Source organism: Rhinoraja longicauda, chromosome 25 (assembly GCF_053455715.1).
Source record: "Rhinoraja longicauda isolate Sanriku21f chromosome 25, sRhiLon1.1, whole genome shotgun sequence".
NCBI classification, from domain to species: Eukaryota; Metazoa; Chordata; class Chondrichthyes; order Rajiformes; family Arhynchobatidae; genus Rhinoraja; species Rhinoraja longicauda.
Genome location: NC_135977.1, coordinates 18,024,694 through 18,096,782, shown reverse-complemented (window position 1 = coordinate 18,096,782; position 72,089 = coordinate 18,024,694). Strand labels below are relative to the sequence as shown.

Below are 72,089 nucleotides of genomic sequence, written 5' to 3'. Positions count from 1 at the left end.
ACTGCCTTGGGGGTGGCACGGTGGCGCAGCGGTAGACTTGCTGCCTTGGTTCGATCCTGACTATGGGTGCTGTCTGTATGGAGTTGAAAACATTTTTCCTGGGTGCTCCGGTTTCATCCCACACTCCAAAAACATCCAGGTTTGTAGGTTAGGAAAAAAACACTGCAGATGCTGGTTTAAATTGAAGGTGGATACAAAATGCTGGAGTAACTCAGCGGGTCAGGCAGCATCTCAGGAGAGAAGGAATGGGTGCCGTATCGGGTTGAGACCCAGAAGGAATGGGTGACGTTTCAGGTTGAGACCCTTCTTCAGCCTGAAGAAGGGTCTTGACCCAAAACGTCACCCATTCCTTCTCTCCTGAGATGCTGCCTGTCCCGCTGAGTTACTCCGGCATTTTGTGTCTACCAGGTTTGTAAGTTAATTCGTTTTGGTAAAAATGTGTAAATTGTCCCTAGTGTGTAGGATAGTGCTAGTGTCTGGGGTGATCGCTGGCATGAACGCAGTGGGCCGAAGGGCCTGTTTCCATGCTGTATCCCTAAAGTCTAAAGTAAAGTCTAAAGTACTGCCCACCCTGCCGTTCTGCCCCAGTTACCTTAATCTTCACTTGAACCATCAAACCATACATGCTCAGCGCTTGTTATCGGCAGCATAAAGTATAAGTGGATCAGGCTAGGTCAGAAAAAAAAGTAGATCAGGTAGACAACTGACCATGCTTTGGAAGAGTTGTTGGTGTTGAAGAGTTTACCGACCCTAGCAGAGAAGACGGTGTAACAGCAATGGCAGGTATTCCTGGGAATAATGCAGATGTTGCAGGATCAATTCATCCCAAAGAGGAGGAAAGATTCTAAGGGGAGCAAGGGGCACCCGTGGCTGACAAGGGAAGTCAAGGACAGCATAAAAATAAAAGAGGATAAGTATAACATAGCAAAGAAGAGCGGGAAGCCAGAGGATTGGGACTCTTTTAAAGAGCAACAGAAGATAACTAAAAAGGCAATACGGGGAGAAAAGATGAGGTACGAAGGTAAGCTGGCCAATAATATAAAAGAGGATAGTAAAAGCTTCTTTAGGTATGTGAAGAGGAAAAAAATAGTTAAGGCAAATGTGGGTCCCATGAAGACAGAAGCAGGGGAATTTATTAGGGGAACAAGGAAATGGCAGACGAGTTGAACCGGTACTTTGGATCTATCTTCACTAAGGAAGATACAAAAAATCTCCCAGATGTTCTATTGGCCAGAGACCCTAGGGTGACGGAGGAACTGAAGGAAATTCACATTAGGCAGGAAATGGTGTTGGGTAGACTGATAGGACTGAAGGCTGATAAATCCCCAGGGCCTGATGGTCTGCATCCCAGGGTACTTAAGGAGGTGGCGCTAGAAATTGTGGACGCATTGGTGATCATTTTCCAATATTCTATAGATTCAGGATCAGTTCCTGTGGATTGGAGGATAGCAAATGTTATCCCACTTTTTAAGAAAGGAGGGTGAAAGAAAACAGGAAATTATAGACCAGTTAGTCTGACATCAGTGGTGGGGAAGATGCTGGAGTCAATTATAAAAGATGAAATTGCGGAGCATTTGGATAGCAGTAACAGGATCGTTCCGAGTCAGCATGGATTTATGAAGGGGAAATCATGTTTGACTAATCTTCTGGAATTCTTTGAGGATATAACTAGGAAAATGGAGGTAAAAGAGCCATTAGGATGCAGTGATCACAATATGATAAGTTTTACTCTACAAATTGAGAGGGAGAAGGGAAAATCAGAAGCGTCGGTATTACAGTATAGCAAAGGGGATTACAGAGGCATGAGGCAGGAGCAGGCCAGATTTGACTGGAAGAAGACCCTAGCAGGGAAGACGGTGGAACAGCAATGGCAGGTATTCCTGGGAATAATGCAGAAGTTGCAGGATCCATTCATCCCAAAGAGGAGGAAAGATTCCAAGGGGAGTAAGAGGCACCCAAGTCCGAGTCTGAAGTTTTAGGGTTAGATTTATTATTGTCAAATGTACCGAGGTACAGTGAACAGCTTTGTTTTACATGCTATCAAAGTAGACAATACTGTAGATAAACATAACCAAGCCAAACTCAACTCTACAACGTTTCGAGCAAAGGGGAAGGCATGGAGTGCAGAATATGGCACAAAAGGTTTGCAGCAAAAGATCTTCCTCGTCCGAGTTGGAGGATTCGTGTGGAGAAACCATTTCACAGATGGTGGGCACAGCGTGGTGTTTTGTCGAAGTAGCTACGGTAGATATGTAGACCTTACACCAAGGGGAAGTCTCAGCTGAGCCTGTTCTGTGACCGCTGGATGTTGACACACAGATATCATATCAGGAAAAGGATGTAAAATTGGCAATTAACAAATCAATTGGCCTCATGGCTGGTGAATCAGAATGAAAATGACTTCCAGGTCAAGCCGGGCAGCAACTAGTCAACTCTTAACTGTGTGGGTCCACACACAGAGGCTGACGCTCAGGGGATGTCCACTGCAGGGCTGAGCTCCATCTGGCAGGATTCCCAACGGTGACAAGCTCTGTTGGTGTCCTTTGAAACGGATCCCTGCATTTGGCAACCGCTCAGAAAGAGCGTGGGACATGCCAGCACATTGCAAGCTGAGACAATCACACAATGCCAGCATTGGGAGTGAAATATTTTGCAAACATAACAATTATCACGACAGTGGGAGCCAGATTGGATGGAGCCTTTTGTTCCTAAACTTCATTAAACATTTGACTCTGTAATGCTTACTGAATCTCAAAGTTCCGTACGCGGGATAGATTTATGTGATACAAATCTTGTCCGTTATAGTTCAGACTTGTTGGGGGAGTCCCGAACCAGCGGCCACAGTTTAAGAATAAGGGGTAGGCCATTAAGAACGGAGACGAGGAAAAACCTTTTTCACTCAGAGAGTTGTGAAGCTGTGGAATTCTCTGCCTCAGAAGGCAGTGGAGGCCAATTTTCTGGATGCTTTCAAGAGAGAGTTAGATAGAGGTCTTAATGATAGCGGAGTCAGGAGATATGGGGAGAAGGCAGGAACGGGGTACTGATTATGGATGACCAGCCATGATCACGGTGAATGGTGGTGCTGGCTCGAAGGGCCGAATGGCCTACTCCTGCACCTATTGTCTATTGTCTGTCTATTGACTTCACTCTTCCCCAACTTCCTTTTGCCAAAATATTTGACTTTGAATTCCTGACACATTAAAGTCTTCTCAGGGTTGTACTTGCCCACAGTCCTCCTGCTAGTTCCCCTGTGATTGATGGTTTATACATGCACAATAGAAGCAACACAGAGACACAGACTCAACTACGTTATTGGTCTGATGAAGAAGTGTCCTGACCTGAAACATTGCTGGTCCATTTCCGTCTACAGATACTGCCTGACCCGCTGAGTTCCTCCAGAATTTTGTTTGTTGCTCTTGTGTTATTTAAGTGATTGACTGGGGAAGGTGTCGCAAAGTCCTCCAGCACAACCAGCAGGCCTCTTGGAAGCACTTTGAAAGCCGTTGGATTAATTGATGAAGTCAATGAAGATTTTTTGAAAACCTTTCTTAAAAGTAGCACTTGTCAAGTCAGCTGCAGTTAAGTCTAATACCGTAGGTTTTCTTTTAACCCTTTTCAGTTAGCCAGAACAAGTGAGGTCTGAACCAAATGACAGGACAAAAATGCCTGTTTATTTCGTTCCAATGTGGTAACGGGACCTGAAGACCACTGAGTTCACACCAAGCAATGATCACCTGTGTACTTTTTCTATGTTATGCCACTTTCACATCCTACACACTAGAGACAATTTACAATATAATACAATACAATACAATACAATACAATATATCTTTATTGTCATTGTACAGGGGTACAACGAGATTGGGAATGCGCCTCCCATAGGATGCAATAAATTAATTAGCTAGTCAATATTAATTTAAACAACCCAATGAAACAAATTAGAATAGTTTTAAACAGAATAAAGTGCAGTAGATCTGTGCCAGTTCACTGTGCGATGTGACCATCCGGCTCAGCAGGACCGGTTCATAGCAGCTATGGCCCTGGGAATGAAGCTGTTTCTGAGTCTGGAGGTATGGGCGTAGAAGGCCAATTGATCTACAAACCTTATACGTCTTTGGAGTGTGGGAGGAAACCAGAGCACCTGGAGGAAACCCACGCGGTCCCAGAGTGAAGGTACAAACCCCACACAGACAGCACCCACGGTCAGGATCAAACCTAGGTTTCCAGCACTGCAAGGCAGCAACTCTACCGCTGTGCCACTGTGCGTCCTTGTTAAAGGAACACTTTTTAAAAATCAGTTTAATACACAGAATCTGTGTTTCATTGCCAGGACGTTGCCATGGAAAATTGGAGCATTTTAACTTAGAGAATTGATCACAGGTGCAGAAGGAGAGCTAATGAAAGTCAAGATTTGTGGAAAAAATTGCTCATGGTTATTTAGCTTGCAAATGCACCTGGTGGAATAGCCAATGCCAATTGGACCAGTTATGGATGTTCATCACTAGACCACCTGCCTCTCCAACCTTTGGTCCCCCAATACATCAATCCTCATGGCAACCCCCTCCCCTCATCATCTAGACAGCATTAAAACTCTTAATTACCCCAAATGGTCAATCAGCCAACCTCTCTCCCTTACTGTATGATAAGCAGAGGGGTGTTAAAAACAAAAACATAGCTCAATGTTTTCTAGCACCTGATGTGATTTTCCTCCACACAGGATCCAGGAGGTTAATGTTTTTATGCTATAGCAAACCAGATTAATTCTGGACCATTTCTAACCCTCATTGCTCCACTACACATTTCACCTCCCAACCCCCCCCCCCTCTCCTCTGGTTCTCTGAACTTTGCATGACTTCCTTCAGAAAGGAGATGAGGAGGAACTGCTTTCGTCAGAAGATGATAAATCTGTGGAATTCATTGCCACAGAAGGCTGTGGAAGCCAAGTCAATGGATATTTTTAAGATGGAGATTGACAGATTCTTGGTTAATAGGGGCGTCAGGGCTAAGGGGAGAAGGCAGGAGGATGAAGTTGAGAGAGAAAGATAGGTCAACTTTGATTGAATGGCAGAGTAGACTTGATGGGCCAAATGACCTAATGCTCCTGTAACTTATGAACTTATGAACTTCTGAACCTCAAGGACGATGTAGTTGATATTGCATGAGCTGTTCGTGAACAGCTGCAATTGGCTTTTTGCAGACGCTCCTGTTTGGCCTTTGCCCAACAATCTGCCTCTCAAGGAAACCCCTTGCTTGTGTTCACTTATTACCGGCCATGCTCTGTTCTGCCCCTCCTCACTTCCATCTATCTTTCCTGACCCCGCACTTCAACAGGTCTGAAGAAAGGTCCCGACCCGAGACGTCACATATCTATGTTCTCCAGAGATGCTGCCTGACCCGCTGAGTTACTCCAGCACTTTGTGTTTTTTCCTGGAGAGCCCATTGTCCTAGCTGCTGAGTTCTGGGTGGTCAGCCATGATTGAATGGCGGATTGCAGGAATGAGTGGGTTAGCATATGATGAGCGTTGGGCAGTACTGGGCCTCTACTCGCTGGAGTTTACAAGGTTGAGGGGGGACCTCATTGAAACTTACAGAATAATGGAAGGCAGAGATAGAGTGGATGCGGAAAGGATGTTTCCACTGGTGGGAGAGTCTAGGACCAGAGGTCACAGCCTCAGAATTCAGGGGCGCTCTTAGAAAGTAGGTGAGGAGGAACTTCTTTAGTCAGAGGGTAGTTAATCTGTGGAACTCATTGCCACAGAGGGCTGTGAAGGCCAAGTCAGCGGATATTTTTAAGGCAGAGATAAACAAATTCTTGATTAGAACGGGTGTCAAGGGTTATGGGGAGCAGGCAGGAAAATGGGATTAGGAGGCAGAGATCAGCCATGATTGAATGGCAGAGTAGACTCGATGGGCTGAATGGCCTAATTCTACTCCTGTAACTTGTGAATTTATGAGTAGACTTGATGGGCCGAATAGCCTAAACCTTCTCCTATGACTTATGAACTTATGTGGTGTCAGTGGATATTGAGCTCCCACTGTTAGGCATGGAGGAATTCGGAGTGCTTGTGTTAAAATAGGCTTTCCTAGCCATTGATGCAGTTTAAAGTACTTATGTTTCAGACTAGATCAGAGATAAGGAGACATTTCAGCTTCAGCCATTTCCTATTCCTCTCCGCAGTGTTTATGGCCTGACAAGAGCTTCCATAAACAGACTCAAATCCTTGGAAAGGTCAGGGTCTGAGAGAGTTTAACCGGCTCCGATCAAATTTCTAGGGGCCAGATTTGGATGAAGATGTAAGGGGTGATGTATAAAAGATTCAAATCAGCTAATGAGAAAATTAGCCCAGGATTTATGTAGGAAGGAACTGCAGATGCTGGTTTACATTAACGATAGACACAAAATGCTGGAGTAACTCAGTGGTACAGGCAGCATCTCTGGAGGGGTGGATTGGGTGACGTTTCGGGTCGAGACCCTTCTTCAGACTGAGAATCAGGGGACAGGATGACATAGAGATTTGGAAGGGTAAGGCGTGAAAATGAGAGATCAAAAGGAACGAAACTCAAGGAAAATGTAGAATAGATCATTGTTAGCTGAGGAGAAAGTGACAACGAAGCAAACAATGAGTTAAATTTAATCAGGAGGACTGTCAAACTAGTCGCAAAACTAGAATGGGTGAGGGATTGAGAGAGAGAGGGAAAGCAAGGGTTACCTGAAATTAGAGAAGTCAATATTCATACCGCTTGTATAAGAAAATAACTGCAGATGCTGGTACAAATCGATTTATTCACAAAATGCTGGAGTAACTCAGCAGGTCAGGCAGCATCTCGGGAGAGAAGGAATGGGTGACGTTTCGGGTCGAGACCCTTCTTCAGACTGATGTCAGGGGGGTGGGACAAAGGAAAGATAAAGGTGGAGACAGGAAGATAGAGGGAGATCTGGGAAGGAGGAGGGGATGGGAGGGACAGAGGAGCTATCTAAAGTTGGAGAAGTCGATGTTCATACCACCGGGCTGCAAACTGCCCAGGCGAAATATGAGGTGCTGCTCCTGCAACTTCCGGCGGGCCTCACTATGGCACTGGAGGAGGCCCATGACAGAAAGGTCAGACTGGGAATGGGAGGGGGAGTTAAAGTGCTCGGCCACCGGGAGATCAGTTTTGTTAATGCGGACCGAGCGCAGGTGTTCAGCGAAGCGATCGCCGAGCCTGCGCTTGGTTTCGCCGATGTAAATAAGTTGACATCTAGAGCAGCGGATGCAATAGATGAGGTTGGAGGAGGTGCAGGTGAACCTTTATCTCACCTGAAAAGACTGTTTGGGTCCTTGGATGGAGCTGAGGGGGGAGGTAAAGGGACAGGTGTTGCATCTCGTGCGGTTGCAGGGGAAAGTGCCCGGGGATGGGGTGGTTTAGGTAGGAAGGGACGAGTGGACCAGGGAGTTACGGAGGGAACGGTCTCTGCGGAACGCAGAGAGGGAAGGGGATGGGAAGATATGGCCAGTGGTGGGGTCGTAGGTGACGGAAATGTTGGTGGATGATATGTTGGATCCGCTGGCTGGTGGGGTGGAAGGCGAGAACGAGGGGGATTCTGTCCTTGTTGCGAGTGGGGGGAGGGGGAGCAAGAGCGGAGCTGCGGGATGTAGAAGAGACCCTAGTGAGAGCCTCATCTATAATGGCGGAGGGGAAGCCCCGTTTTCTGAAGAACGAGGACATCTCGGAAGCCCTAGTGTGAAACACCTCATCCCGGGCGCAGATGCAGTGTAGACGGAGGAATTGGGAGTAGGGGGGATAGACTTTTTGCAGGGGACCGGGTGGGAAGAAGTGTAGTCCAAATAGCTGTGCGAGTCGGTGGGTTTATAGTAAATGCCCGTCACTAGTCTGTCTCCTGTGATGGAGATGGTGAGGTCCAGAAACGGGAGGGAGATGTCAGAGATAGTCCAGGTTACCGCTGTTGGGTTGTAAGCTGCCCAACCGAAATATGGTGAGGAAGAGACACAGAGAGATACAGATACAGATACAGAGATACAGAGCTTTTATTTGTCATTCGGTACCGAGGTACCGAACGAAATTACGTTACCAGCAGTCACACAAAAAAAGAACACAAGACACACGACCCCAACACAAACATCCATCACAGTGACTCCAAACACCCCCTCACTGTGATGGAGGTAACAAAACTCCCCCCCCCCCCCAAAAAAAAAAGAGAGCTGTGAATCACCACAAGCCTCTGGATGGTTTACACTACCCAGCACAAGCCTCACATAGATGGATTCTTACACCTCACCTCCCTGCGCCAAAGTTGCTGCGTTTTCATGTTTAATTGTCCATCTGCTGAAAATCAGCGCTGGAAATTCTCAACCGAGATGCCATTGTTCATCACAGCAAATCAACCATTCTGGGCTTAAGTCCAACAGCTTCATGTGTAGATGCATTTACAACTTTAAATCTAATTTATGGTCCCATCACAATCTGCTCCAACATATTGCTTTGATTTGGTACGGGTGTTAGGGGGTTATGGGGAGAAGGCAGGAGAATGGGGTTTGAGAAGAAGAGATAGATCAGCCATGATTGAATGGCGGAGTAGAATTGATGGGCCGAATGGCTTAATTTTGTCCCTGTTTGTTCTGCTAATGTTTGTTGGATTTAAAAAACACTAAAAATAAATCTTCCCTTCCTCTCTCTTAATCCAGTTAATTGGATAGCATATAACAAAAGCTTTCCACTTTATCCCGGTACATGTGGCAGAAATAAACCAATACTAATGCAGCAAGTAAACAGGCCCTTAGGTCATCAGGTCATAAGTGATAGGAGCAGAATCAGGCCATTCGGCCCATCAAGTCTACTCTGCCATTCAATCATGGCTGATCTATCTCTCCTTTCTAACCCCATTCTCCTGCCTTCTCCCCGTAACTCCTGACACCCTTCAGCCCACCTTGTCCATGCCGACTAAGTTGGCATACTGGGCGAGTCCCATTTGCCTGCGTTTGGTCCATAGCCCCTAAACCTATCCCCATGTTTGAATAAACATTGAACTGGCCGTCTTCAGTTCAAACTATTTCCTAATCTTTCCTTGAAATATTTCTCAATCCTTGAATGATTTTGCAACACAGATATTTGTTTGTTCAGGAAGGCCACCCCATTGATCTATGCCTTCATTGCACTGTTGTCAACTAGTAGTCAGCTTGTTGTCCAACAGCTTCATGTAGAGATGCATTTACAACTTTAAACCTAACCTTGTAGTGGGGGTCTGGACGCGACAGGAATCAGGCCAGACGCCAGGTAAGAAGTAACAATAACTTTAATGCAGTAACGAACATACACTCACTCAGTCATCCCCACGAGTCAAAACAATAACCCCTTCCAGCAAACCCCGTAGCACCAGAACACTCTGTCTCCAGGGGAATGACCCAGGGAGTGACCTAATCCCCCCTGTCCACTCAGTGCCGAGGGGAATGACCAAGGGAGTGGCCTAGCCCCCGGGCACCGCCACAGGACCCCCCCCCCCAAGAACCGGAGGCACGAAACGGACGGGGGACATACGAAACGACCAGCCTGTGTGCGCACCACGGCGGGCACAGGAACCGGAACCACCCCGCCAGGGGAAGACTCCCGCGGGAACTCCGGGGGTAAGGGCCGGGACGCAGGACGACCCCGAGGGCGAGGCCGCGCCAGTAGGACCGGCTGGCTAACGTCCACGTGTGCCGGCATCCGCCGCGAAATAGAGACAGTCTCAGGACGACCCCCTGTCCGTTTCGTGACCTATGGTCCCATCACAATCTAGCCCAACATTTATCTTTGTTTAGTATGTGTGTCAGGGGTTATGGGGTGAAGGCAGGAGGAAGGGGTTGAGAGGGAAAGATATGTCAGCTATGATTGAATGGCGGAGTGGGCTAGATGGGGCGAATAGCCTAATTCTGCTCCTGTAACTTATGAACTCACAAACTTGTCTTTGCTTCCAGTATTTTCCAACAGTGCTGGGCCAACCTATCTTGCCCTTTTCACCTATTCCCCAGCAGTATGTACTAACCAGGGATGGGTAGCTGGGTCTTGTAACCCAACACTGACTTGCCCTTTCAAGAAAGAGTCAATGCACCTGGGAATCCACAGAATCGTAAATCTGCGAATTCAATGGGATTGCCTCAGAATATCCAGGAATTTCTGAAGATTTACAGCGACTTGGCCCCAAATCTATGATCAGTACACATGGTCCTGCTTGTGCCATCAAGTCATAGAGTCATGCAACACAGAAACTGCCCCAACGGCCCAACTCGCCCATGCTGAACAAGATGCCCCATCTACGCTAGTTCCATTTGCCCGCATTTGGCCCATCTCCCTCCAAACCTTTCCTGTCCATGTAGCTGGTCAAGTATTTTTAAATCCATGAACATGGCGGCATTGTGGCACAGCTGGTAGAGTTGCTTGCCTCACAGCACCAGAGATCTGAGTTCGATCTTGTCTACGGGTGCTGTCTGTAAGCAGTTTGCACATTCTCCCTGTGACCTCATGGGTTTTGCTCCGGTTTCCTCCCACATTCCAAAGATGTGCGGGTTTGTAAGTTATTTAGCTTCTGTAATTTTTTTAGATTTTTTTTAGATTTAGAGATACAGCGCAGAAACAGGCCCTTCGGCCCACCGGGTCCGCCCCGCCCAGCGATCCCCGCACACTAACACTATCCTACACACACTAGGGACAATTTTTACATTTGCCCAGCCAATTAACCTACATACCTGTACGTCTTTGGAGTGTGGGAGGAAACCAAAGATCTCGGAGAAAACCCACGCAGGTCATGGGGAGAACGTACAAACTCCGTACAGACGGCGCCCTTAGTCAGGATCGAACATGAGTCTCTGGCTCTGCATTCGCTGTAAGGCAGCAACTCTACCGCTGCGCCACCGTGCCGCCCTTAGTGTGTAGGACAGAACTAATGTATGGATGATTGTTGGCCAGCATGGACTCGGTGGCCCAAAGGGCTTGTTTCATGCTGTACCTCTAAACTAATCCAAACTAAATGATGTTATAGTACCTGCCTCAACTACCTCCTCTGGCAGCTCATCCACATATCCACCAATGCTCTTGAATACGACGTGGAAACAGGCCCTTCAGCCCACGGTGTCTGGGCTGGCCAGTCATCACCCAAGCACTATCCTACACACCAGGGACAGTTTACAGAAGCCAATTAATCTACAAACCTGCGCGTCTTCGGAGTGTGGGAGGAAACCGGAACACCCGGAGAAAACCCACGCAGTGACAGGGAGAACGTGCAAACTCCGCACAGACGGCACCCGTGGTCAGGATTGGACCCGGGTCTCTGGGTCTGTACGGCAGCAACTCTACCGCTGCCCCAGCCCACATCTCTGGAGAACACGGGTGGGTGAGGTTTCAGGTCGGGGTCCTTCTCCACAGATGCTGCCCGACCCGCTGAGTTACTCCAGTACTTTGTGTCCTTTTGTGTGAAGCAGCAGCAGCTGCGGTTCTGGCCAAGCCGACGAGAGGGAGCTTTAATTTACGATGGGGACCGATGACAACACTGATCTCCGTGGCCGGGCTTGGCAACAGCTCGGAGAGGCTGCTGGTGTGGGCTCGGGTGCTGCTCCACAGCAGCAGGCCTGGACACTCGATAATTGATTGCACGTGCGGCACTAATCGCTTCAGCCTCTCAGCCTGCGACAGCACACACTCAGGGTGATGGGCTGCAGGCCGGCACGTGTTCTAGTGGCAGCCAAGGTTTTTCACTACACAGGGCTGAGACGGCTGAGCTAAGTTTGGAGAATCAGCTTGGAAACAGGCCCTTCGGCCCACATCGGTCACCCCTTCACACTTAGCTCTATGTTATCCCAGTTTCTGCACACCAAGGGTAATGTACATAGGCCAATTAACCTGCAACCCCGCACGTCTTTGGAGTGTGGGAGGAAAACTGGAGCGCCCGGAGGAAACCCACGTGTTCACGAGGAGAACGTGCAAACTCCGCACAGACAGCAGCCGTGGTCAGGATCGAACCTGACGCTGTAAGGCAGCAACTCTACCGCTGCGCCGCCGTGTCAATGTGAGTTTATTGTGATCGCAGTGAGGTAGCGAGGTACAATGACAAACTTGTTTGTAGCAATATCACACACACACACATAGACTCAGGCAACACACTAAATATTTGCTGCAAGACAGTAAAAAGAAAGAAGATTTCACTCGAGAGAGAGAGAGAGAGAGAGAGAGAGAGAGAGAGAGAGATGCTGCCTGTCCCGCTGAGGTACTCCAGCATGTTTGTCTATCCATTGTGTTCATAGTGTTTCGTTGCTGCGGTGCTCCCAAAGTACATTTATTGGCCAGGTAAGGCCCTTGGATGGAATGACGCAAAGGGTGAGGGCTGCAAACACGTTTCAAATATCCCGCTTGGTGCAATCACCATCATCAAAACGTCCGCGTCGCGGGGCTGGAAACTGGAAGTGTCCTGAGCTAATTCTGCTACCGCCATCGTCTACTGTACAAGTGACGGCTCCCACTGATTGCCGCCGGAAGCTTGCGCCCTTTTTCAGGAGGGACGATGACAGTGATCTAACATTTGAAACACGGATGATGGAGAAGAAGAGGTACCCCGTTCCTGCTTTCTCCCCAGATCCCTTGATTCCGTTAGCCCGAAGAGCTAAATCTAACTCTCTCTTGAATACATCCAGTGAATTACATAGAAACATAGAAACATAGAAAATAGGTGCAGGAGTAGGCCATTTGGCCCTTCGAGCCTGCACCGCCATTCAATATGATCATGGCTGATCATCCAGCTCAGTAACCTGTACCTGCCTTCTCTCCATACCCCCTGATCCCTTTAGCCACAAGGGCCACATCTAACTCCCTCTTAAATATAGCCAATGAACTGGCCTCAACTACCTTCTGTGGCAGAGAATTCCACAGATTCAACACTCTCTGTGTGAAGAAATGTTTTCTCATCTCGGTCCTAAAAGACTTCCCCCTTATCCTTAAGCTGTGACCCCTGGTTCTGGACTTCCCCAACATCGGGAACAATCTTCCCGCCTCTCCAACCCCTTAAGAATTTTATATGTTTCTATAAGAATTGGCCTCCACTGCCTTCTGTGGCAGAGAATTGCACAGATTCGCAACTGTCTGGGTGATCGTGTCGTTCTCCCTGCTAGCCCCACCTGCAGGAAAGGTCAATGCAGAAGCCGTCGGCTTGAAGTGAGGACCCTTCAGTTCCAAGCGGTGACCAGTTACACCGTACCTGACCTCCCCAGTTTACAGCAGGCATCCTCTCCTGTAGACTGTGCACAACTGGACCACTCACAAATTACAAGAGTAGCCACAAACTGACTTCCCACCCCGCAGAAGGCTTTGGTCTTAGACAATAGACAATAGACAATAGACAATAGACAATAGGTGCAGGAGTAGGCCATTCAGCCCTTCGAGCCAGCACCGCCATTCAATGCGATCATGGCTGATCACTCTCAATCAGTACCCCGTTCCTGCCTTCTCCCCATACCCCCTCACTCCGCTATCCTTCAGAGATACAACATGGACACATGCCCTTCACCCACCGAGTCCACGCCGACCAGCGATCACCCCGTACACTAGCTCTGCCCTACACGCGAGAGTAAATTTACAGTTTACAATTTACAGAAGCCAATTAACCTACAAACCTGTATTTCTTTGGAGCGTGGGAGGAAACCGGAGCACCCGGAGGAAAACCCACGCGGGTCACAGGGAGAACGTAAAACTCTGCACAGGCAGCACCCGAGGTCAGGATCGAACCCAGGTCTCTGACGCTGTAAGGCAGCAACTCTACCGTTGCGCCACCGTGCCGCCTCCTATCATCCGGCAAGTCTCTGCCAAACACACGCTCGTGTGTACGGACCGTGCATACGTCAGGCGTTTAACCTGGGGGGGGGGGGAGCTGTACACTCACGGGAAGGCTGTGGTGGTAGTTCCACTGTGGTTTCTACACACAACCTCCCACATCAGACACAGACAGAGTTTCGAAGTGATTTATATCACACGTAGTTGGGACATATGCAAGACCAGATATCCTTGCACCCTGGAATCACATTCGGGATACATTGACTGCCAAGCAAATTAAGCCAGCACATTCTTGGCAATACTCCTTCAGTCTTGAGTGCTGATTAATCCACCGTGAGTTTGCCAAGAATTTAACAAGTGGGTATGGGTTTCTGGTTGAATGAAACAAAACTCTACTTGTAGATTATGTTCACAAAACCAGCAAATCATTCATTCAGCTGTTCCATCTAAAGAGAGTCAAGAATCAAGAGTGTTTTGTTGTCCCGAAAAGAACAGTGAAATTCTTACTAAACATAGACATCCTAGGTTTGGGGCGTTTAGTGGTTGAGAGTTTGCTGATATCTCCAAGTCCAACTACACGGCAGTTTGATGGCATCTTCCTTATCTTAATTTAGTTTAGAGATACAATGCGGAAGCAGGGCCTTCGGCCCACCGAGTCAGCACTGACCAGCGATCCCTGCGCACGTACACTATCCTACACACTGGGGACAATTTACAATTATACCAAGCCAATTAACCCACAACCCTGTACGTCTTTGGAGTGTGGCAGGAAACCAGTGATCCTGGTGAAAACCCACGCAGGTCACGGGGCGAATGTACAAACTCTGAATAGATAGCACCTGTATTCAGGATCGAACCTGGGCCTCTGGCACGGTAAGGCAGCAACTCTATTGCTGTGCCACCATGCCACTGTGTAGTATTAGATTACACAGAGTTTACAGTACATAAACAGACTGCTGGCCCAGCAGCCCAGACTGTCGTGCAACTGGTAGAGCCACTGCCTCACAGCACCAGAGAACCTAGGTTTGATCCTGATCTTAGGTGCTGTCTGTGTGGTGTTCGCACGTTATCCCTGTGACCGCGTGGGTTTCCTCTGGGCGCTCTGGTTTCCTCCCACATCCCAAAGACGTGCAGTTTGTAGGTTCATTGGCATCTGGAAATTGTCCCTGATGTGTAGGGAGTGGATGCGAAAGTGGGATAACATAGAATTATTGTGAACAGGTCACAATTATTGTGAATGGTCAGTGTGGATTTTTTTAGATTTAGAGATACAGCGCGGAAACAGGCCCTTCGGCCCACCGGGTCCGCACCGCCCAGCGATCCCCGCACACTAACACTATCCTACATACACTAGAGACATTTTTTACATTTGCCCAGCCAATTAACCTACATGCCTGTACGTCTTTGGAGTGTGGGAGGAAACTGAAGATCTCGGAGAAAACCCACATAGGTCACGGGGAGAACGTACAAACTCCGTACAGACGGCATCCGTAGTCAGGATCGAACCTGAGTCTCCGGCGCTGCATTCGCTGTAAGGCAGCAACTCTACCGCTGTGCCACTGTGCCATGCCGTGGGCTGTAGGGCCTGCTACCATGCTGCATTTTTCAAGTAATTCAATCACTTGTGCTCACAGTTCCAGCCTTGACCATCCATCACCATCTGACAGGAACAAGGAGAACAATAATTAAACTAGTCTCTGGGTGCTATTGACAATTTCTCTAGTCAGAGGGTGGTGAATCTGTGGAATTCTTTGCCACGTTAGGCTGTGGAGGCAAAGTCAGTAGATATATTTAAGGAAGAGAAATATAGAGTCTTGATTAGTACGGGTGTCAGAGGTTATGGGAGAAATACAATGGGGATAGGAGGGAGAGATACATCAGCCATGATTGATGGGCCAAATGGCCTATTTCTACTCCTATCACTTATGAACTTATGACAACAACTGTCACCTGTTAGTTGAATCCTTTAGATTTATATTAATTAATGTTATTTTATTGTCACGTGCTCTGAAGTGCAGGGAAAGCTTTGTTTTGCGGTATTTATCTGTGGAGTCGTAGAATCAAACAGCTCGGAAACTGGCCCTTCGGCCCAACATCTCCATGCTAATGAGGATCACAGAGGCAGGAGCATAGCACAGTGCACTGTCCAAACCTTTAGCATTAAGCAATCAGGAACCAAAGCGTTTGAATGTGTGAACTCAAAGGGACTGATACAATTAGCACTGAAGACTGATGTAATTAGCAGGAAGCATGATGCACGGTCTTTAAGAGCTGACATGTGGAGGGAGGGTGCTGATATGGGCCGGCCAGAGACATCCATTTGAAGGAAGTGATGTCATGCCATCGGCGAGGCATTTCTCTGAAGTGGCTTTGCTAATATAGTGCAGATTTTTCTTTTTCTTGAAGAGCTTAATTTCTTTTAAACATTTTCCATTTGCTAATTGTGTTTTGTGCTCTCAACCCACTTTCATCAAAAACACTTTGGTTTGTTTACATGTCATTTAAGCTTAGTTCAAATACTGGAAACATATTTGAACCAACTCTTGGCTTCCTTGGACCGAACCAAGACACTGATCGCTGTACCAAAGAGCGGGAAGACCACCCATAGCACAAGCACAACCAACTCTTTCTCCTCCACTGATTCAAAGCAGTGTCTTGCTCATTAGGGCAGAGCACCTGCCCGTTCCTCTCTGAAGAAGGGTCTCGACCCAAAACGTCACCCTTCCTTCTCCCCTGAGATGCTGCCTGTCCCGTTGAGTTACTCCAGCTTTTTGCTCAATATCAACATCCATCTGAGATGAGGAAAAACATTTTCACCCCGTGATTTATGGATCTGTGGAATTCTCTGCCACAGAAGGCATTGGGGGCCAATTCACTGTATTCAAGAGAGAGTTAGATACAGCTCTTGGGGCTAACGGAATCAAGGGATATGGTGAGAAAGCAGGAAAGGGGCACTGATTTTTTAGATTTAGAGATACAGATTTTTAGATTTAGAGATACAGCGCAGAAACAGGCCCTTCGGCCCACCGGGTCCGCGCCGCCCAGCGATCCCCGCACACCAACATTATCCTACACCCACTAGGGACAATTTTTACATTTGCCCAGCCAATTAACCTACATACCTGTACGTCTTTGGAGTGTGGGAGGAAACCGAAGATCTCGGAGAAAACCCACGTAGGTCACGGGGAGAACGTACAAACTCCGTACAGAAGGCGTCCGTACTCAGGATCGAACCTGAGTCTCCGGCGCTGCATTCGCTGTAAGGCAGCAACTCTACCGCTGCGCCACCGTGCCGCCATTCTGGATGATCAGCCATGATCACATTGAATGACGGTGCTGGCTCGAAGTGCCGAATGGCCTACTCCTGCACCTATTTTCTATGTTTCTATGTTTCCCCTGGAAACCCAGAGACTCCCACAGTTATCTGGACTACGCCTCCTCCCACTTTGCCTCCTGCAAAGACGCTATCCCCAACTCTTTATTCTTCCGTCTCTGCCACATCTGCTACCAAGATGCAGCTCCTCGTTCCGGGACATCCGAGATGTTTTCCTACTTTAGTAAGCGTGGTTCTCCCCAGCTGCCGTAGATGGATCCCTCACCTGCGTTTCCTGTGTCCCATGGTTCTGCTCTCGCTCCCACTACCCCCAGACGGGACAAGGGTAGAGTTCCCCCGGGTCCTCGCCTTTACACCCCACCAGCCACCGCATCCAACGCATCAATCCTCCGACATTACCGTCACCTCCAACGTGACTCCACCACCAGTCACATCGTCCCATCCCCACTCCCTTCCATCTTCTGCAGAGACCGTTCCCTCCACCACTCCTTGGCTCGCTCATCCCTTCCCACCCAAACCACCCCCCCATCGTCAGGTACTGTCTCCTGCAGTCACGGCAGTCCTCCCAGGTGAGACAGAGGTTCACGTGCACCTCCTCCAACCTCACCTACTGCATCCAGTGTTCTTGATGTGGTCTTATCAGTTCATGAAACCTAGTGCGTGGACCGGAATTTGGAACTTCAGAAATGTCACCAAGTCATTAGGTCGTAAGTAAAGATATTGGAGGAGCAAGGTGAACCACACCATCGAAATCACCTATACTGAAGTGTAGTACGCAAAGGATCGTAACGTCCGCCATTTTAGTAAGCAAAACCCGCCGTTCGCTATGCCTCTCACAGTGTAATCAGTGTTTTGGGGGAACAGTACGTGTGATGATACCATAAAAATGCAGAATATATCTCATCTATCAATTCACAAATTTTTGTTATTTTTCTTTTAAAAAGTTTCTGCAAGTTTCTGCCTACTAAAATGGCGCCATGACGTACTACGGTTTTTAGGGTCGAGTGGTCTATCTTGCTCTGCTCTATTATCTTTGGTCGTAAGGTCATAAGGGATAGGAGTAGAATTAGGCCATTCAGTCCATCAAGTCCACTCCTTCATTCAATCATGGCTGATTTATCTTTCCCTTCTGAGCCCATTGTCCTGCCTACTCCCTGACCTCCGTACTATTCAAGAATCTATCTATCTCTGCCCTAAAAATATCCATTGACTTGGCCTCCACAGTGTCCTGTACATTAAATTTAAAAAAATTTTTTAATCAAAAATATTTATTCAAATATTAAAATAATATATACAATACAATAAAACCAAAACAGAGCCCACCACCAGAATACAATACAAACAAATATACCAATTGAAACTATTATACAATTATATTACAATCCCCATCCAGGATACATCCAATCCCCCACGGTGCCCAACGGTCCCGGAAATCCTCCAGTTTCCCTCTCCAACACCACCCGGGCACGGATGTAACCCCGGAAAAGGGGTAGGCAGCTGGCTCGGGCAGAGCCCTCTTCCGCCTGGCGCCGTGAGTCGCGGATGGGCAGCTTGGCCAGGCCCAGGAGCAACCCAACAAGGACATCTTCGGCCCTATCCTCTCCCCTACGCACAGGGTGTCCAATGATGAGGATGGTGGGTGAGAAACGCAGCCAGAAGGCAGGAGCAGCCCCTTTAGATATTGGAACAGGGGCTGCAACCTCACACACTCCATGTACACGTGGTACACAGACTCACACACTCCATGTACACGTGGTACACAGACTCACACACTCCATGTACACGTGGTACACAGACTCACACACTCCATGTACACGTGGTACACAGACTCACACACTCCATGTACACGTGGTACACAGACTCACACACTCCATGTACACGTGGTACACAGACTCACACACTCCATGTACACGTGGTACACAGACTCACACACTCCATGTACACCTGGTACACAGACTCACACACTCCATGTACATGTGGTACACAGACTCACACACTCCATGTACACGTGGTACACAGACTCACACACTCCGTGTACACGTGGTACACAGACTCCTCCAGCCCGTTACAGTGGCAGGCGGCTGGCGAGTCTGTGAACCGCGCGAGGAACAGGTTGCAGGGGACTCCTCGGTGCAATACCCTGCACCCCAGGTCCCCGATGGAGAGGGGCAGAATCCCTGCATAGAGGGACCCCCACCGCGGGGCCCCCTCGCGACCGGAAGGCAACACCGACCGCCACTTAGTGGCCAGACAGTGGACCAGGGCAAGGCGCGTCCTGTACATTGGCAAGACCAAGCGTGACCGTTTTGTCGAAGTCCGCCAAGCCCTGCTGGATCTCCTGGTTGGCTAACAACTTTACCTCTTCCCACGCTCATACTGACCTTCCAGCCTTGGGCCTCCTGCATTGCCTGAGTGGGGTCGTTCAATGAAATCACCCCCATATATTTCCGCTCACCACTTCCATTCCGTCCACTGATGGCAGAAAACCGAGCTGGACTCTCAGAGTATCACCGAGAGAGCACTGGAGCTAAAATTAATTACAGGTCTCTCTGCCAACAGAGAAACAAAATTGTTCTGTTTTCTCTACTAAACCTCTTCCTGTGTTGTCGCTCAGCCAAGTCAGGTCGGAGGTCAGCAGCCAGGAAACAGGGGACGGAGAGACTTCCAGCGGAGTTGAAGACTAAAACTTTGGCTTCCAGGCTTATCTTTGTCATGGTTGATTGAGGTTTTAGTTGGCCACATTGTCAGGTGCTCGGTGCTGGGACCGTGGGATAATGTCAAATCTCCCCCCAGTCTCAAGCATCAGTCATCGCCATGCCGTTTTATCCTGGCAGTGGGACTCACCTCCCAATGTCGACGGGAACAGGGCCATAACAATAGACAATAGACAATAGACAATAGGTGCAGGAGTAGGTCATTCGGCCCTTCGAGCCAGCACCCCCATTCAATGTGATCATGGCTGATCATTCACAATCAGTACCCCGTTCCTGCCTTCTCCCCATACCCCCTGACTCCGCTATCTTTAAGAGCTCTATCTAGCTCTCTCTTGAAAGCATCCAGAGAATTGGTCTCTGCCGCCTTCTGAGCCAAAGAAATCCACAGATTCACAACTCTCTGAGTGAAAAAGTTCTTCCTCATCTCCGTACTAAATGGCCTACCCCTTATTCTTAAACTGTGGCCCCTGGTTCTGGACTCCCCCAACATTGGGAACATGTTTCCTGCCTCTAGCATGTCCAATCCCTTAACAATCTTATATGTTTCAATAAGACCCCCTCTCATCCTTCTAAATTCCAGCGTATACAAGCCCAGTCGCTCCAGTCTTTCAACATACGAAACATTTCAACATAACGGCGTGCCAAACCCCAGTCTCTCTGGTGTCAGTGCATGGAGTGATGGCCGATGGGGCCGGACGTACACTCCCACACCCCCCCCCTCAACCCACACCTCTCGCCCCACTCATCCTCTCGCCTCACCCCGTTATCTGGTGGCGACAACGCACGCACCATGAACAGAATGGTCACAGGAGGCGGCACAGTAGAGTTGGTGCCTCACAGCACCAGAGAGCCGGGCTCCATCCTGACTATGGGGGCTGTCAGGACCGGAGCACCCGAAGGAGACCCACACGATCACAGAGATAACGTACAAACTCGGTACAGGCAGCACCCATAGTCAGATTCGAACCCCAACCTCTTAGTCTTTCAATTCCCAGGCAGAACTCCTGCCCCCTTTCAAAACAAGAAGGCAGCAAAATCTTGTTGATCCGTTTTAGCAGGGAAATTAAATAACAAATCCTGTCAGATTTCACAACGTAGTTGACTTGTTCCAATTAAAACTGTACATGTCTTCTTGTGCCTAGCCCTGTAATCTCTTTATTGCCATTCACACATCCCCGCCACTCGACCCTCCACACTCAACTTCCATCCATCCCCCCGACCTCCTCTTTCTCCGCATCCTAAAGTCAGTAGATCTTTAGCTGAAATGTGTACGAAGGAACTGCAGATGCTGGTTTAAACCGAAGATAGACACAAAATGCTGGAGTAACTCAGCAGGACAGGCAGCATCTCTGGAGAGAAGAAATGGGCTTTAGCTGACACCCTTTTGTCTCTAGCCAACCGTCAGCATTTGTCCACCAATCTGCTAATCAAACCTACCTCACCCGTATCCACCTATCACTTGGCAGGCTTTATCCTGCCCCCACCTTTCTTTTCCAGCTCTTTCCCCCCCCCACCCCGCCCACTACAATTAGACTGAAGAAAGGCCCTGTCCCAAAATTTTGCCAATCCATTCCTCTCACGGATGCTGTCAGGCCCATTGAGTTCCTCCAGCAAATTGTGTTTTGTTCAAGATTCCAGCATCTGCAGTTCCTCATATCTCCTTATCTCCAGCTTTTCCTACTTTTGGTTAACCATCACCATAAGGTCACAAGGTCATGTGATAGGAGCAGTATCGGGCCCATCAAGTCTACTCCGCCATTCAATCATGGCTGATCTATCTCTCCCTCCTAACCCCATTCTCCTGCCTTCTCCCCGTAACCCCAAAGTGAAGTATAAACCCTATTTTCCCCTTTCTACAAAATGCTGACTGGGTATTCTCTGGGTGTTTCCAGCATTTTCCTGTTCCAGATTTCTATCACCTGTGGTACTTATCAGGGCATCTCCCAGAACATTGTCTCCAATCCAGTCCTCCTCCTCCTAGTCCGAATCCAAGTTACTTTCAACCAGATTTAAAACCTTGACCAAAAGGCGCGAGCAGGGAAGAACATATAGTATAAGAAAATAACTGCAGATGCTGTTACAAACCGAAGGTATTTATTCACAAAATGCTGGAGTAACTCAGCAGGTCAGGCAGCATCTCGGGAGAGAAGGAATGGGTGACGTTTCGGGTCGAGACCCTTCTTCAGGCTGAGGTCTGAGATCCTTCTTCAGAGCAGGGAAGAACAACATCATCGCTCGAAAGGGTTCAGTGTCTGCAATTTACAGTCTCATCCCGAACTGTGGTTCAGCAATTACTTCCTCCAAAAGTGAATTGGTTAGGCGAGGAGAGGGGTTAACACCATTCCAAAAGTATTACCATCACCTGCAAGCCGACTTCGTTGTGTGTTGAGTTGGCTGGGTGTTGATGTGCAGTGATATTGAGCCCGTCTAACATATAGAACCACCCCCATTGCAGCTCCTTCTAAGTTCACAAAGATGTCTGTAATTTCCCAACCAAAAGTGGCTGTGGTCTGGGATGGAGCCAACATCTCCTAACTAAATCCATGTTCCTCTAGCATCTCCTCAGACACTGTGGCCTGTGTTATTGGAGCAAACATGTGCGGACATTGATGGAGCCTGGAGTTTCTGACCTGATGGCTTAATGTCAGCAGACCGCCTCCACAGAAAGGGCCCAATTCACAGCTAATATTTTGCTTGAACAAATGCCATCTGTACACTCGGGTGCTGACTGGGGGAGGGTTTGTAGTACATAAAGTCAGCCCAAGCCAATCTTGTATTTATAAAATCTTGACTGTGGCCTTTGTACTGGGTTCACTGCATCAGAAAACCTGTTAAAAAATGTTCAGTGGAATATAGAACAGGAACAGGCCCTTCGGCCCACAATGTCTTTGCCAAACATGATGGCCCTCAAATCTTTTCAGGTTAGCTAAGTAATATAATTCCAGTTAATGTGTGGGTGATCAGTGTAGGCACATGAATCTTTTTGGAGTATTTTGCGACCGTAACAACATTTCAAAGGCATTTGGACAGGTACATGGATGGGCCTCCATAGTCAGGTCAAGAGCCTTGCATTTACTAACTATGACTTGAATATGGTGTCAACACTGGAGACTCTGTATACTGTCTCAGTGTACTGCTGCTATACACTCGCACTGTATCTCAGATGCTTATCTAAGGTGTATCTAAGTGCTTAAGTTCACAAGTGATAGGAGCGGAATTAGGCCATTCGGCCCATCACGTCTACTCCGCCATTCAATCATGGCTGATCTATCTTTCCCTCTCAGCCCCATTTTCCTGCCTTCTCCCCATAACCCCTGACACCCTTACTAATCAAGAATCTATCTATCTCTGCCTTAAAAATATTAATTGACTTGGCCTCCACAGCCTTCTGTGGCAATGGATTCCACAGGTTCACCACCTTCTGACTAAAGAAATTCCTCCTCATCTCCCCATGTGCATAGTAATACTTGTACTGAACTATATACAAAACTGAATTTCACTGTGCCTCGGTGTATGTGATAAAGTACCAAAGTAACCATTGTAACCTGGAACCATTGTAACCTGGAACCATTGTAACCTGGAACCATTGTAACCTGGAACCATTGTAACCTGGAACCATTGTAACCTGGAACCATTGTAACCACTCACGAAACTAATAGCAAACACTTGCTCAATTGTAGTTGAAGCAGGTACAATCTGTATGTTAAAACTCTTGTTTGTTTGTTTGTTTGTTTGTTTGTTCCTGAACTACTGCCAAAACAGTACATGATAGCGCGACAACTTTAAGCCCACCTTACTCACCGTCGTCCCTTTGGTGTTAATGGAACAGGTTTCATTGAAATCGGTGTTATATTTTTAAAGTTATTCACATTTTAAAGTTTAAATCTATCTCCTAGGGAGGGAGGGGGGAGAGAGGAAGGGTGTGGGTGGAGGGAGGGAGGAGGGAGAGGGGAAGGAGGGAGGGGAGGAGGGAGGGAGAAGGGGAGGGGAGAAGGGAGGGGGAGGGAGGGGGAGGAGCGAGGGAGGGGGAGAGGGCGGGAGGGTGGGAGGGGAGGGGAGGGGGGTGAGGGGGGGAGAGGGGAGGGGGAGAGGGAGGGGGAGGGGGAGGGGAGAGGGGAGGGGGAGAGGGGAGGGGGAGGGGGGAGGGGGGAGGGGGAGAGGGGAGGGGAGGAGGGAGGGGAGGAGGGAGGGGAGAGGCGAGGGGGGAGGGGGGAGGGGAGATGGGGAGGGGCGAAGGGAGGGGGAGAGGGGGAGGGGAAGGGGAGGGGGGTGAGGGGGGGATGTGAGGAGGGGGAGGGGGAGGGGGAGGGGGAGGGGGAGGGGGAGGGGGAGGGGGAGGGGGAGGGGGAGGGGGAGGGGGAGGGGGAGGGGGAGGGGGAGGGGGAGGGGGGAGGGAGGGGAGAGGTGAGGGGGAGGGGGGGAGGAGATGAGATGAGAAAACATTTCTTCACACAGAGTGGTGAGTCTGTGGAATTCTCTGCCACAGAAGGTAGTTGAGGCCAGTTCATTGGCTATATTTAAGAGGGAGTTAGATGTGGCCCTTTTTGCTAAAGGGATCAGGGGGTATGGAGAGAAGGCAGGTACAGGCTACTGAGCTGAATGATCAGCCATGATCATATTGAATGGCGGTGCAGGCTCGAAGGGCCAAATGGCCTACTCCTGCACCTATTTTCTATGTTTCTATGTTTCTAGGAGAGGGTGCTGCACCAATGCAGGAGAGGTTTGGGCTCCACTTGGTCTAGTAACAACATTAAAAGACACTTATGCACAAAATGCTGGAGTAACTCAGCAGGTCAGGCAGCATCTCAGGAGAGAAGGAATGGGCGACCTTTCGGGTCGAGACCCTTCTTCAGTCTGTAGAAGGATCTCGACCCGAAACGTCGCCCATTCCTTCTCTCCTGAGATGCTGCCTGACCTGCTGAGTTACTCCAGCATTTTATGCATAAATACCTTCGATTTGTACCAGCATCTGCAGTTATTTTCTTAAAAGACACTTGGTCAGATACACGGCTAGAGAAAATTTAGAGGGATATGGGCCAAAAGCGGGCAGGTGGGACGAGTGTAGATGAGGCATGTTGGTCGGTATGGGCAAGTGGGCCAAAGGGCCTGTTTCTGTGCTGTATGACTCTGTGACTGTACGTAAACCTCATCCATGCTCTTTGTGCCCACAAGGCTGATGAAACACAGTGCTGAGCCTGTGATGGACTTGGCTGTGAGGGTCACCGGTGTAGTGAGGTGGCAAGTTTATCTACACATTAAGGACAATTTACAATTTTTACCGCAGCCAATTAACCTACAGACCTGGACCTCTTTGGAGTGTGGGAGGAGACTGGACCACCCGGAGGAAGCGCATGCGGTCACAGGGAGAACGTACAAACTCCGTACAGACAGCACCCGTAGTCAGGATCGAACCCGTGTCTCTGCCGCTGCGCCACCGTGCCGCTTCCGGAGACGGAGAGGAATTATGTCATCCTGAAGGAGATTCTACAATATTCTACAATATTCATCGCACGCACTCAGAAAAAGAGGCAGAGGGTTAAACCAACGTACAGTGAATGCCAGGAAACTGCCATCTCAGTGCACAGGCATATTGGGGTGGAAAATTGCAATATCTGCCCTTTAATATACCAACAGTAAGGCAGTTCACAGGAGTGCTGCAAACTTTTATTTCAGTTTAGATTTAGGTTCATTATTATTTAACACGTGGGACGAGACACAGTGAAAAGATGTTTGCGTGCTGTCCGTTGAAATCAGATAATAACACGGAGGAATAAAAATCTATAGCTGCTGGCGGCACGGTAGCGCAGCGGTAGAGTTGCTGCCTTACAGCGAATGCAGCGCCGGAGACTCAGGGTCTTTCCTGACTACGGGCGCCGTCTGTACGGAGTTTGTACGTTCTCCCCGTGACCTGCGTGGGTTTTCTCCGAGATCTTCGGTTTCCTCCCACACTCCAAAGACGTACAGGTTTGTAGGTTAATTGATTGGGTAATATGTAAAAATTGTCCCTAGTGTGTGTAGGATAGTGTTAATGTGCGGGGATCGCTGGGCGGCGCGGACTCGGTGGGCCGAAGGGCCTGTTTCCGCGCTGTATCTCTACATCTAAAAAATCTAAATCTATAAAATCTTGAGCAAAAACAGAACATGTTGAGTAACTCAGCGGGTCAGGCAGCATCTGTGGAGGACATGGGTAACTGGTGTTTCCTGTTGGGTCCCTGCCTCAGAGAATACTGTATATGAGTACAATCAAGGCAAACACAAGTACAACAGTTGGAGTGAAGATAAAAATAGGTTTAGGTTTGTCATTGCCATGTGTACTGTACGACGAACAGCTTTGTTTTGCAGGCTATCCTATCGATCAGATAATACTATACTTAAATACAAGCAAGCCACACTCAAGTACAATAGGTAGGGTGAATGGGAAGATACAGAGTACAGAATATAGTTGTCATCATTGTACTGCACCAGTTCCATAATCTAAGTCCAAACTCTGCAATGAGACAACGAGGGAGATTGGAAAGTGATTGTGAGCCTTGAATAAATAGGTTATTAAGATAATGACGAGAAATTTGGTGAAAGATTGGATTTAAGAAAGATGTTTAAAATCAGGGTGTCACGGTTTAGTTTAATTTGGTTTGGAAATACAGCGCAGAAACAAGCCCTTTGTCCCACCGGGTTCGCGCAGACCAGTGATCCCCAAGCACTAACACTATCCTATACACTCTAGGGACAATTTACAATTTTACCAATCCAATTAGCCTACAAACCTGTACGTCGTTGGAGTGTGGGAGGAAACCGGAGCAACCAGGGAAAACCTATGCAGGTCAGACGGAGAACGTGCAAACTCTGGACAGACAGCACCCGTGGTCAGGATCGAACCCAGGTTCCTGGCGCTGTGAGGCGGTAACTCTACTGCTGCACTACTGTGCCACCCTGGGCCAAGAGGAACAATTTCATAGACCAGGGTTTGCAAAAGTTCTGTTCTGGATCTCCTGGTTGGAATGCCTGATGTCACCCGTTAAAAGGTTGGATGCTTATCAGAGAGCAGCCCTTTCCAATCTGCAAGTCACTTGTTTTATTTTTGTGTATGAATTTCACCGCAGAGAAGTGGCATACCAGCAATATCTGCGGAGCATAAAAATGTAACTTAATGCAACCGGAGATTCTATTCCTGCACGAGGAATGTTAATGATGACATTTATATTCAAAACAGATTTCACGGCCTGCAGAGGCTGTTATTATTCTGTGCGCTGGCGAGGGCTGGGACAGACAAAGAGCAAGGAGAAGAACAAAAGAGGCACACACAGGAAAACAAAGGCAGGTCACAGAGAGAGAGAGAGAGAGAGAGAGACTGGAGGAGAGAGGTGAAGGTAGGGAGAGACAGAGAGCGAGAGAGAGAGAGAGAGAGAACTGAAGTAATGTGGGAACAAGCTGGCAGCTGGTAGAGCCCCTGATCTGAGCACCTGAGGCAAGATCAAACCTACAGTTACAGTTACAGTTACAGAAAGGAGGTGGCCACGATAACCCCACTGATATACTTGCATATGCATTTCTTTAAATGTGCTTGGTAACATGCAGGTAGTTGATTATTGCATACGGAGTTAGTTACTGTCCTTCGCATCAGTTTAGATAATACTTTGGCTTGGGGCTTGATTTTCATGGTTCAGCATTTATCCTGGTGTTATAGCACAAGTACTTTGTGTTTTAATTGTAATCTAGTTTATTGTCACGTGTACCGAGGTTTTAGCTTCATTTAGCTTCATTTAATTTAGTTGAGTTTAGTTGAGTTTAGTTGAGTTTAGTTGAGTTTAGTTGAGTTTAGTTGAGTTTAGTTGAGTTTAGTTGAGTTTAGTTGAGTTTAGTTGAGTTTAGTGTAGAGATACAGAACGTAGTGTAGAGATACAGAACGGAAACATGCCCTTCAGCCCACCGGGTCCGCGCCCACCGGGTCCGCGCCCACCGGGTCCGCGCCCACCAGGTCCGCGCCCACCGGGTCCGCGCCGACCAGTGATCCCCGCATATTAACACTACCCTACACACACGAGGGACAATCTTTCCATTTATCAGGCCAATTTACCTACATACCTGTACGTCTTTGGAGTATGGGAGGAAACCGAAGATCTCAGAGAAAACCCACGCAGGCCACAGCGAAAACATACAAACTCCGTATGGATTGCACCCGTAGTCGGGATCGAACCCGGGTCTTGCAAGCGTTGTAAGGCGGCAACTCTACCGCTGAGCCACAGTACCGCCCTTTTGTTGCTTGCTATCCAGTCAGTGGAAAGACAATACATGATTACAATCAAGCCATTTACAGTGTACAGTTGCAAGGTTTAGTGCAAGGTAAAGCCACCAAAGTCCGATCGAGGATAGTCTGAGGGTCACCAAAGAGGTAGCTAGTAGTTCAACACTGCTCTCTGGTTGTGGTAGGATGATTCAGTTGCCTGATAGCAGCTGGGAAGAAACGGTCCCTGAATCTGGAGGTGTACGTTTTCACACTTCTATACCTTTTGCCTGATGAGAGAGGGGAGAAGAGGGAGTGACCAGGGTCCATTTATACCTCGGCCTTGCCGAGGCAGCGTGAGGTATCAATGGAGTCAATGGAAGAGAGGTTGGTTTTTGAGTGATGGTGAGGCCTACGTCCACAATTCGCTGCGATTTCTTGCGGTCTTGGATGGAGCTGTTCCCAAGCCAAGCTGTGATGCATCCTGATATAATACTTTCTATGGTGCACCTGTAGAAGTTGGTGAGAGTTGTAGGGGACATGCCGAACTAAGGAAGTATGGGCGTTGGCGTGCTTTCTTGGTTGTTGCTTCAATGTGGGTGGTGAAGGAGTAGTTGTTGGTGATATTGACTCCTGGGAATTTGAAGATTTCAACTATCTCTACTTCGGCACCGTCGATGCAAGCTGGGGCACCCTTCCTGAAGTCGATCACTATCTCCCTTGACTTGCTGACGTTGAGAGAAAGGTGGTTATTTCGACACCAGGACACGAGGTTCTCGATCTCTTTCCTGTACTCCGTCTCATCGCATCCTTACTTGATATCCGGCCGACAATGGTGTTGTCGTCTACGAATTTGAAACTTGAACTGGATTTGCACATGGCAGCACAGTGGTGGGTGTACCTGGGTCTCTGGCACTGTGACCTGGCAGTTTTACCAGCTCTACCAGCTGTGCCACTGTGCCACCCTCTACACCCCATACTCCAGGAAGGAATGCCCGCCCGTCTATCCCTAGTGAGACCGCACCTGGAGTACTGTGTGCAGTTTTGGTCTCCAAATTTGAGGAAGGATATTCTTGCTATTGAGGGCGTGCAGCGTAGGTTTACTAGGTTAATTCCCGGAATGGCGTGACTGTCATATGTTGAAAGACTGGAGCGACTAGGCTTGTTTACACTGGAATTTAGAAGGATGAGAGGGGATCTTATCGAAACGTATAAGATTATTAAGGGGTTGGACACGTTAGAGGCAGGAAACATGTTCCCAATGTTGGGGGAGTCCAGAACCAGGGGCTACAGTTTAAGAATAAGGGGTAGGCCATTTAGAACGGAGATGAGAAAAAACCTTTTCAGTCAGAGATTTGTGAATCTGTGGAATTCTCTGCCTCAGAAGGCAGTGGAGGCCAATTCTCTGAATGCTTTCAAGAGAGAGCTAGATAGAGCTCTTAATGATAGCAGAGACAGAGGGTATGGGGAGAAGGCAGGAACAGGGTACTGATTGAGAATGATCAGCCATGATCACATTGAATGGCGGTGCTGGCTCGAAGGGCCGAATGGCCTACTCCTGCACCTATTGTCTATTGTCTATTGTTTATGTAAACTCATCAACCTGACTCTGCTTAGCTTGAGACTAGTCACTTGTTAGAGGTGAGGTAGATGGGAGGTCAGGACCGCTCTCTAGCTGTTGTTAGGATGGTTCAGTTCTGAGCTCTCAGTGACTAGGAGTCTCTGCGACACAGGCACCTTGTTCAAGGTTCCTCCCGCATGTTACTGGCGAAGAGAAGGCTAGGTCATTGAACAAGTTGATGTTGTGTTTCCTGGGGCGAGTGATTTTATGATGTGGTGTATGTTAGATTGATTTTCCTGCGCTTCTAAAATGAGAACTATTTACATTGGAGGTCTTCCCTGCACAGAACATAACAATTTTCACTTAATCTCCAGGAACAATTTACGATCTGCAGTGATGAGAAGGGTGGCATGGTGGCGCAGCGGTAGAGTTGCCGCCTTACAGCGCCGGAGACCCAGGTTCGATCCTGACTACGGGCGCTGTCTGTACGGAGTTTGTACGTTCTCCCCATGACCTGCGTGGGTTTCTCCGAGATCTTTGGTTTCCTCCCACACTCCAAAGACGTGTGCCGCCCATCAATCTACAGATTGAAACATCAATCTACGGACAATAAATGGCAAAGGAATGGCTTCTTTGAAGGAGTTTGGGGTCCATCTCTTGCAGCCCAGACAGAGGCAACCTGACTCCACCCCACCATCTGGTGGCTGCTTTCATATTACATAACATAACATAACATAACATAACAACACTTTATTGTCACTCGGCACAACACCGAGCGAAATTTCAGCAGTCACACAAAATACAGCAAAAAGAAAAGAACACAGGACACCCGACCCCAACACAAACATCCATCCCAGTGACTCCAAACACCCCCTCACTGTGATGGAGGCAACAAAACTTCCCCTCTCTTCCCCCCGCACCCACGGACAGGCAGCTCGACCCCTACCGAGGCAAACGACACGCACAGCCCCCGCAAGGGGATGGAAGGCCCCCCGGCCGAGCCGCCCCGGGCACCGAAACGTCCCGCGGCCACACCGGGCGATGTTAAGTCCAACGGCCGAGCCGCACCGGGCACTGAAACGTCCCGCGGCCGAACAGCGCTGACGATGTTAAGTCCAGCGGCCAAGCCGCACCGGGCACTGAAACGTCCCGCGGCCACACCGGGCGATGTTAAGTCCAGCGGCCGAGCCGCACCGGGCACTGAAACGTCCCGCGGCCGAGCCGCACCGGGCACTGAAACGTCCCGCGGCCACACCGGGCACTGAAACGTCCCGCGGCCACACCGGGCGATGTTAAGTCCAGCGGCCGAGCCGCACCGGGCACTGAAACGTCCCGCGGCCAAGCCGCACCGGGCACTGAAACGTCCAGACAATCATGTTCTACCTCTGGATCGACACAAAATGTAGTCCGTGTCCAGAACGAGCTTGCAGAGGAAGCTATCGATGTGGATAAAAAAATATTTTAAAAAGAGATTTGGGCAGATATATGGATAGGAAGGACTTAGAGGGATGTGGGCCAAATGCAGGCAATTGGGACTTGCCCAGTATGCCATCTTGGCCAATGTGGGCCGAAGGGCTTGTTTCCGCATTGTACGACATCTTGACTCGATGGACCTGGGATTTTTTACTGAATGATACAGAATGGATAATTCTCTGCCTCGCACATGTGCATCCCCCAATTGTGGAGCGTTTGGAGGCTGACAGTGATTCACAGAGATCATCGCTTTGTGAGAGTAAAAGAACAATTTTTAAATAAAACGAATGGTAGGGTAAGGAATTGTAACAACATTGAAAGGATGTTTGGACATGTGCATGGATAGGAAAGGTTTAGAGGGACATAACAATAATAATACATTTAATTTATATAGCGCTTTTCTGGAAACTCAAAGACACTTTACAGAGCAAACAAGACATAAAAGTAAATAAACAAACAAAAGATTTGTCCTGACGGAGAAGCGGTGAACAAACAGCGCCAGCGTCCTCTCACGTCAGGGTCCGGCGTAAATGGTTGACAATAAACAATAAACAGTAAATGGTTGACAGTAGACAATAAAGAACACAAGACACACAATTACAGTTTAACACAGACAACCATCGCAGTGATTGCTCCAGGCACACCCTCACTGTGATGGAAGGCAAAGAAAAGTCTTATCTCCTCCTCATTCTTCTCCCGCGGTCAGGCAGTCAAACTGCTGCCTCGAGGCGATCGAGGCTCCCGGCTTTTGAAACCCCCGCCGGACGATGGAAGGCCCCAGGGCTGAGCCGAGCAGGCCGATGAAGGTCCTAAGCCCCTACCGGGCGATGGAAAGTGCCGCGGCCGAGCCACGCAGGGCGATGAAGGACATGGGCTAAACGTAGACAGGTGGGACTGTGTAGATGCGACATCTTGGGCAAGTTGGGCCGAAGGGCCTGTTTCCATGCTGTACGACTCTGTGACTCGATAACAATGTGCAAACCACGATAAAGCTTTGAGCAGGGACCTGAGGTAAGAAGTGCTTCTGGGATAATAACATGTACATCCCCACAGCAGGGAAAGTGTGAGCGCAGAACAGGGCAGGACCTTGGCTCCTCCTCGGCACCTCGGCCCCCTGGAATTGCCCATCTCATTCCCTGAGATATGGGGAGAAAGCAGGAACGGAGTGCTGATTCTGGATGATCAGTCATGATCATATTGAATGGGGGTGCTGGCTCGAAGGGCTGAATGACTTACTCCTGCACCTATTTTCTTTGTTTCTACGTTTCTTCCCCTTGCAAGATTCACCCGCAAGACACGAGTGGAGAAACCCTTCAAACGTCATGCCCCATGCTTCATCATGAGTGGACCAAAGTCACCCAGTTTTAAAGAGACAAACGCCTGATCTGAGAAACAAGGAACTACAGTTAGGCACAAAGTTCTGGAGTAACTCAGCGGGTCAGGCAGCATCTCTGGAGAGAAAGGATGGGTGACGTTTCGGATCAGGACCCTTCTTCATCTGAGTTATTGCAGCACTTTGTTCAAGGATCTGCAGATGTTGGTTTATACCAAAGACAGGCACAAAACGCTGGAAGGACATTTGAAGGATTGTTGCAATGTCTTTTAAATGTTCTTTTAGTATCCCTGTGTGGTACCTCAGCTGCACGGAGGCAGAAAGGAAAGCTCTACAGCGGGTAGTCCATAGAGCTCAGAGGGCCATCGGAACACAGCTACCAGACTTGGAGGGCATCTACAACACACGATGCCTCAGAAAAGCCACCAGCATCCACAAAGACTCTTCACACCCCTGCAACAGTCTGTTCGAACTCCTTCCATCGGGCAGACGATACAAGGCCTTCTACGCCCGCACCTCCAGACTCAGGAACAGCTTCATCCCCAGGGCCATAGCTGCTATGAACCGGTCCTGCTGAGCCGGATGGCCACAACGCATAGATCAACTTGCACTTTACCCTGTCTAAAAACTGTTACAATTGTTTCGTTCGTTGGGTTGCTGTTAATTACTTAAATTATTGCATCGTATGGGAGGCGCATTCCCAATCTCGTTGTTCCCCTGGGTACAATGACAATAAAGATATATTGTATTGTATTGTATTGTACCTCAGCTACCTTCCCTGGCAGCTCGTTCCATATACCCAACGCCCTCTGTGTGAAAAAAATGACCCTGCGTTTCCTATTAAATCTTTCCAGTCTCACCTTAAACCTATGCCCTCTGGCTCCTGATTCCCCTACTCAGCATAAAACAGTGTGCAATCACCCTATTAATTCCCCTCATGATTTTATACACCTCTTAGAAAGTAGGATAACATACAACTAGTGTGAATGGGTGAGCGATGGTCGGCATGGACTCGGTGGGCCGAAGGGCCTATTTCCATGCTGTATCTCTAAATTTTACTAAACTATAACTGAAACTAACCAACACGGTAAATTTGTCTTTGTTCATTTATTCTCCATTATTGTCATTTTCTGATTGTTTCCTGAACTGAGTCACTTAAAGCCTAACCATATCAATAGACAATAGACAATAGTTGCAGGAGTAGGCCATTCGGCCCTTCGAGCCAGCACCGCCATTCACCGTGATCATGGCTGATCATCCACAATTAGTACCCTGTTCCTGCCCTCTCACCATACCCCTTGACTCCGCTATCATTAAGAGCTCTATCTAACCCTCTCTTGAAAGCATCCAGAGAATTGGACTCCACTGCCTTCGGAGGCAGAGAATTCCACAGATTTACAACTCTCTGAGTGAAAAAGTTTTTCCTCATCTCCGTTCTAAATGGCCTACCCCTTATTCTTAAACTGTGGCCCCTGGTTCTGGACTTCCCCAACATTAGGAACATGTTTCCTGCCTCTAACATGTCCAATCCCTTAATAATCTTATATGTTTCAATAAGATCCCCTCTCATCCTTCTAGATTCCAGTGTATACAAGCCCAGTCGCTCCAGTCTTTAAACATACGACAGTCCCGCCATTCTGGGAATTAACCTAGTGAACCTACGCTGCACGCCCTCAATAGCAAGAATGTCCTTCCTCAAATTTGGAGACCAAAATCATATCGTAGGGATATGGGTCAGGGGCAGGCAGAGGAGATTAGTTAAACTTGACATCATGTTCAGCACAGACATAGATTGATTGATTGATTGATTGAATTGATTGAAAGATACAGCATGGAAATAGGCCCTTCAGCCCACCGAGTCCACACTGACCATCGATCACCCGATCACACTAGTTCTATGTTATCCCACTTTCTCATCCACTCCCTACACACGAGGGGGCAATTTGCAGAGGCCAATTAACCCAGAAACCTGCATGTCTTTGGGATGTGGGAGCACCCGGGAAAATCCATGTGGTCACAGGGAGAACGTGCAAACTCCACACTGGCAGCGCCTGAGGTCAGGATCGAACCCAGGTCTCTGGGGCTGTGAGGCAGCGGCTCTCCCAGCTGAGCCACTGTACCACCGTCAGGGGTGAGAACATGGATTTAGATCAGCTGCATATAATGCAAGGCCGGGTCCTCAATGACTGTTGTGGGTTGCTGTTGGGGATGGGGGCGAGTTGGGTCACTCCACCACTGGCACCCAAGACAGACACAAAACGCTGGAGTAACTCAGCGGGACAGGCAGCATGTCTGGAGAGAAGGAACGGGTGACGTTACGGGTCCAGACCCTTCTTCAGAACCCGAAACGTCACCCATTGCTTCCCTCCAGAGATGCTGCCCGACCCACTGAGTTACTCCAGCATTTTGTGTCTATCTTCGGTGTAAACCAGCACCTGCAGTTCTTGCCACCACTGACATCTTCTGCCACATATCCTCGGAAAGAAAACTGCAGATGTTGGTTTAAATCGAAGTTAGACACAAAACGCTGGAGTAACTCAGCGGATCAGGCAGCATGTCTGGAGAGAAGGAATGGGTGACGTTACGGGTCCAGACCCTTCTTCAGAACCCGAAACGTCACCCATTCCTTCCCTCCAGAGATGCTGCCCGACCCACTGAGTTACTCCAGCATTTTGTGTCTACCACATATCCTGCTTGGTTTGTGAGCAGACATCACCACCCAGTGGACATAGTCAGTTCTGCAGTTCCAACAGCCCACTCAGAGAATCAGCAAATGTTATTCAGGAGGGTGAAGAAGGGTCCTGACCCCAAACATCACCTAGCGATGTTTCCCAGAGATGCTGACTGACCCGCTGAGTTACTCCAGCACTCTTGTGTCCCATATTTTGTAAAGCAGCATTTGCAGTTCCTTGCAGCTAAATATATCTGTCCAAACGTCTTTTCAATATATATATATATTCCAAAAATTGTTTTAGAGATACAGCGCAGAAACAGGCCCTTCGGCCCACCGGGTCCACACCGTCCAGCGATCCCCGCACATTAACACTATCCTACACCCACTAGGGACAATTTTTACATTTGCCCAGCCAATTAACCTACAAACCTGTACGTCTTTGGAGTGTGGGAGGAAACCGAAGATCTCGGAGAAAACCCACGCAGGTCACGGGGAGAACGTACAAACTCCGTACAGTCGGCGCCCGTAGTCAGGATCGAACCTGAGTCTCCGGCGCTGCATTCGCTGTAAGGCAGCAACTCTACCGCTGCGCCATTGTAACTGTATGCACTTCTCTAGCTGCCTCTGGCAGCTTATTCCAGATACGGTCTACAACGCTGAGTGGAATACTTCCCCTGAAGTCCCTCTTAAATCTCTCCCATCTCGCTTTAAGCCAATGCCCTCCGATTTTGGAATCCTCTACCCTGGGAAAAGGACTGTGAGTGGTTCATTGTATCCATGCCCCTCGTGATCTTGTACATCCTAATAAGGTCACTCCTCAGCCTCCTACACTCCAAAGTCCCAGCCTATCCAACCTCTCCCTATAATGTCTGTACGGAGTTTGTACGTTCTCCCCGTGACCTGCGTGGGTTTTCTCCGAGATCTTCGGTTTCCTCCCACACTCCAAAGACGTACAGGTTTGTAGGTTAATTGGCTGGGCAAATGTAAAAATTGTCCCTAGTGGGTGTAGGATAGTGTTAATGTGCGGGGATCGCTGGACAGTGGGCCGAAGGGCCTGTTTTCATGCTGTGTGTCTGAACTGAAGTAAACCACCGAGCCCACGCCGACCATCGATCACCCCCGTTCACACTAGTTCTATGTTATCCCACTTTCACATCCACTCCCAACATACTAGGGGCAATTTACAGAGGGCCAATCAACTTACAAACCCGCACGTCTTTGGGATGTGGGAGAAAACCGGAGCAGCCGGAGGAACCCCACATGGTCACAGGGAGAACGTGCAAACTCCACACAGGCAGCACCCGAGGTCAGGTGTGAACCTGGTGTCTGGGTTACTCCAGCTTTTTGTGTCTATGTTCGGTTTAAACCAGCACCTGCAGTTCCACCCTACACATTGCTGTTATATTTTGTGCCTTGGCTGCCAAATTCGAGGTACAACACCTTGTTTAGTTTCTGCTGGCGTTCGATACTCACACCTTCCCCTTGGGCCACTGTTCTGGACTGCAGCCACGTTATTTAAAGCTGGCTGCTTGCTGGCAGGAGCCGGCTCCAGGTTCGGCTTGTGGAGCTGACGTGGAGCTGACACAGAGCCTGTGGTGAGAAAGAGATTAACCTGCCACCTGTTGCAGGTGTGGGAACCACCTCGCTGTGGGCCAATGGCCCTGAGGCCAGCGTGACCTCACCGTCAACAAGTCCTCCTTCACCAACGCTTGCCCGACACGTTCCTCCCCTGCAGCTGCTCCCCTCCCTCTGCCCCAGCCTCTGCCCCAGCCTGTTACTAGACCAGGCTCTGCCACGTATCCTCCTCCTCCTCCTCCTCCTCCTCCTCCTCCTCCTCCTCCTCTTCCTCCTCCTCCTCCTCCTGCTCCTTACTCGGTCGGCCTGAGATGTCGGGGCCGCTGCTCCTGTGGGCTCTGTTGCTGGCTCTACCCCACACCAATGGGCAGGGGGAAGATTGGACGGTGGATCAGCCAGGACTGGAGATAGCCCGAGCTACACTGGCGGTGAGTCTCTGCTCCATCCACGGGAGGGGGAGGAACATAGAACATAGAACATAGAACATAGAACATAGAACATAGAACATAGAATGTACAACATTGAACATAGAACATAACATAGAATGTACAACATTGAACATACATAATAGAACATAGATCAGAGAACATAGAGCATTGAATATACAACATTGAACATAGATCATAGAACATACAACATCAAACATAGAACATAATCATAAAACATAGATCGTAGAACATAGAACATAGAATATACAACATTGAACATAGATCATAGAACATACAACATACAACATCAAACATAGAATAGATCATAAAACATAGATCATAGAACATAGATCATAGAACATAAATCATAGAACATAGAACATAAAATATACAACATGGAACATAGAGCGTAGAACATCATATATACAACATTGAACATATAACATATGTAATATAACAGAACATAGATCATAGAACATAGATAGAACATAGAGCATGGACATTGAACATAGATAATAAAATATAGATCATAGAACACAGACGTAGAACATTGAACATAGATATATGCTGAACATAAACATATAATGTGGCAGAGGGCACAGAAGCTTAAAAGTGCGCCCCACCAGACTCAGGGACAGCTTCTTCCCAGCTGTTATCAGGCTTCTGAATGGTCCTTCCATCAGCGAGGGTGCTGTTCGATTCACCTCTACTCCCATTGCGAACATTGGACTTTGTCTGTGGAACTGATGCACTACGATACTGAGAACGATATTCTGCACTCTGTATCTTCCCCTTTGCTCCACCGATTGTACTTGAGTTTGACGTGATTGTATTTATGTAAAGTATTATCTGATCTGATTGGATAGCATGCAAAACAAAGCTTTTCACTGTACCTCGGTACACGTGACAATAACAAACCTAAACCTAAACATAGAACAGAACTGTGCAGCACAGGCCTGTGCTGAATATCTGATCTCCCTGCCTGCACGTAATCCACATTTCCCTGTTCCCTGCATATCCAAAAGTCCCTTCAACCGCACTATCGTATCTGCCTCCACCACCTACCATAGGTACCCCTGGCAGCGCGTTCCAGGCTCACACCACTCTCTGGTGAATTGTACAACAGAAGAACCCGTAAACATCTGTTACTCTAATCAATCCCACAGCAGGGAAAGAGAAAGTCATCAGTTTTGCATTATCGTCACATGCACAGAGACACAGTGAAAAGCTTGTTCTGCAAAGCTATCCCGTTAAATCACACTGTCCATGAGGGCAATAGATCCTCTTGTGGAGCAGCACGCAGAGAGTCGCCATCTTGCAACTTCCAAGTCTCTGAAAAGTCCGATCTTGGCCCAAGGAGATCTGCAGTTGCTTATTTCCTCACCTTAAGGGCCGGTGTGGTGGCGGCACTGGATGGATGAAGTAGGGGTCGGCCTGGCCCAGCGCGATGCCATCGGCTCCTTCCACCGCCGCCCCGTGCAGCTGCCGCACGCCGCGCTCGATCCGCTCGCTCGCCCGGCTGCTGCAGGGCCTCCCGCGGCCGTCTCCGCCAACACTGCAGTACCTCCCATTGTGATTTTGTTTTGCAGGCTCCCAGTTTGGTCGGATGATCAATTAAGAAGATGCCAGAACTCTATCAGTTCCTCATGGACCGCTTGGTATTGTAGTATCCTTCAGAACGGCAAGACGTGTAATGAAAAGTCAGCCCCTTCTCCCATTTACCTCAGGGACTCAAGGCATCTGATCTTCCAGATGCAAGATGTCCAAACTCAGGATTAATTGCTGAAGACTTCAGTAATATCAATGGGCATTTCTATGTACCTATCACCACCAATTACAATCAACTTTACTTCAAGAGATAAGTCAAGGCTGGGGATTAATGTTGGCATCATTGTTCTAATGAACCCATGTGGAATTCTCTGCCACAGAAGGTAGTTGAGGCCAGTTCATTGGCTATATTTAAGAGGGAGTTAGATGTGGCCCTTGTGGCTAAAGGGATCAGGGGATATGGAGAGAAGGCAGGTACGGGATACTGAGTTGGATGATCAGCCATGATCACATTGAATGGCGGTGCGTACAGGCTCGAAGGGCCGAGTGGCCTATTCCTGCACCTATTTTCTATGTTTCTATGTTTCTAATGGAAGCCTTTAACAGCCGCTCGTAACTCCATCCTCCCCGTTTTCGAGAGAGTTTATTTCCCAGATTACAGTCGTGGCCAATATTTTAAAAGGCAGATGTGTGTTTTGAGATGTCCTGTGGGACAGAGTTACAGGAGTGGTCTGCACAGCTTACAGATACAACATGGAAACAGGCCCTTCGGCCCACCGAGTCCATGCCAACCATCACACCAGTTCCATGTTATCCCACTTTCTCATCCACTCCCTACACACTAGGAGCAATTTGCAGATGCCAATTAACCTACAAACATGTGCAGAGTACAGGTACAGAATACATCTTCTACACTCGCCCTTTAAATACTTCCTAATCAGGGATAATATTCTATCTCCCTACTCGAAAAAGCCCGGAATACTATTTGAGTTTATGACTTCTCTGGAATTGGCAATCGGTGTGCAAGATGCCAGATCTCTGCGAAAGTCCATCGGTAACAGCTTTCAAGACTTAAGAGTCTGGCGTGAAAAATGTGCAGGAAAAAGTGCAGAGAAGATCGACGAGAATGTTGGCAGGACTCGAGGGTCTGAGCTTTAGGGAGAGGTTGAGCAGGCTAGGACTTTATACCTTGGAGCACAGGAGGCTGGGGAGTGATCTTATAGAAGTGTATAAAATCATGAGGGGAATAGGGAGGGTGAGTCTTTTACCCAGGATAAGGGAATCCAGACCAGAGACCATAGGTTTAAAGTGAGAGGGGAAAGATTTCGTACAAGCCTCAGGGGTACCAGAGGGCCGTTGGGTATATGGAACGGTGCCAGTGGAGGTAGTTGAGGCAGGTACTATAGCAACATTTAATAGACATTTGGACAGTAACATGGATAGGAAAGGTTTAGAAGGATAAAGAACGAGGGCAGGTTGGACTACTGTAGATGGGGACTCTTGGTCAACATGGGCAAGTTGGGCAGAAGGGCCTGTTTCCATGCCGTATAATTCTACCACTCTATAAATCTGAATCATAGAGCTGTACAGCACAGAAACAGGCCATTTGGTCCATCTTGTCCAGGCTGACCAAGTTGGAATACTGGGCTATTCTTACTTTGATGGGAATGCAAGGAGAATAAAATGAGTTAGGTTTGGATTAATGTGAAAATAGGTACCTGAGTCAACATGGGTTTGGTAGGTCAAAGGGTTTAGTTCCAACTAATGTCTCTGTGACCACGTGAGACCATTGTGGTAATGTCCCTGTAATCTCTACCTACCCCACTGTACTGCAGAATGAAGTCCCTCCAACCACTTTCTCCTCGGCCCTGTTCTTCTCCGAGCTCTCACCTCCGCTCCAGGTGGGGCCGAGGTCCCAGATTTGCGGCCTGACTTGGATTGTCAGGTGTGGCCACGAGGAGTGGTCACGAAGGGGAGGCTTCTCCTCCATTCACTGCTGACGGGTCTCACGGACGATTTCCTTAAACCTATCTTCCAGTCACAATCTGAAGTACGAGCCGCAGGAGATCCAGCAACCACAGATGCGTTTCTACAACCTGAAGGGTGACGTTGTGAAGGTTAGTTTTTCTTTGCACTTATACGCAACATTAGTGCCAAATCCTCGTTAGATGCCATGGGACACCGGGGATCAACTCCCCAATGGGGAAAGCATCACGTTTTTGAGGGCGCGGCGGTAGAGTTGCTGCCTTACAGCGCCAGAGACCCAGGTTCGATCCTGACTACGGGTGCTATCTGTACAAGAGTTTGTACGTTCCCCCTGTGTCCTGCGTGGGTTTCCTCCCACACTCCAAACACGTACAGGTAAATTGGCTTAGGTAAAATTGTAAATTGTCCCCAGTGTGTGTAGGATAGTTTTATTGTGTGGGGATCGCTGGCCGGTGCGGACTCGGTGGGCCGAAGGGTCTGATTCCGCGCTGTGTTTCTAAACTAAAGGAACTAGTGAAGAGGGACATGAACCCCCCCCCCCCCAACCCCCCCACCGAGCCGAGGGTTCGAACCACGCGTGGCTCGCCACCAGGGACCGCCACACTAGACTAGTGGCGCAGCGGTAGAGTTGCTGCCTCACAGCCCCAGAGACCCGGGTTCGATCCTGACCACGGGCGCTGTCTGTGCGGAGTTTGCACGTTCTCCCCGTGACACAGTCCCTGAGGTGGCATCTATGGTTTGCCGGCACAAGATGTCTGTATCCAACTGTGTTATGCCTCTGCCTTGCAGAGATAAAAAGGAACGATGCCGCTTCGAGATGATGCTCGTCAATGCTTCAGATCACCAAACTAACAAAGAATAGAGTTGTTTACTGATGCTGCATCGAGGAAGTCAAGGCAGTCCTTTGTTCCCCTGCTGGCTCTTTGAAAACACCATCCAATTAGTCCTCTTCCCTTCGTCTTTTTGGATAGCTCTACTATTTTTGTTCCACTTAGTTTCGTTTTTAGTTCAGTTTAGTTTATTGTCACGGTGTGCCGAGGTACAGTGAAAAGCTTTTGTTAAGGTGCTAACCAGTCAGCGGAAAGGCTATATGTGATTAAAATCGAGCCGTCAAAAGTGTACAGGGACAGGATAAAGAGAATAATGTTTAGTGTAACATTAAGTCTAGCAAAGATAGTCCGAGGGTCTCCAATGAGATAGAAGGTGACTCAGGACTGCCCTCTTGATGTTGATAGGAGAAGAGGCCCTTCGGCCCACAATCTCTATGCCGAACATGATGCCAATCTTCACCATTTGTTTCAATCATTCCCATATGTCGACTAGACAAAAGATTCAAAGCGCTGGAAAAATTCAGTGGAGTTCCTTATGTCTACATCCTTCATGCAAACAAACCTCCCTTCCATTGACACTTCATGCTGCCACAGCAAGGCCACCAGCATAATCAAGGACCAGTCTCACCCCGGTCACTCCCTCTTATCCCTACTCCCATTAGGCAAGAAGTACAGAAGTGTGAAAACGCACACCTTCCCGATTCAGGGACAGTTTCTTCCAAGCTGTTATCGGGCGACTAAATCATTTTTATCACAAATTAGAGAGTGCTCCTGGCCTCCCGTCCACCTCACTGGAGACCTTCGAACTATCTTTAATCGGACTTTACTGGATTTTATCTTGCACTAGACGCTGGATAGAGCTCTTAAGGATAGCGGAGTCAGGGGGTATGGGGAGAAGGCAGGAACGGGGTACTGATTGAGAATGATCAGCCATGATCACATTGAATGGCGGTGCTGGATCGAAGGGCCGAATGGCCTCCTCCTGCACCTATTGTCTATTCCGTTTATCCTGTATCTGAACACTGTGGATGGCTCGATTGTAATAAATAATAAACTAAACTAAACTAAAACTAAACTAGAATGGGTTTTTAAGGACAAATTGGTAGTTTGACCATCTCTGTGGCAGTTCAATTTCCCTCATGGGATAAATAACGTTCTATCATATCGTTGTCGCATCTCTGTGGCTAACTCTGGCTCTTTTGTAAAACTAATCATGTATATATGGTCTTTTCACTGACTGGAGAGTACGCAACAAAACGTTTCCCATTGTACCTTCGGTACATGCGACAACGATAGGCTAAACTATTTGTCAACTAGAAAAAAGACACAGAGGGGCCGGAGTAACTCGATACGATACGATACGATATGATAGAACGTTATTTATCCCATGAGGGAAATTGAACTGCCAACAGTCATAAAAACACAAGATACATGAAACATGAAATCAAATGTGATGTGTGGAAAGTATTGGGGGGATGTGCAAAGTAGACAGGGGGGTGGGGGGGGAGGGAGGGGAGTCAGTCTACCCCATGACAGAAGGGGGAGGTGTTGTACAGTTTGATAGCCACAGGGCAGAAGGATCTCCTGTGGTGTTCTGTCCTGCAACTTGGTGGAACCAGACTGTTGCTGAAGGTACTCCTTAGGTTGACCATTGTGGTATGGAGGGTGGGGGGGGGGGGGGGGGGGGAGGGGGCTTGGGGGTGGGGGGGGATGAGCTGTATTGTCTAGGATGCCCTGCAGTTTGAGGAGCATCCTCCCCTCTAAGACCCCCTCCCATGTTTCCAACACAGCAGGGTTCCTGGTGTCTATGTTGTCAAGTCGAGTTTGTGCCCTCAACCACTGCCGGATGTTCCTCACACAGAGCCTGCCCGTCCGGGACATGACGGCCGATGAGATCTCCGGCCTGCTCGAATCCTTGGGGTTCTACAAGAAGCCAGCCAAGGGGGCCGAGGTCCCGGAGGAGTTCCAGCACTTCCCCCTGAAAGCACCGCGCGAGGAACTGTAGGCCAACTGGTGTCTTGGTGGAGGTCCTCCAGTTGAGACAGGAACATCACTCCCGAGAAGCACGGATGACGTCAGGGTCCAAAAAGCAGTCGGCTGCCGGGACTCCAGCAGAATGTCAGCTTCTTGGTGGGAGCAACACTGATGCTCTTTGTTCCGTATTAAAAAGCCATGTGTTTAACTTTGGTCTTTGGAGGGTGCTCAGTTTTTGGCTGCATGCGGTGAATCGATCAATTCATCGCCAAGAGGTCCACGCTAAAGTACATCCAGATGAAACAGCTCAGGGGTGAGGCCGCAAGGCACAGTCCCATAATACATCGCCCCGTCAGTGGTGGAATGCACGCTCCCATCCTTGGAAAGGAAATAGTATATCAATCTTCCCCTGAAAGGTTTTAACATGTCGCTGGCAATAATCAGCAAGGGAAGTCTTCTTGTTGGTCTGGTACTGTTATCTCCGTGGATGTCTCCCAGCCACCCCAGGCAAATTCATGCACCATTCCGGGGATAGGTGTCATGGAGTCATTGAGTCAAACAGCACGGAAATAGGCACTTCGGCCCAACTTGAGGAGGAATGTCTTTAGCCAGGGGGTGATGAATCTGTGGAATTAATTGGCACAGATGGCTGTGGAGGCCAAGTCAATGGGCATTTTCAAGGCAGAGATTGACACATTCTTGATTAGTAAGGGTGGCTGGGGTCAAGGGGGTAAGGCAGGAGGATGGGATTGAGAGCAAAAGATAGATCAGCCATGATTAAAAGGCAGAGTAGACTTGATGGGCTGAATGGCCTAATTCTGCTCCTATAAGTTCTGAAGTTGTGAACTTGCCCATGCCAATCAAGATGCCCCATATGCACTAATTTCACCTGCCCGCATTTGGACCATATCCTTCCGACCATTTCCTATCCACATACCGGTGTAACTGTTTTCCAAATGCTGCTTTAGTACGTGCCTCAACTACTCCCTTCTCTGGCTGCTCGTCCCCATACGCCCGCCACCCTTTGTGTGAATGGAGCTGGTTATCAATGGACATTCATGCATCCCCATGGAAGTCTATGATGGCCTACGATAAACCAACAACCTCTCCATTGCTGGCCAGAGAAGCTGAAAATGTTCACTCTTTGTTTGAGAATGCGAAGCGGTACCTTCTCTTTTCCAAAACATTCATCGTGGAAGTTGATTACCGAAACATAGAACTTAGAGAACAGTAGATTTTTAAAAAAATATTTTTTTAGATTTAGAGATACAGCGCAGAAACAGGCCCTTCGGCCCACCGGGTCCGCGCCACCCAGCGATCCCCGCACACAATAACACTATCCTACACCCACTAGGGACAATTTTTACATCTGCCCAGCCAATTAACCTACTTACCTGTACATCCTTGGGGTGTGGGAGGAAACGGAAGATCTCGGAGAAAACCCACGCAGGTCACGGGGAGAACGTACAAACTCCGTACAGACGGCGCCCGTAGTCAGGATCGAACCTGAGTCTCCGGCGCTGCATTCGCTGTAAGGCAGCAACTCTACCGCTGCGCCACCGTGCAGCACAGGAACAGGCCTTTCAGCCCGCAATGTCTGTGCCGAACATAATGCCAAGATCAACTTTCTTATCTGCCTGCATATATAATCCATATGCCAATCCGAGTGTCTCCTAAATCCTTTTCCATCAGCTGGGGCTGTAATATTCATCACCAGAAGTTCAAGTTTATTTCAAAGTACAGTGCAAGGAATTTGGTGAAAAGCCGATTGCGTGGGCTTTCAATAGAAGTGATGTTTCTCTGAGACAAGCAGTGGAAGATGTCATTTCCGTGCAGGTTAGAATTAGTCGTGAATCTTAGAACATAAAACAGAACAGTGCAAAATAACAAAATGTTGCAGTAACCCAGCAGGTCAGACAGCATATCTCGTGGACATGGACACGAGACGTTTGAGGTCGGGACCCATCTTCAGACTCTGAAGAAGGGTTTTGACCCAAAGCATCGCCTGTCCATGTCCTCCACAGACGTTGCCTGACACACTGATTACTCCAGCACTTTGTTTCCACGCAAGATTCCAGCATCTGCAGTTCCTTGCGTCTGTACTCTGTGGAACGGCACAGTACCAGAACTGGCCCTTCGGCCCACAATCCCCGTGCCATACATCATGCCAAGTTAAACAAATCTCCTCCGCCAGCAAGTGATCCATATCCCTCCATCCCCTGCACAACCATGACCCTAACTAAAAGCCTCTTAAACACCACTATCGTATCTGCCACCACCACCCCTGGCAGTGCCTTGTGCCCATCCAAGTGCCCCTATCGTTATGTTGCGTTCAGTGAATAAGATGGAATCAGGGCGGCACGGTGGCACTGTAGTAGAGATGTTGCCTGACAGCACTTACAGCACCGGAGAAACAGGTTCAATCCCGACTACGGGTGCTGTCCGTACGGAGTTTGTACGTTCTCCCCGTGACCGCGTGGGTTTTCCCCGAGATCTTCGATTTCCTCCCACACTCCAAAGACGCAGTGGTTTGTCGGTTAATTGGCTTGGTATAAATGTCAATTGTCCCTAGTGCGTGTAGGAACTCGGTGGGCCGAAGGGCCTGTTTCCGTGAGGTGTCTTGAAACTAAACTAAGCTAAAGTTCACACTTTGAACACCAGATGGCAGACTAACCCTACTCTCGGCAATGCAACATTTGTTGACTGACTTCTCCAGACTAGGTTGGGGTGTATTTTGTTGAGTTGCTTTCAGTGCCCGCATTAACATTTTCTTAAGATTGTCCTTCAGATACTCATCTCCTGGAGCCCTGTGCCAACTCTAAGGCACTGTAATTTGTGAGGCAGGGAATCCGTGATGCCCTATCCGTGATGCCCTGAGAATGCATCCACATTTCCACAGGTTGACCCTATTTACACTGCCCAAACGCAGGAAGACTGTGAATAATTTCAATCTTGTTATAAGATGATCGATCTTTCTATGCTAGGTGAGGGAATGTCGATAAAATCTTTCCCAATCTCTCTCTATCTTTCCCAATCTTGCACTAAAGGTTATTCCCTTTATCCTGTATCTGCACATTGTGGACGGCTTGATTGCGGTCGTATATAAACACAAGGTATTTATCCACAAAATGCTGGAGTAACTCAGCAGGTCAGGCAGCATCTCGGGAGAGAAGGAATGGGCGACGTTTCGGATCCGAAACGTCGCCCATTCCTTCTCTCCCGAGATGCTGCCCGACCTGCTGAGTTACCCCAGCATTTTGTGAATAAATACCTTCGATTTGTACCAGCATCTGCAGTTATTTTCTTATATTATAGTATATAAACACAAAGTGCTGGAGTAACTCCACGGGTCAGGCAGCTTCCCTGGAGAAAAGGACCTGTTCCTTCACCCATTCCTTCTCTCCAGAGATGCCGCCTGACCCGCTGAGTTACTCCAGCATTTTGTGTCTGTCTATCTTCGGTGAAAACCAGCACCTGCAGTTCCATCCCACACATTTTGCAATCATGTGTCTGTCATCTTTCCGCTGACCGGATAGCACGCAACAACAAAAAGCTTTTCACTGTACCTCGCTCGGCACACACGACAATAAACTAAAGTAAACTGAACTATGGTGGTGTAAAGGAAAGAACAGCAGATGCTGGCTTACAACGAAGATAGACACACAAAATGCTGGAGCGACTCAGCGGGACAGGCAGCATCTCTGTAGAGAAGGAATGGGTGACATTACGGGTCGAGATCCCTCTTCAGGGATTGTGATTCCAACTTATCCAGGTTTTCTTTTGCCGGTTTATGGGCTGTAAATAACTTTTACAAATGCTTTCTGTTACTTTATTGAATTTGTCTCATTGCCATCTGCTTTCCACAGCATAAGACAGGAATGTATTGGATTTTAATTCTCCAGAACATTCATAGTTTATGCTGCCTGAGGCCCTTTATGTATTTCCTTTGCTGCTGATCGTCATACCTGCAGGTTTCCCCAGTTACTTCCTGCCTTTGTCACACAGCTGACTGAACCCCATTCTCCTCGACTTTCTCGATGGCAACCAAGCAATCAGCGTGTAAAGAACTGTGCCGAATTACCCCTTGTCTGAGGGAGATTATGGGCGTAAAATGAAAATGGAAATCGATCAGATTCTGTAACAGGCAGGCAATTTGTTCCATGGTTGACCAGCTGAAGATGACCCCTCTTGTGTTCAATTAATCTAGTAACTAATGGTCCAGTCCCCAAACTTAATCCTTGTTCAACGACCAGAACCTTGGTTGTAAGCCCTGATACACAGGCCAATTAATTCCAGTAAAGACACTATAAAAAAGAGAGTAAAATTAATTAATATCTGATATATAAATCCTTAAAATGGCATGAGCTCAGTTTAGAAAGGAACTGCAGATGCTGGTTTAAATCGAAGATGGACACAAAATGCTGGAGTAACTCAGCAGGACAGGCAGCATCTCTGGAGAGAAGGAATGGGTGACGTTTCGGGTCGAGACCCTTCTTCAGGTCTTGACCCGAAACGTGACCCATTCCTCTCCAGCGATGCTGCCTGTCCCACTGAGTTACTCCAGCATTTTGTGTCTATCATGAGTTTAGTTTAGTTTAGTTTAGTGAATTGTCTCGTGTACCAAGGTTCAGTGAGAAGCTTTTTTTGTTGCGTGCTATCCAGTCGGCAGAAAACTATACAATCAAGCCGTCCACTGTTTACAGATAGAGGATAAAGGGAATAACATTTAGTGTGAGATAAAGTCCAGTAAAGTCCGATTAAAGATAGTCCGAGGATCGCCAATGAGGCAGAGAGATGGGTGGGTCTGAAAGTCTAAAGAATAGGCCCGACTCGAAACGTCGCCTTTTCCTGTTCTCCAGAGATGCTGTCTGACACGCTGTGTTCTGTGCAAGGTTCCAGCTTTGGCAGTGTCCACTCTTCCTTCATCGGGGTGGTTTTCTTGATGCAGTGAAGAAAATGGCTTCCCTTTGTGATACAAAATATAGCAGGGGACGTGACGGAAGGCGTGGGATGGGGAATGCGAGCTGGGAGTATCGGGAAAGTGATGGAAGGTGTCCCGCTAAAGAGTGGGATGGGGAATCCGAGCTAGGAGTATCGGGAAAGTGATGGAACGACTTGGCCAGATTTTAATGAAGGACAGTGGGAATGGTGGAGGGGTGAGTGCAGAACATTGAACATAGAACAGTACAGCACAGGAACAGGCCCTTCAGCCCACAATGTCCGTGCCAAACATGATGCCATGCTAAACGAATCTCCTCTGCCTACACATGATCCATATCCATCCATTCCCTGCATTACAATGTGCCTATCTAAAGACCTCTTAAATGCCACTATGGTATCTTCCTCCACCACCACCCCTGGCAGCGCACTCCAGGCATCCACCCCCCTTTACTTGCTTCGCCAATCTTTAAACCTTGCCACGTTAGTGAGAAGAGGAGAGATAAACTGGAGAAGAGGAGAAAAATTGCCTCGGCAACAAAGTGCTGATGTGTTTCTTGATGGTGTGAGGGGCAGTAATAAAAATTCTCAGAAGATTGTGTGTGAGATCTGAACAATGTGCTAATGTCACAGGAAAAGACTGAAATATAAACTCACTTTGTACGTTCTCCCTGCGTCCGCATGGGTTTCTTCTCACGTCCCAAAGACGTGCGGGTTTGTGGGTTAATTGGCCTCTGTAAATTGTCCCTGGTGTGTGTAGGGAGTGGATGCGAACATGGGATAACATAGCACTAGTGTGAACGGGTGATCGATGGTCAGTGGGCCGATCGGCCTGTTTCCATGTCGTATCTTTTAATAAACTGTCAATAAAATCCTTCAGTGAGCGGTATCTTTCAATACTGCTGTCTGTACGTTCTCCCTGTGATAGCCTAGGTTTTCTCCGGGTGCTACGGTTTCATAGAAACATAGAAAATAGATGCAGGTGTAGGCCATTCAGCCCTTCGAGCCAGCACCGCCATTCAACATGATCATGGCTGATCATTCAAAATCATTCAAAATCAGTACCCCGTTCCGGCTTTTTCCCCACATCCCTTGATTCCCTTAGCCCTAGGAGCTAAATCTAACTCTCTCTTGAAAACACCCAGCGAATTGGCCTCCACTGCCTTCTGTGGCAGAGAATTCCACAGATTCACGACTCTCTGGGTGAAAAGGTTTTTCCTCATCTTAATCCTAAATAGCCCACCCCTTTTACTAAACTGTGACCCCTGGTTCTGGACTCCCCCAACATCGGGACCATTTTTCCTGCATCTACCCTGCCCAATCCTCTAAGAATTTTATATGTTTCTATCAGATCCCCTTTCATCCTAAATTCCAGCGAATACAAGCCCAGTTGACCCATTCTTTCATCATATGTTAGTCCCGCCATCCCAGGAATTAACCTGATGAACCTACTCTGCACTCCCTCAATAGCAATAATGTCCTTCCTCAAATTAGGAGACTAAAATTGCACACAATATTCCAGGTGCGGTCTCACCAGGGCCCTGTACAACTGCAGTAGAAACATAGAAACATAGAAAATAGGTGCAGGAGTAGGCCATTCGGCCCTTCGAGCCTGCACCGCCATTCAATATGATCATGGCTGATCATCCAGCTCAGTAACCTGTACCTGCCTTCTCACCATACCCCCTGATCCCTTTAGCAAAAAGGGCCACATCTAACTCCCTCTTAAATATAGCCAATGAACTGGCCTCAACTAACTTCTGTGGCAGAGAATTCCACAGACTCACCACTCTGTGTGAAGAAATGTTTTCTCATCTCATCTCCTCCCCCCCTCCCCCTCACCTCTCCCCTCCCTCCCCCCTCCCCCTCCCCCTCCCCCTCCCCCTCCTCACATCCCCCCCTCACCCCCCTCCCCTTCCCCTCCCCCTCTCCCCCTCCCTTCGCCCCTCCCCATCTCCCCTCCCCCCTCGCCTCTCCCCTCCCTCCTCCCCTCCCCTCTCCCCCTCCCCCTCCCCTCTCCCCTCCCCCTCCCCCCTCCCCCTCCCCTTTCCCCCTCCCCTCTCCCTCCCCCTCCCTCTCCCCTCCCCTCTCCCCCCCTCACCCCCTCCCCTCCCCTCCCACCCTCCCGCCCTCTCCCCCTCCCTCGCTCCTCCCCCTCCCTCCCCCTCCCTTCTCCCCTCCCCTTCTCCCTCCCTCCTCCCCTCCCTCCTTCCCCTCTCCCTCCTCCCTCCCTCCACCCACACCCTTCCTCTCTCCCCCCTCCCTCCCTAGGAGATAGATTTAAACTTTAAAATGTGAATAACGTTTCCCGCATCTAGCCTCTCCAACCCCTTAAGAATTTTATATGCTCGCAATGAAGGCCAACATGTCATTAGCTTTCTTCACTGCCTGCTGTACCTGTATGCTTACTTTCAGTGACTGATGTACAAGCACACCCAGGTCTCTTTGCACCTCCCCTTCTCCTAATCTAACACCATTCAGATAATAATCTGCCTTCCTGTTCTTGCCACCAAAGTGGATAATCTCACATTTATCTACATTATACTGTATCTGCCATGCTTCTGCCCACTCACCCAACCACACTCTAAAGACATACAGGTTTGTAGGTTAAATGGCTTTGCTAAAAATTGTAAAATTGTCCCCAGTGTGTGTGGGGCAGTGTTAGTGATCGCTGGTCAGCGTGAAATCGGTGGGCCGAATGGCCTGTTTCCACGCTGAATCTCTAAAGTCTAAAGGGCGTTCGATAAACCTGATCAGCTGAAATATTAGGTGAGGTTACTGAGGAGGAGGAGGAGTATAAAGAAAATGGCCAAAATAATCAGTGCCAAAGCAGCACTTTGCCGAGGAGATTCTAGGTATATTTGTCACCATGAGGAACCTGGTGTGTTTGTAAATCGGTTCATCCTTGACACTGTAACAAGCCATCACTCACTCCCATACACTCTTGTAAATATCTTGGCCTAATTTCCCCCCACCGCGGCTGGTATTGGTACGTAGCCGGAGGGAACACTGCCCTCTGTACTGCTGATAGGTTTGTTAACTGCAGCGGCCGGGGGTTCCTTGCAGGGACATCCAGGAAGCCAAGGTCACTGCAGAAAACACAGGGGCTGCCAATCAATAACCTATTTATTTTACACCCATTCCCATTAACAACTTGCAACTCTTCTGAATTGCCAGCTGATAATCTTGCTGGGCTTAGTCTGTGCAGGCATTGCAATAGGTTTTGAGCACTGCCAGATGCAGGCGCGCGATGGGATGAGGCCACACAACATTAATTCGGTTTCGATTCCCCGGTGTGAATGCCGTGAGAAGTCAGTTAACCCCTTGTATACCCACGGGGAGCGCTGTGGCCTGCGAAATACACATCCCTCTGCACTCGTGACCAGTTTGATCGTGGCGATTTCGGAGAGGAATTTATGGTGTGAATAGGACTAAATATTTGCAATAAATAAAGCAGGTCTCTGGAGAGAGAACACCTCTTTGCCCCCCCTCCCCCCCCCCCCACCCAGTGGAGCTGGGAAAACAAAGCTGATGAGCTATAATGAATGGATTGGGGTCAAAGAAAGCTTTCAGGAAGAAGTTTCCTGTGTTGCTGGGTAAACAGGCCATTCAATATCCTGACAGAAGAGATAGTCCGGGTCGACAGTGGCGCAGTGGGTAGAGCCGCTGCCTCACATCGCTGGAGATCTAGGTTCGATCCTGACCGTGGCTGCTGCCTGCGTGTAGTTGTGTGGAGTTTGCACGTTCTCCCGATGACCGCATGAGTTTCCTCCGGGTGCTCCGGTTGCCTCCCACATCCCAATGATGTGCGGGGTTGTAGGGTAATTGCCCCAGTAAATTGCCCCCAGTGTGTCGGGAGTGGGTGAGAACATAGGACAACATAGAACTGGTGTGAAGGGGTGATCGATGGTCGGCGTGATCTCGGTGGGCTGGAGGGCCTGTTTCCATGCTGTATCTCTAAACGTATGTAAACTAAACTAAAGTAAAGACTTTTAGTCTGAAGAAGGGTCCTGACCTGAAAACTCACCCATCCTTTTTCTCCATAGATGCTGCCTGACCCGCTGAGTTACTCCAGCACTTTGTGTCTATAAACTAAACTAAACTAAACTAAACTAAACTAAAATAAACTAAACTAAACTAAACTAAACTAAAATAAACTAAACTAAACTAAACTAAACTAGACTAAACTGAACTAAATTAGCCAAACGCCTGCTTGGTCGGTATGGACAAGTAGGCCCAAAGGGCCTGTTTCCGCGCTGTGTAGCTCTATGACTCTTTGAGCATAAACTACTCCCTCACTACCTCTCCATTAACCTGCGGACCATCATAACACATGGAAAAGGTGAACTGTCTAGGGATGATGTATCACTGTGTTGTTTATGTCATCTCCTCTTACTGTTCCATGTGGACACTGTGCTGACCAGTGCACCTGGCATCATCAAGCTTAATGTCAGAGTCAGATGTACAATGGAGATACGTTACTGTTAAACCACTTGATGCACTGTCTGCAGAAAATTGTCGGTGCGGGTTTAGTATCATAAACGAGCCAACTATTTAAATTAATTTTCATGAAGTCTCCATTGGGACGTGATCACTCTGCATGATTTTCCATTGTGCAGCATTTCCGTCTGATACAAGTTTTCCAACTCCGAGAACAGGGACATTGGCTCCAGCTGGGTTTGTGTGGTTGGACTCTTGTGAAGATCCGTCACCGTAGGGAGCGTAAAGATGGAGTAATGCTCCCTGGTGATTCCACGCAATGGCCTTCTGCTAAAAGCAGATCATGAAGGGATTTGAGCCTAGCACGGGCAAATGGGATTAACTTATCAATAGTCAATAGTCGTTTATTTGTCACATACACATAAATGTGTAATGAAATGAAACATTACCCGCAGTTCAACAATAAGACCAATAAGAATAATCAATAAAAATGCAATAACACATACAATCATAAATTAACACCAAACAAAAAGAAACATCCATCACAGTGAGTCTCCTCCAGTCCCTCCTCACTGTGATGGAAGTTGAGCCATCTTTGTTGACATGGACAGGTTGGGCCGAAGGGACTGTTTCCAAGCTGTACGGTTCTTTGGTTCAATGAATCTACGAACTCCTACCCGTTTTAAAGGTGAAGGCTTGCAAAGGTTTACATCAAATTAAACTTTACCCGTTGGTACAATTAGTGTGAATTGTACTGATCTCCGATCTCCTGTTAGAAATTTGCATGGGACCTTTATTAACAACCGGTGTAGCTTGGAGTTACTCTCCGCGTCTCACATGTCCCATACCCCCTCTACCACTGGCCACCAGGACCTGACCAGAGATGTACCCGATCTTCGAGATGGCTTCCAGGTTTTTGGGGAATGATCTGTGGGTTGCCTGAGGCATCACAGAGAACAGCAATCGCTCCAGGGATCTGCGGACAGTCCCTTTCAACCAAACATTAAGGCGTCCTCTGACGATTTGTCCAAACCATCGATAAAAAAGGAAATCAATGTGAAGCCGACAAAAACAACAGAGATACTGACAAAGAAGTCATGGAAATGAAAGAACCTCATCAGGGTGAAATTCGGTATCAGATTGGATGCATTTTAAATTACAATTAGGAGTTTTACACAATTAAGGTGAAACAGTTTAGTTTACTGGGACTCTTAACATTGATTACAACCTCTATGTTTACATTGGTCATTTAATGTCGAAACTTATCCTGGGTGCTGCACAGAACCAAGATAATGCTATTCTGTCTGTTGGAATAGATTGTGTTTTATCTATGCCATCAAGGTAAGAATAGATTCCTTCTCTTACTATGGAATAAAGAGCTGTGGCTCGAGATTTGGTCAAAGAGATAGGCTTTGACAGGGATTAAAGAGGCAAGGAGGAACAAAAACGTGTATTGAATGGTTTCTTAGAGAAGGAACAAGGCGAGTGAAGCAGGAGGAAATTGGAAGCAAAGAAAGAAACTGGAGGGCAAAAAAAGGTCTGGAGATTGTCACGGAAGGTAGGACAGAAAGAGGATGTGTATTAGATGGGAGTGTGGGTGGAACTTGAGGGGAGGTGTGAGCGGTGGACGTGAAAATGAGGGGCCGGTGTAGATCAGCAAGGACCGGAAGATCATGAGAAGGTAAGAACATCACTCTTCCACATCTCTAGACTGTCTCTCCTGACACTCAGTCTGGAGAAGGGTCTCGACCTGAAACATCACCAATCTCTTCTCTCCAGAGATGCTGCCTGACCTGCTGTTACTCCAGCATTTTGTGTCTACTTCAACATAACAACAAACGCAGGAGTAGGCCGTTCCTGCCCTCACATCACTCAACGCGATCATGGCTGGTCTTTTATTTCAATAACACCTTCCTGCATCGTGTCCCATAACACCTTGTATGCCATGCCTCCCCCATTATCCAACGTTCTACCATTCTCCATCTAGTTTTAGTTAGGTTTAGTTTAGAGATACAGCAAGGAAACATGCCCTTCAGCCCACCAAGTCCGTGCTGACCAAAGATCACCGGTACACTAGTTGTATGTTATCCTAGTTTTGCATGCTACATACAAGTACAGAAAAGGTTCACCAGATTGATCCCTGGGATGGCAGGACTTTCATATGAAGAAAGACTGGATAGACTAGGCTTATACTCGCTGGAATTTAGAAGAATGAGGGGGGATCTTATAGAAACATATAAAATTCTTAAGCGGTTGGAGAGGCTAGATGCGGGAAGATTGTTCCCGATGTTGGGAAAGTCCAGAACCAGGGGTCACAGCTTAAGGATAAGGGGGAAGTCTTTTAGGACCGAGATGAGAAAACATTTCTTCACACAGAGAGTGGTGAGTCTGTGGAATTCTCTGCCACAGAAGGTAGTTGAGGCCAGTTCATTGGCTATATTTAAGAGGGAGTTACATGTAGCCCTTGTGGCTAAAGGGATCAGGGGGTATGGAGAGAAGGCAGGTACAGGTTACTGAGCTGGATGATCAGCCATGATCATATTGAATGGCAGTGCAGGCTCGAAGGGCCGAATGGCCTACTCCTGCGCCTACTTTCTATGTTTCTATGTTTCTATGTCAATTGACAGAGGCCGATTAACCTACAAACCTGCACGTCTTCAGAATCTTGGAGGAAACCAGAACACCCGGAGAAAACCCACATGGTCACAGGTAGAAGGTACAGACTCCACACAGACAGCACCCGAGGTCAGGATCGAACCCGGGTCTCTGGTGCTGTAAGCCAGCAACTCTGCCGCTACACAACTGTGCCACCAAACTAGATGGAGTTAAAGTTGCAGCAGATAATGTAGTGCAGAATATAAGGTTACAGCGTTATACTGTATCATTACAGTTACAGAGAAAGTGTAGACTAAATAAGTCCGTCTCCAATGAGGTATGTTGGGGGAATGGAACTATACCCTTAGCTTATAGGAGGACAAGCCTGGATAGAGGGGATAAGGAGAGAATTAGTATGAGTGCCAGGATTATGAGGAGAAGGCAGAAGAGTTGGGTTGAGAGGGAAAGATAGATCAGTCATGATTGAATGGCAGAATAGACTTGATGGACCGAATGGCCTAATTCTGCACCTATAACATGAACTTATGAACATATGGCAGTTCAGTAATCTTATAACAGTGGGGAAGGAGCTGCTCCTGAATCAGGTCATATCAAGGCTCTCAGGCTTTTGTATCTTCTACCCAACAGGAGAGGGGAATGCCCGGGTGTGAGTGGTCCATGATTATGTTGGCTACTTCCCCGAGCGTAGATGTTGTCGATGGATGGAGGTTGGTCTGTGTGAGGGACTGGGCCACATACACAACTTTCTTGTTGCCAACCAAGTCCAGATATGAAGCTTTCTTCTACAGAAGATGTTGATAGTCTTCAGAGGACTGTTCCATCTTCTATAGTTTTTTGTGTTTTGTGTTTGGCTGTATAAAAGAATGAATAAAATATTCTGCTCAGGATACAAGCAATGCTGCTTCCATTATTCTGCATCAGTTTTGGGGGTGAATGCCTGGGAAGTACAGCATCTTACCTGTTGGTTCCTTGCATCAAAGTGTGTCTCTGGTGCATGTTCCAATGTGTCTCCACTGGCAGGAAATGGGTGAACACCTGGGCATTAATCGGGACACTTTCGGTCACTTAGGGTGGTCATTGTGGCGCAGCGGTAGAGTTGCTGCCTTACAGAGAATGCAGCGCCGGAGACCCGGGTTCGATCCCGACTAAGGGTGCTGTCTGTACGGAGTTTGTACGTTCTCCCCGTGACCTGCATGGGTTTTCTCCGAGATCTTCGGTTTCCTCCCACACTCCAAAGACGTACAGGTATGTAGGTTAATTGGCTTGGTAAATGTTTTAAAAATTTGGCCCTCGTGCATATAGGATAGTGTTAATGAGCGGGGATCGCTGGTCGGCGCGGACCCGGTGAGCCGAAAGGGCCTGTTTCCGTGCTGTATCTCTAAACTAAACTAACCAATGTGGAGGGAGAAGTCTCAAGGACAAGCCAACTGTGGACATTGATGCTCTGCCCACAACCTCGGTCAAGAGGAGAGTTGGCACAGATCCCTGGCAGAGAGTCTTTAGTGTCCCGTTTGGGCATGGTCCTTGGCATGATAGATCAACATGACAACACACATGTGAAGAGGTTTAAAAGGAATAATCAGGTGAGTTCATGTTTGAATTACACTTCGCGCTACCTCGGCAAGGCCACCAGCATCATCGAGGACCAGTCTTACCCCGGTCACTCCCTCCTCTCCCCTCTCCCATCAGGTAAAAGGTGTAGAAGTGTGAAAAGCACACCTCCAGATTCAGAGACAGTTTACTCCCCTCTGTTATCAGCCACTCATCCTATCAACAACTAGAGAGTGGTACTGGCATTGTTGCTGAAGTTGTGGTCAGTATTGTGCAGTATCGTGTAGTTGCTAGGAAGAAGCTGTTATTAAGTGGTTCAATGTGGCTTTATCTGTCACATGTGTGACTGCTCGGTGAAATTCCTTTCCCATATTTACACATGCAGGCGCCGCCATGTTTTGGCGCCATTTCCAAAGTCCAACGGTCGGTCTACTGGATCAGTTCCCGATCCAGGCAAGCCCCAGGCTCCTGCTGGGCCTTCCTCCATCGACCTCGACCGGATCGGCTAGCCAATCGATGTCCTACCCTCACCCGGCCATCATTCTGTACCAGGGCCGCCTCCTGAAGGCACTGGAGGCATTATCCCGGTTCACCCTCCTCCCAGGCCTTTTTCCTCACATCCGAACAGCTCCTTCCCAGTACCGTGGTCCACTGGGCCTTCCGGTGGGTTCCAGGTCTTGAACCTGGAGGTCATGGCTTTCAGGCTCCTGTACCAAGTTGTTTAAGGTGCATTTTAACCCATGGTTAGCTGGTTAGCAGCAAGACTACCTGGTCCATCTGGGAGGAGACACCACCTGCGGGATGCCCACTACAGGAGCCTTAATCTTATCACACGGAATGGGCATCTGCTGTGGCTTCCTTGCCTAAGGCTGCTGCCATACCTGCTACACCGAATGCACAAGGTCTCGAGGGTGAGAGTGTGGGATGTGGAGTGGGGGAGTGGGGGTAAATGGAAGGGAGTGTGGGGGATGGCGTGTGATCATCTAGCCAGTCGCAAGACAAATTAATCTTCAGAGACCAGTTCTTTCCAAAGTCATTTCCAAAGGTACCTAGTTTACCAGATGTTATACCGAGGAGCAGGGTGCACTGTGAAGATGGTTAAATTATTGCGGAATTTAGTTTTCAGCCAGGAAAGAGGCCCTTCGACTCCACGCCGATCAACACTGGTTCTATCCTACACACTAGGAATAACCTACAGAAGCCAATTAACCTATAAACCTGTATGTTTTTGGAGTGTGGGGGGGAACGGGAGCATCTACTGAAAATCTACATGGTCACGGGGAGAACGCACAAACTCCGCACAGATAGCACCCCTAGTCAGATTCAAACCTGGGTCCCTGGTGCTGTAAGGTAGGAACTCTACTGCCGCAACACTGTGCCGTTAGAACATAGAACCCAGAACATAGAACAGTGCAGCATAGGAACAGGTCTTTCGGCCCACAATGTCTGTGTTGAACATGATGTCAAGTTAAACTAATTTCCTCTGCCTGCATGTGATCCATATCCCTCCGTTCCCTGCATATCCACGTGCCTAAAACCCTATCATATCTGCCTCCACCACCAGCCCTGGCAGCGAGTTCCAGGCACCCACCACTCTCTGTGTAATAAAACTTGCCCCTTAGATCGATACCCTCTGGTCTTTGACATTACCACAGAGCACAAAGTGCTGGAGTGGCTCAGTGGGTCAGGCAGCACCTCTGGAGGACATAGGTAGGCGACGTTTCAGGTTGGGACCCTTCTACAATCAGTGCATGTCCTTGTGTCTCCATTTGACATTACCACCCTGGGATCTTATTGAAACGTATAAGATTATTAAAGGATTGGACACGTTAGAGGCAGGAAACATGTTCCCAATGTTGGGGCAGTCCAGAACCAGGGGCCACAGTTTAAGAATAAGGGGTAGGCCATTTAGAACGGACATGAGGAAAAACCTTTTCAGTCAGAGAGTTGTGAATCTGTGTAATTCTCTGCCTCAGAAGGCAGTGGAGGCCAATTCTCTGGATGCTTTCAAGAGAGAGTTAGATAGAGCTCTTAAGGATAGAGGAGTCAGGGGGTATGGGGAGAAGGCAGGAACGGGGTACTGGTTGTGAATGATCAGCCATGATCACATTGAATGGCGCGGTGCTGGCTCGAAGGGCCGAATGGCCTACTCCTGCATCTATTGTCTATTGTCTATTGTCTATTGACAAAGGCTCTGAGTGTCTACCTTATCTACGTCTCAGATAATTTTGCACACTTCTATCGGGATAACAAGTGACTCGGATGGATTAAAGAGGCCAGGCTCCTTCAGAAAGGCCAGGAAAGCAAGTCGATGGAGTGGGAAGTGACCAATAGATTAGCCTTCTCCATTTTAATTTCCCCCCCTGCTCTATCTCAGCGGGGCGGAGGGAACTCAGAGAGCCCTGCTAGTTTTTTTTTCACAATGCCCACACAGAGCCATGCGCTTCAGTGAATGTGGAGTGGGCTATAATTTATCCAGTAAGCGCTGGTTTTGCAACTCCTCGGCAGGTAATTCCACCCACCGCCTCCACGTACATGGTCCGCTGGCGGGGTAATTCACACACTTTTCCCACATTCAGCGGCTTTTCAATCGTCAGGCAGGTCGTTCCAAGAATCGTTTTATTCAAAATGCACAGTGTGCTGGTGAGCACTCTGCAAAGCTTACAAGGGAAGCTTGTAAACACCAGGCGCACAGAGATGTTTACTGGCAAATTTACTGAACTGCACAGCATGTCTTCCCTGGGTTATGGAGCCATTTAGGTTGGAGCAGAGTTTTGTCAGGCCAGATACTATGGATGGTTGGAAGGGTTTCAGAGATTTAATGCTACTGTATTTCTCGAAGGCCTAACAGCACGACTGTTGTAAGAGATTTTTGTAGCCTCCGATCAGCTGCATTTGCTGGTCTGTGAGAGAGGTGTGTGCGCACCCCAAGCACTTGGAAATTACTCCCTTTGCTTCCTGCATCTCATCTGCTTACTGGATTTAATTAACCCCTTCGCTGTGACGGCCAGAATTTCACTAATAGGGGTCTGTGTTGGGTTCAAAATGGGGTCACCGTGCTGTTCACGCATGCTGTGTATGAGGCACAATATCACCAATAAAGACTAAAGCTGGAGTTTTAGAGGAACTGTAAAGGTTGTCGAACAAGATCAGGACTCCCAAATATTAAAATCAGATTTCACCCCCAAAATATGCTAAGTTATGCAAATGAGCTAATTAGCATATGTATGGGTATGGAAAGTACTTTTAGATAAAAAATACAGGTTTTAGAAAGTGAATAATTTGTGAATACAGTTCTTCGAACATGTCGTGAGTGATTATATCCCAGATAATTCTCAGAAATTGAAATATCAAATGCACGAAAGCATGAATGATCATGCAATGTCAAACCACAATGTCAGTTTCAAATTCGCTCAATGTACCATCTATAATACTAAAACTCTCGTTTGTTTGTTTGTTTGTTTGTTCCTGAACTGCAGCCAAAACGGTACACGATAGCGCGACAATTTTAGGCCCACCTTACTCACCATCGTCCCTTTGGTGCGAATGGGAGAAGTTTCATTGAAATCGGTGTTATATTTTAAAAGTTATTCACATTTAAAAGTTTAAATCTATCTCCTGGGGAGGGGGGGGGGAGGGAAGAAGGGACGGAGGGGAGGAGGGAGGGAGGGAGGGGGGTGGAGGGAGAATAAGGGGGGTTGGGGATGGAGTGGGGGAGGGGAGGAGGGAGGGGGAGGAGGGGGAGAGAGGAGAGGAGAGAGGGAGGGTGGAGGAGGGAGGGAGGGGAGGGGGGGAAGGGGGGAGAGGGGAGGAGGGGAAGGGTAGGGGGGAGAGGGGAGGGGGAAGGGGGAGGGAAGGGAGAAGGGAGGGGGAGGGGGGGAGGAGAGGGTGCTGCACCAATGTAGGAGAGGTTTCGGCCTACTTGTTCTAGTGGTATAATAAAGTCATAACTTTCTAGCATACAGTTTGTTTGTAGTCTATTCATATTCAATTTTATATTTATACACTGTATGGTACCGTTTGAAACATGTAGGGAAGCATATTGGACGTTCATACCCGTAAAAGGGACCACATCACGCCGATTCTGGCCTCTCTCCACTGGCTCCCTGTACGGTACAGAATCAACTTCAAGCTACTCCTATTCACGTATAAAGCCCTAAATGGACACCCCCCCCCCCCACATCAAAATTCTTCTAACCCACCTCTCTAACTCCAGGTCCCTCAGGTCGGCCGACTTGGGGCTACTCACTATCCCGCGGTCTATGCTTAAGCTCAGGGGTGACCGCGCTTTTGCGGTTGCAGCTCCTAGACTGTGGAACAGCATCCCTCTCCCCGTCAGAACTACCCCCTCCATCGACTCCTTTAAGTCCAGGCTCAAAACCTATTTCTACTCCCTAGCGTTTGAGGCTCATTGAGGAGGTGCTGTGAACTGTTTTGTATGTGCTGTTATGTTTGCGTGCTACTGTATGTTTCATTTTTTCCTTAGTACCTAATCAGATGTACTGCACTTTGGTCAACGTGGGTTGTTTTTAAATGTGCTATACAATTAAAAGTGACTTGACTTGACTTGACTCACAGTAGGTTCTAGACTGGTGGCACTGAGCAGAGGCACGATCCAAGCACACAATACGTTCAGGCCTGTACCTTATATTCTGCACAAAAACGCTGTTCTGCTAGCCGCCTTCTCCTTCGCTGATCAACAGTGTCTGCTTTGGTCTTTGCATTAGTACCAATGTTCACTGGAATGAGAGAGTCAATAACCTTCCAGCCGAAACCAATCTGATCAATGTTCTCATCAGGATGCGAAAGTTTTATAAGTGAGTCACCCACTGAGTTAGTCCAGCACTTTGTCTCTATTCAACAGTTCATGTTCACTCTACCACATAGAAACTGTGACGGGCCATCCAGCCCTTTGAGACATCTGGTTTGCAAAGAATGTGTACTTTCTCATGTCTTTGCCTTGTAAGAAGAGCAATTCTTTGGATATTGGAACTTTTCCAAGTCAGGGGATAACTTCTGTTGTAGACACAAGCAACCTCAGATGTTGGGTTACAAAATGAGAGAAGCAAAGTGCTGGAGTAACTCATTAGGTCAGACAGCATCTCTGGAGAACATGAATAGGTGATGTTTCAGGTGACTCTATGACTCTAAGTAGGTTTTGTTGCACTTGGAGCAATGAAATTTGTGAGGAGGCAGGTGCTGGAAGCAGGTGCTGTCAGAAGCCGAGAGAGAGAGGAGCAGAATTAATGTTTCAGGTCCAATTCGCACTATGGCATTTTGTACAGTGATCTATCCACTGTGACCTGTCTGATTTTGCACAGTGGTCCATCCACTGTGTCCTGTCTGATTTTGTACAGTGATCTATCCACTGTGTCCTGTCTGATTTTGCACAGTGGTCCATCCACTGTGTCCTGTCTGATTTTGCACAGTGGTCCATCCACTGTGTCCTGTCTGATTTTGCACAGTGGTCCATCCACTGTGTCCTGTCTGATTTTGCACAGTGGTCCATCCTTTTCCGAGGTTACGTCCACGCCTGGGTGGTTTTAGAATGGGACTACGCGCTGTCCAGGGCGCCCTGCGGGATTTCCGGGACCACTGGGCACCGCGGGAGGGTGAACTGTTTCCTCAATAAGGATGGGGAAATAGTGATTTAAATATTTAAGAATATTTGCTTTATTTTGTATTATGGTGGTGGGTTTGTTTGTGTTTTTGTGTGTGTTTTTGTAAATAGTCGATTCAAATTATTTTTGGTAAAACCAAAACAGTGTCCTGTCTGATTTTACAGTGATCTATCTGCTGTGTCTTGCCTGATTCCCTCCCGGAGCACTTTGCACAGCTAGTCCCCGCAGGAAAGGCTGCCATGGAGAGGGTGTTGGGGGCAATCTCTAAAGTTGGAGGCCGTGGAACCCAGTGCTGTGGGTGGACGAAACCCATGCAAGGAATGGGCTGGGCTGTGTGGTCGACATCACTGTGTCTCGTACTGGGGGCAGAATAATGGGATCGCTGATGGGCGACTAAACCTTGTGGTATGAGTGAAACATAGATGTCTGCACCACTGTGGGAGGAACAGTGACGCAACGGGTAGTGCTGTTGCCCCACAGCCCCAGCGACCAGGGTCAAATCCTGACCTCAGCTGCTGTCTGTACCGAGTTTGTACTTTCTCCCTGTGATCACTTGATTTTCTCCAGGTGCTCCGGTTTCCTCCCACATCCCAAAGACGTGCGGGTTTATAGGTTCATTGGCCTCTGTAGATTGCCCCCTAGTGTGTAAGGAGTGGATGTGAAAGTGGGCCAACATAGAACCAGTGTGAATGGGTGATCGATGGTCGACGTGGACTCAGTGGGCTGAAGGGCCTGTTTCTATGCTGTATCTCTGAACTAAAACTAAATTAAATTCCAGGTGTCTTTTGTGCGCACCCTCCACATCCTAAAGATGTGTGGGTTTGTAGATTGATTGTGCAAGATGAGTTCATGTTAAACTCAGGATAGATGTAGACAGCGTCGGTTTTTTATGACGGTACGCATCAGTACGGTATACCAGCGCTTTAAAAAAGTTAAGTGTCATTAATTTGCTTTCCAGCAAAGTGGCATGTATGTTTAATTAATGGTGTGTACTGGCACCTTGTTGAGAACAAAAAAACACTGTGTGTCGGAGAAACTGCAACCTGGGGCATAGATAGAGCAAGTGGAAGATGAAACAGGACTTGAATGGGTAATTAATGTTAAAGGGATAGATATGCATCATTGAGGCTGTCACCAATCCAATAGACAAGGCTCCCATTCTTTTTTCTTTTTTTTAATATTTTTTATTTTTGAAAAGCATATGTACAAATAGAAATAAGAAAAAACACATTTGTTACAAAGTTCTTACATAGCTTCAATTTTTAAATTTTTGAAGAAAGAAAGTAAAAATAAAAATAAAAAACTATAAACTTGGGGAGAGAGAATAAGAGGGTTAAAAAAAAAGGGTCTAACAATAAAAATTAACGGGAGTAGATCCGGGAGACAATAACCACAGTTGTACAACCAACCCCTAACTCAAGTTTCAACTTTTAATTTAAATTTTTTATTTTAGTCCTGTGCCAAACCCATTTACTTTTCTAAAAATTCAATAAATGGAGACCATATTTTTAAAAATAACTCAGGTTTGTCGATTAAGGCAAACCTTATTTTTTCCAAATGCAGGGTCTCTGTCATTTCCGTAGTCCACATTTTAATTGTGGGGGTTATTGGTTTTTTCCAAAATTTAAGTATTAATTTTTTCGCAGTTATTAGACTGTAATCAAGAAAATGTACCATTCTTAAGAAAAAAAATCATAAATGGATAAAATGTACATAGCTGCCGGCATTTCAAGGAAAAGATAGAGGCTGTGAAAGTCTCAAGCGCCCATTGATGTGGACTAGAATGGTCTGCAGTTATGGCTTTAGTGGGAATATACATGGCACGGTCTAACAGAATTGGCCAACTTACTGTGGAAGCCTCAGGAAAAAAAGGATACAGAGGCTCAGGGAAAGGATGAGCAAACGCTGGAAAAATGCAGCAGAAAACTTCAGGAACAGAGTGAAAAGCTACAGGAACATGATGTGACGCCCGCAGAATAAAGATGTAAAGCTGCGAAACGAGGATGAAGGGGCGGAGGAGGGTGATGTAGTCAGAGCAAGATTGATGAAAGAGTTGTCAGAGAGGAGACAAGAGAGGGAGAAGAACGAAGGAGCCGAGACAAGATGGAGTTTCTGAGAAGCACACGAATGGAGTTCAGAGAAGAAGGGGGTGAACGTGATGAAAACAAGTGCAGACAGGAGAGAGATGAAAAGAGGTGGAGACAAGGTGCATCTTTTAGAGACACGAGTTGTCGAATTTCAACAACAGGAATGAAGCAAAGCATTAGGTGCTGAAATGGAAGGGAATCCTCAGGTAAGTGAAGAGTGCTGGAGAAATCCATAGTTCAACCAAAGACACAGTTGTCGAAGATCATGGTTTCTGAAATCGGTGTTGTGCAGCATCCAAGAGCCTGCTGGTTGCTGGGAAGAAGCTGTTCTTAAACCTCGGACATGGTTCTTGAACCGTCTTGGTCCTGGTTTTCAAACTGGCCGTGCAGCTGGGTAACAGGCTCTTCGGCCCATTTTGTCCATGCCGACCAAGATGCCCCATCTATGCTCGTCCCACCTGCTCGTCTTTGACCTACATCTCTCTAAACCTTTCCTATCTATGTGACTGCCCAGATGTTCCTTTAAATGTTGTTCTTGTATCTGTCTCCACAACCCCCTCTGGCAGCTTGTTCCATTTATCCCCACACTGTGCGAAACTACCATCGGGTAGAAAGCTCCTGTTCCTTCTTCCCGAGGGTAATCGTGAAATAAGAGTGTGGTCAGGGTGCCGAGGGTCTTTGATGATATTGGCTGCCTTTTTGAGGATCCCTCAGATGGTAGGGAGTTCAGTACCTCAGATGGCCGGGAGGTGTCCACCACTTTCCATTGCCTCCTTTTTCCTGAACATTTGAGTTGCCAAACCAGGCCACGATGCAAGCAGTCAGTGTGCCCTTTACCACACACTAGTATGTTGGCTGGAGTACCCCAAGGAACTCAATGGGCATGGCCATTGTGCCTCCCACACCTCTACAGGCCACCTCCCAAATGTGCACAGAGGACCAGGGATCACTGCTGTCCCGTAGACCGTGAGCTTTGCAATGGATCGGTGCTCTTAGTCTTCCAACACCCTTTCTCCGAGACAATCTGGATCTGTGCTGGAAGATCCGTGGCCCGGACTCGCCACAGAGCTGAACAAAGGCTGGTTGCCGTGAACGAAGAGCAGGGCGAGACCACGCGCAGGCCCGGCGATCGTCTCGCTCAACACCTCTGCTCGGTCCACCTAAAACTACCTGATCTCCCGGTTGCCAAACACTTCCCATTCCCACACTGGCCTTTCTGTCCTGGGCCTCCTCCATTGTCAGAGCGAGGTCCAGTGCAAATTGGAGGAATAGCACCTCATATTTCACTTGGGCAGCTTACACCCCAGCGGTATGAACATTGACTTCTCTAAACAAGTAACCCTTGCTTTCCCTCTCTCTGCATTCCTCCCCCTTCCCATTTCTCCAACCGGTCTGACTGTCCCTGATTACATTTTATCTCTGTTTTTATTTGTTGTCACTTTCTCCTAGCTAACAATGATCTAATCTACATTTTCCTTGATCTCCAACCCCTTTGATGTCTCGTTCTCACACCTGACATTTCCCGATCTCTGTATCTCCCCTTCCCTCTCCCCTGACTCTCAGCCTGAAGAAGGGTCTTGACCCGAAACGTCATCCATTCCTTCTCTCCAGAGATGCTGCCTGTCCCGCTGAGCTACTCCAGCATTTTGTGTCTATCTTCGCCGCGAAGGAAGATGGACCCGGCGTGCCGCTGCCTGCAGGGGATAACTCAGAAGCTGCCGAGCTCGGCCCCGAAGACCGAAGAGACGAGGAGGAGGGAGCCACTGGTGACGATGGACGCGAGGAGTGGGAAGGTAGGAGAGGGAGCGGGATGTTGCCTCCAGCGCCTTCATGGTCGGCTGCAGGAGGCGATCCCGGGACACAGAGGCGGTCGGGCGAGGAGAGGACGCCTGTTCTCGGGCTGAGCCACTCGAGGGTGACGGAGGAGGCGTTGCAGCAGCCTGGGGCTCACCTGGGCTTACCTGGATGGAGAACCGCTCCACAATAGACAATAGACAATAGACAATAGGTGCAGGAGGAGGCCATTCGGCCCTTCGAGCCAGTACCGCCATTCAATGTGATCATGGCTGATCATTCTCAATCAGTACCCCGTTCCTGCCTTCTCCCCATACCCCCTGACTCCGCTATCCTTAAGAGCTCTATCTAGCTCTCTCTTGAATGCATTCAGAGCACTACCTCCGGCATGTGGGATTTACACCTTTTCTTTGTGTAAATGGTGCCAAATGATTGCCACTTGTGCATGTGTGAGCTGTGCAAAAAGAATTTCACCGCAGAGTGCACACGTGACGATAAAGAAACATCAAACCATTGAAGGCGAGAGTGAATGCTATCATCTTTGTCTATATTAACCTCATTCTCAACATGGATGTCTGTTGAGGGGCAGTGTTATGCAGTGGGCAATGGTTGACGTAGGCCTTTGTTTTGTCGATATTTGGTGTAGCACATATTTTCTCATCTGCTTCAGTGAATGTGCGCGCACTGAAGCTTTATTCGCAAACTACAGCTCAATGAATTAAACTGAGTTCACCTTGGTTTTGACATGGAGGTAACAGCTCCTCATTTGTCCTTTAGGTCAGTGGGAAGCCTGAGGGCAGAGAGATACAGCAGGAAAGATCAAGAAAAATGTTTGGATGAAGACATTAACTTGCTTCACACGCGTACGCGCTGAGATTCCATTTGTTGTGATGCTATTAAGTCCGATCATGGCTTGGGTGCCAACGCATATCAACGCCATCTGAGCCCAAGTTGTCTCCCCCCCCCCCAAACTGATGTTAATTCTGAAGAATCTTTACCAATCTGCAACGGGAATTTCCCTGGTGTTTTCCCACGATTGATTGCCACAAATTGTTTATTGGCACATCACTGGGACCAGATTCCCTGACATCGGTGACACTTACAGAGGAAGGTGCAAAAGTGAAGCCTGCGGCATCACGAGGGACTCCTCTCACCCCTTCCAAGGTCTATTTGACCTGCTGCCTTCCGGAAGAAGGCTGGGGAACGTTGGCTGCCGAACCGCCAGGTTCAGGAACAGCTTTTCCCCTCAGGCTGTTTGTCTACTGAACTGCCCCACCTGACTCGGGGAGGGGGTTGGTTAGCACCTCACCTAGCGTTCTGCACTTTATAACCTCATTTAATGTGCAATCAATAATTTACCTGCTCTCATTGATGGTTTCAAATTCACCATTTACATGCTTTAAACTCGAGGTTAAATGGTTTACCTTTTACCATTTACATGCTTTAATCCCCTGACTATATGTATTGTATTGTATTGCACTGTCTGATTGTATTGTACTGTGTCGTATTGTACTGCACTGTCACCCCCTGTCTTTATGTTTTGCATTTGTATTGCACTATGGCCCCCGGAGGCAGTCTGCTTTGTCCCATTCGTTGCATGATCTGTGACGAGTGGAATGACAAATAAACCAAATATATAAATAAACAAACAAACAAAGAAATAAATAAACAAACAAATAAGGAAATAAATAAACAGATAAATAGATAGATAAATAAATAAATAAATGGATAAATAAATAAATAAATAAACAAACAGATAGATAAACAGATAAATCAATAAACAGATAGATAAATAAATAAAGAGATAAATAAATAAATAAATAGATAGATAGATAGATAGATAGATAGATAGACAGATAGATAGATAGATAGATAGATAGATAGATAGATAGATAAATAAATAAATAAATAAATAAATAAATAAATAAATAAATAAATAAATAAATAAATAAATAAATAAATAAATAAATAAATAAATAAATAAATAAATAAATAAATTGATTAATAAATAAATAAATAAATAAATGAATAAATGAATAAACGAATAAACGAATAAATAAATAAATAAATAAATAGATAAATAGATAAATAGATAAATAGATAAATAGATGAATAGATGAATAGATGAATAAATGAATAAATGAATAAATGAATAAATAAATAAATAGATGGATAAATAAATAAGTAAATAAATAAATAAATAAATAAATAAATAAATAAATAAATAAATAAATAAATAAATAAATAAATAAATAAATAAATAAATAAATAAATAAATAAATAAATAAATAAATGAGTGGATGAATGAATGAATGAATGAATAAATAAATAAATAAATAAATAAATAAATAAATAAATAAATAAATAAATAAATAAATAAATAAATAAATAAATAAATAAATAAATAAATAAATAAATAAATAAATAAATGAATGAATGAATGAATGAATGAATGAATGAATGAATAAATAAATAAATAAATAAATAAATAAATAAATAAATAAATAAATAAATAAATAAATAAATAAATAAATAAATAAACAGATAAATAGATAGATAAATAAATAAATGGATAAATAAATAAGCAGGTAGATAGATAGGTAAATAAATAAATAAATAATTCACTGCACGGTTCCCCCGAAGAATGCCGATTGCCTGCAGAAGGCTGGGGCTCGCCTGGATCGTTCGCCGCACCGTCAGACCGAATGCTTGGTCCGGACTTTGGAACTTTGGAAATGGCGGCAAATCTGGCGACTCAAAAAATTATTTTGAAGGTATCATAAAATGCTGGAGTAACACAGCAGGTCAGGCAGCATCTAGGAGGGAGGGAATGGGTGACGTTTCGGGTCGAGACCCTTCTTTGGACTGATGTCAGGGGGGCGGGACAAAGAAAAGCTGTAGAAGATGGAGACGCAGGCAAGTCCCGAGAAAACAGATGTGGCTGTGGTAGCGAGTCTGGGTCAAAACGTGGTCGTAGAGTAGGAGGGCTGGAGGAATCACAGAGGGGGAACAGTGAGCGAGCATGTTGCTAAACTCTCGTCGAAGGGAGGAGGAGAACTTCCTCAAAGTAGACATACCTTGAGGAGAAATCGCAGTGGAGCGGCAAGTTGTGTTGGAAAATAACTGCAGATGCTGGTACAAATCGAAGGTATCACAAAATGCTGGAGTAACTCAGCAGGTCAGGCAGCATCTAGGAGAGAGGGAGTGGGTGACGTTTCGGGTCGAGATCCTTCTTCAGACTGATGTCGGGGGGGAGGGGGCGGGGCAAAGAAAAGGAAATGGTTTCACTGTGTTTTGCACATGTGACAATAAAAGCACCATCGAACCATTGAATCATGCTGCCCTGCATTTGTGACGGGGAGAAGCCAGGACATTAGCCTCTGCGTTTGCTTGTCTTCCAGCACCTGGGCTAGCTGCACGTTGCAGTCCTTCTGTGCCGGTGACAATCAGGCCATTTACTTCCCATTGTGCTGTGCAGATGCTTTCTCAGCGGAGAGCGATAAGGGGGAAAAAAACAAATTGGAAATGAGATCTTTTTCAAAAGCTGGCTACGCGTTTGCAGCACAGCTAAAAATATGCTAACGAATTCTGATGTCAGTAGCTGGTGTACTTACCTTCTGTGATCTTTCACACTGGCTCCTTGGCTCCACACAGCCACTAAACCCTCAAGTAATCTCCTTGATTAAATTCATGTATCAAAAACACGGTGAGCATTTAGTACCATGGCACTCATGGGTCAAAGCAGCACACAAGGCAGTTTAACATGCACGCGTTTATATATCCAGAAACACTCAGCCATGTTTTCAGAATTTTGTAAAAACTAGATTCCATTCCGTGTTGGTTCATAAGTTCGTAACTTCCAGGAGCAGGCTTAGGGCCACTTGGCCCATGGGCGGCACGGTGGCGCAGTGGTAGAGTTGCCTTACAGTGTTTGCAGCGCCGGAGACCCGGGTTCAATCCCGACTACGGGTGCTGCCTGTACGGATTACGTTCTCCCCGTGGCTGCGCGGGTTTTCTCCGAGATCTTTGGTTTCCTCCCACGCTCCAAAGACATAGAGGTTTGTAGGTTAATTGGCTTGATGAAAATGTAAATTGTCCCTAGTGTGTGTAGGACAGTGTTAATCGCTGCTCGGCGCAGACTTGGTGGGCCGAATGGCCTGTTTCTGTGCAGTATCTCTAAACTAAACTAAAAGCCTACACCGCCATTCCATCATGGCTGATCTATCTCACACTCCTAACCCCATTCTCCTGCCTTCTCCCCATAACCCCTGACACCCGTACTAATCATGAATTTGTCAATCTCTGCCCTAAAAATACCCAATGACTTGGCTTCACTGCCGTCTGTGGCAATGAATTCCACATATTCACCATCCTCTGGCTAAAGAAATTCCTCCTCATCTCCTTTCAGTGGTACAGCATTGTATTGTACAAATGAATTTGGCACCAGACCCCTACTCACCTATCACCCTGAACCAGAAGAACAAGTACAACAAGTTTTCTCCACCCCCCTGTCCATAGAATCGGACTGAAGGGTCCCAATGCAAAATGTCACCTATCTTTGTTCTCCACCGAAGCTGCCTGACCCGCTGAGTTACTCCAGCACTTTGTGTCCTTTTTTGCGAACAAGCATCTGCAGTTCCTTGTTTCTACAAGTACAAACAATATTTGGAGGCACAAGAAACTGCAGGTGCTGGAATCTTGAACAAAGCACAAAGTGCTGGAGGAGCTCAACAGGTCAGGCAGCATCTGTGGAGGGTACAGCCAGATTGAAGAAGGGTCCCGACCTGAAATGACATCTGCCCATTCCCTCCACAGATGCTGCTTCACCCACTGATTTGCTCCAGTACTCTGTGTTTTGTACAGCTAATATTTATTAAATCTACAGTGGATGGATTTTGTCTTAAGCTGACTAAACATTGTTTAATTATCATATGTACTGGCAACGGTCACGTTTTTCAGGTTCCTGAACCTTCTTGCCGATGGTAGGAGCAAGATGAGAGAGTGGCCAGGGTGGTGTGGGTCTTTGAAGATATAGGCTGGCTTGTTGAGACAGCTCCTCAAACTATTAGACGGTGTTTAATAGTAAACTGTAAGGGCTGCCATGAATGTCTGAGCATTAGAAAGTCTCGTAAGGTCATAAGGTCACGTGATAGGTGCAGGATTAGGCCATTCGGCCCATCAAGTCTACTCCACCATTCAATCATGGCTGATCTTTCACCTAGGGTTGCCAACCGTCCCGTATTAGCTGGGACATCCCGTATTGTAGGATAAATTGGTTTGTCTCATACGGGACCGCTCTTGTCCCATATTATGCCTGGGGGGCGCTGTAGGCCCGGACACTGTAGGCCCGGATGCTGTAGGCCTGGACGCTGTAGGTCCGGGCAGTGTAGGTCCAGACAGTGTAGGTCCGGACAGTGTAGTTCCAGACAGTGTAGGTCCAGACAGTGTAGATCCAGACAGTGTAGGTCCAGACAGTGTAGATCCAGACAGTGTAGGTCCAGACAGTGTAGGTTTGGACAGTGATGGTCCGGAGGCCCGGGTGCCGCCTGTTGGAGGTTGCGCCTCCCGGCCCGGGCGGCTGCCATTGGTGGAGCGGGAGC

General features: G+C 47.7%; 1 protein-coding gene across 1 annotated transcript; it reads left to right on the top strand.

Moving 5' to 3' along the window:
• The first annotated feature begins 36,986 nt into the window (after positions 1-36,986).
• selenoe (selenoprotein e) lies at positions 36,987-43,607 on the top strand. The gene is made up of 4 exons (XM_078421599.1): positions 36,987-37,104; positions 38,694-38,770; positions 40,691-40,769; positions 43,330-43,607. Exons 1-4 carry the CDS (start codon positions 36,988-36,990, stop codon positions 43,471-43,473), a joined length of 417 nt encoding a protein of 138 aa, XP_078277725.1. The 5' UTR covers position 36,987; the 3' UTR covers positions 43,474-43,607.
• Positions 43,608-72,089: the final 28,482 nt, after the last annotated feature.